Source organism: Vanellus vanellus, assembly GCF_965231255.1.
Source record: "Vanellus vanellus genome assembly, chromosome: 9".
In the NCBI taxonomy this organism is placed as follows: domain Eukaryota; kingdom Metazoa; phylum Chordata; class Aves; order Charadriiformes; family Charadriidae; genus Vanellus; species Vanellus vanellus.
The window spans coordinates 6,495,390-6,556,337 of NC_138914.1; the positions used below are offsets into that span (position 1 = coordinate 6,495,390).

A 60,948-nucleotide genomic window follows, 5' to 3' on the forward strand; every position below is an offset into this window, starting at 1 on the left:
TGCTTTCCCTTCCCCCGGGGACTGTGGAGACGTCGATTCAACAGGTTCCTCCTGGGCTGGGGCCAGTGTCCTGGCCTGAGTGGCCAGCGGTGGCCGCGGCCCAGCAGCGATCAGCCTCAGCTCTGAGACTGCTCACCGACGCTTGGGGCAAAGGCAAATCAACTCCTAATTCGCCTCGTCTCACCGTACAGGGCACATCCATGGCCTCAGAGACCCCAGCTGTGAGGGGAGGAAAATCGATACACACATATTTTTAAATGTGTATATTTTTAAACAACGTACCTCATTTCGTGCACTTTCTGGGTGGGGAAATTTTGACACCGGTGCCTGGGAGAGGATGCAAAGCGCTGCCTTAACACCATCTGAACAGCTAAAATGTGTTCCTTTGCCAAGACAGCGCAAGAGCAAGCTCTCGAGCATCCCACCAGCGAGCAAGCGTGCCCACGCGGCACTAAAGCATTTGGGGGAGCTGCGCAGCACCTCGCTTCTTGCTCCAGACCTCGGGCTGAGCGAGAGGTCTCCAACTGCTGAGGAAGGAGGAATGTGCTGCTCGCTGCCTTGCAGGATCCTGGCTTATAATAGCAATTGGCGCAGAGTCATCCTTATCAGCTAGCACATTAATCTTAATTAACAGATCGACAGCAACAGTTCCTCCCTGCAGCTCCCCTGAGCTTTCGCAGCCTTTGCTGCGCCACTGCTCCAGCATCAGCGCCGTTCCCGTGGTGGGGAAGAAGGCCAAATCCTGCACGGAACTGGCGCGGCTCCGCTGGCTCCAGCCCTCCAACCGCTCTCCCGGGAAGCCCCACGGTACCCAGCCAGGAGCCCAGCAGCGTGTGTCCCCCCCATAACCAGCAGTATCCTCTCCATCCCAGAGCCCCTGGTCCTGGGTTTGGCTGTGATGTAGCACCCACCGTCCCCGAGATGCCCCACCTCCTTCGCCCGGGTCAGGCAGTGGAGAGGAAGCATTTCCCTCCTGCATGTCCGCATGTTTCTTGAAAGGAGGATTATTTATATATTTAAAAAAAAAAAAAAAAGCAAACCCCAACCAGCTTATCTGTGAAAATGTGGCAACTTTGCTCTAAATCAAACCCGAACGGCGGGGCTCCTCTCGCCTTCTGCTCCCTGCTGCTGGAAAATCGGTGCTGACTGTCCCAGGATCAATTCACACCCTTGTGCCTAAAGCTGATCTGCTCTTCACGCATGAATAGCGCTCACGGCTGAAAGCTCCAGCGAGCGGGGACCCAGGCTTGCACGGGACCACGGACCCCAGGTCCCTGCCACCGGCTGGGGTCAGGGGACACGTGTGGATCCCCAGACTGGGGCCATGGGGCAGTACAGCTCCAAGCAAGCCAAAGCCCAAATGGGCAAAGACTCTAACTGGGTGCATGTGAGCAAAGGGAAGCGATGAAATGGTGGAGGCTCCATTGCAGGTGAGAAAAATAACCCCTGGCTGCTGCCGTGTGAATTTAGGGCACAGTCATTCCCACCGGGTAATTAAAGGGCATGGAGGCAGCATCCATCCATCACACCTTATCTGAGGACTGCCCAGGTCAGATGCAAATCCAGGACAGGTCAGACCTGGCAGAGCTCAGAGAAGAATATCATTTTCCTAGCAAAAAAAACCCAACCAAACAACCAAACAAAAAACACCACCAGAAAAATACGCCACTCCCTTGTCCAGGTCAGCAAATCCCACTGTGTCTGCCCAGACTGGGCCCACGCACACAGCAGCTGAAGGAAGTGGTAAAGCAGCACATTTCCCAGAGCAGCGGTAGAAGTTACCCCCGTTGAGTGGTCCCCGGTGGCCCGCGGTCGGGCAGAGGGGGACGCTGGCACACACAGCTGCAACAGCTACCTCAGAGAACCAACATCACGGCTGTAGCAATCCTCAGACGGGAGACTCCTGAATAAACACTGTTAATTCCAGAATGAAGGTATTCCCAGGATAGCATGTGGCCCCTCCACAGCCCTCACCCCGCTCCCTTTGGATGTCACCGCATTAAACCCTCGTGTGTGGCGGCAGCCGGGATTAGGGATGTGTTGCTTACCGAGAGCACCCGGGGGGGCTCCTTTTGCCTCCTTGCTTCTTGGCAGAGGGCTGGAGCCAAACTGGGGTGTCAGAAGGATGCCCACGCAACCAGCCGGGTTTGCTGGTGACAGCAGGGGGTTAGGCAGGGCCGTGGGGACAGGCAGAGGAGGCAGTTCCCTTGGAGGGTAACTCAGATCTTGCCATATTGCTTTCAACTCCTCATTATTCCCCTTTTCCGCTTGGCAGCCCAAGGCAAGGCTGGGAAAGCAGAGCCAGAAGCACACTGGAAGAGTTTCTTTATGGCACGTTACTTCGGCTCAACACTCAGAAGGCAGCCAGAAGGTACAGCCCGGGGGTGGAGGCTCCAGACCTGCAACGAGGTCCCTGCGGGTTAGGGGAGGATGAGCCAAGACCATTAAATTGGAGGCTTAGACCTGAGATTAAGTTACAACATCTTAACGAGTTGGCACAAATGAGCAGAGGTGCAGAGCCCCCTCCACCCAGCGCAAACCGGTGATGGTGTGCTCCTGCATCCCGGCGCCGGGCTGGGAGCGCACCCGGGCAGCGTTGGAGCTTGGCCGCATCGCGGCAGCTTCGGAAGCCTGAACTCACGTCGGTGCCCGAGTCCTCGGACAGGGAAGGCTTTTTATGTCACTTTACACCAATTGTTTTAATAAATAAATATGCCTTATTTAATTGTCTTAAATAAGAAAATTTTGCAACTGAACAAGAATTTCATTTTCTTAAAGCTGTAACATCGCAGCACAGCTTAAGGTCCAAATACTTTAAAAATATAAACCTGGAGTTCAACTTCTCCATTTGCGCAGATGCTAGCGGAAAAGCAGCCCAGTTTTCAGAAGTTCCTTTCAGGGGATGCTCAGTATTTGCAGAAGTTAGACCACCACAGGGCAAAGAAGTTAGCTCCAGGCATTACTTCTGAACGCACTGACCTAAGTGTTTTTCCAACATGGGGGGGGGAAAAACCCATCTCAGCTGAAATACCAAGGCTTTAAAAATTAGTTGCTGTGCATGTGCAGTAGCTCTTGTTATTAAAAACACCATAAAAGTTTTACTGTGCTGACTTAGGGTGCACGTAAAGAACCTAGCTTGTCTTGACAGACCATAAAGGAACTTTTATGACCTATTGGGTCAATGATTTGCAAAGAAGGATTTACGCCACCGTCCAGGGCTGGGATGCACTGCTGGAGGAGGAACGTGCCAAAATGGCGTGCAGGCCTGAGAGGTGGACCTGCTACAGTCTGCCTGGGTAAACAACGTATGCATCCAGCGTGACTGCGTGTATCAGCATACCTGCTCGTTATAGAGATTGTGTTAACTCAGAAGGACACGGCATTATGCGCTGAGTACATTTAACTGATTGATCTTTATTATTTTGGAGTCTTATGTATCACAGTATCACAGCATGCTAGGGATTGGAAGGGACCTCAAAAGATCATCTAGTCCAATCCCCCTGTCGGAGCAGGAACACCTAGACGAGGTTGCACAGGAAGGCGTCTAGGCGAGTTTTGAATGTCTCCAGAGAAGGAGACTCCACAACCTCCCTGGGCAGCCTGTTCCAGTGCTCTGTCACCCTCACTGAGAAGTTTCTTCTCAAATTTAAGTGGAACCTCTTGTGTTCCAGCTTGAATCCATTACCCCTTGTCCTATCATTGGTTGCTACTGAGAAGAGCCTGGCTCCATCCTCATGACATTCCCCCTTTATATATTTATAAACGCTAACAAGATCACCCCTCAGTCTCCTCTTCTCCAAACTCAAGAGACCCAGCTCCCTCAGTCTTTCCTCATAAGGGAGATGCTCCACTCCCTTAATCATCTTAGTTGCCCTACGCTGGACTCTCTCCAGCAGCTCTCTGTCCTTCTTGAACTGAGGGGCAATGTGGAGTTTTAGAAAAAAAACAACTTACTGGTGCATCAGTTCAGCTGTCCCCCAGGGGTAAAGCTTTGGAGAGCCAGGCTGGATCCCCAGTGTCGCAACTGCTTTATCTTCTATTGCAGGACGTCAGGGAAAACATCAGCTCCGCCAGTCCAAGGTTCAGTTTCAACACGCTCTTGAAGTAACTCAAAGAAGAGGAGGACCTGACTCAGTGAAATAAGATCATCTTGGAATGATGCTGCCGGGTCTGTTCAGGACAGATGAAGCGGTGCAGAGGAAAGCCCCGCCGCGCCGGCAGCCGCCTATCAGCGTCAGGGCTCGTTTACCTTTATAAAGCACCAACATCCATGGACACGCACAAGGGCAGAGCACCACCGCTGCAAGGAAAGCGCTAGTGAAACCCAAATATGCCGTGCACCTCCAGCCCCAGGGACTGGTGAGAGGGACACAGGCCCACATGCGAGTGACTGAAGCTGCCCTAGAAAAGGGACTAAACCCCCAGTGCCACACTCCCGGGGCAGCATGGCCGGCCGCACAGCCGCTGCTCTCCCCGGCTGGAGCAGCTCATGTCACCCCAGTCCCCTCGGTGGCTTTCAGCTGACCCCCAGCCCAGGCTCGGTTGCCCATATTCATTGCTGGTGTTGGAGCCATCCCCAGGGCTGGGCAGCAACTGGGACAGTATCCCAGAGCACTGGACCCCGTCCCTGCCCCGGGCTGTTCTGCACAGTGGGCGCACTCGGCCGCTGCCAGCCCGGGAGGGAGCAGGATGGTGCCCGGCCGATGTAGATTCCCGGGGAGCTGTGCTCCAGATCCCCGCGCCTGCGGGAGAGAGGTGGCAGCCTGGAAAGTTCAAATACTTCAAACGCCAGCCTGAGCTGAAAGGAAAACTAGGAAAATCTTTTAAGCGCCAGAGGCTGAAAGGCTCTTCCAGCCAGGCTCTCACAGCCAGCGGTGCTGTTCCCCGGGGTGATGTCTGGAGGGTCTCCGAGGGATGAGGAGCTCCTTCAGCCTCGGCTCGCCTGGGTGTCCGCGCTGCCACGGGGATGCTCACGCAGGTCAGACATGTAAAGCTGACCGGGACCCTGCAAGGAGCAGCACCCACTCTTCCTCCTCTAGCTCCTGTCCCCGTGCCCACGGCCAGCGGCACCGAGGTGGCCACGCTCTGCAGAATTCTGTCCCCAAAGCCCTTTTCCTTCAGCCCTCTGTATCCAGATGGATTGAACCAGATTCGCTGCACACGTGGAAACCAAATGAAGTGGTTTCTTTGGCAACAATAATGAAAGCTCGGAAAAAAATTTTGCTTTCTGTCTCATGCGACTTCAGCAGCCCAGGTAACGCAGACCGGGCGGCAGAGAAACTGCGAGCATCTGACTTGAATTACTGCCCGTGATAGGAATCCGACACGCGCTCCAGCATGTCTGCTGCACGTTTATTTATTTATCTGGGGGCTGACGGATTTAAAGACTCCCTATTGCCCGAGCAGCAGCATGGCACAATAATTCACTTGATCTCTGATTTATATTTCATGTTCAAGTGAAGCAGGACGCTTCTGCCCAGCACAAGACTAAGCTGTATATGCCAATACCGCACTCGGCAGCTTCGGAGAACCTGAGCATGGACAGAAGTAAAAGCTGAGGCTGCAGAAGGGAGTAAGCACGAGATAAAAGCCCTGTTAAGCATCCAAACCTGCACGGCCAGGTTCACAAACCGAAACTGGGACTTACCGATCCTGGTCCCTATTTGACCTTATGCCAACTATGCAGCTCTGGCCACCGCAGGTGAGGTAATTGCACCTAATTAAGTCCCTCTGCGCTTCTGACTCCCATATGGGGAAAGGATCAAAGCACTCCCCACTGCTGGCAAAGGGGAGTGGGGCACTAGGAATGGTGAGACAAGAGGGGGTCTCCTGGGCTGGGGGGAGTGTCAAGCAGAGACCCCCCCCACTTTCCCCCTGCCGCCCCCCCAAGATGTCCCCGGGTACTTGCAGCTCCAGGAGCCCAAAAAACCCCACCAGAGAAAAGGCCCCCCTGTGTCCCGTCAGCCCCCGGGTGCCGGGGGCTGCAGGCACCTCCAGGTGCTTTGGTGTCACGCCGGCGGTAGGAAAAATAGATACACGCTATTTCAAATGTTTCTCCCTCCTTTTTACAGAAATCGTTATGCGGAGCAGGGTTAAGATCTGCTGTTCTCTGCTCTGCTTCCCACTTGGAAATACCCTCTAGAATTTAAGGAGGATAAAAATAGCAGCATTCAACGGGAATAGGAGCAAGCTCTTCAGAAGGTACCATAATCACACAGAGCCGGAGCCCAAGCCCTCAGCCGCCGAGAACAGCGCTGCCAGTTGATCTCCTTCAAAGCATTGTTGAATGAGGTCTTAGCCTCATAATTTGAGGGGATGAAGTCCTTCCTAGGATTGTGAAGATTTGGGCTTTCCAGTTCTATTATTTTATATTAACTTCTCCTGGACAACCTAATTAGATGAGGGGGCAAGGGCTGTTCCCTCCTTCCCCCGTTATCCAGGGCCCTTTCTCCCCCCATAAGAGATTTTATTTGTGCTGCGCAAAAGATTTATCAACTGCTTTTTTAGCCTTCCCTGCAACTAAATCACGCTCCTAATGGATAGCCTGAGGTAACAGCACCACTGTTTATTATTTTTTTTTTTTTTAATCCATTGAATAGCACAGTTACACGCACACAGAGCTGGCAGGCTCTGCCTCCCCCTCCTCCCCGGGCAGCACAGTTTTAAGACTCCCATGTGGCATTACTTGTACTGACCAAAATCACATGACGCAGGTTGTGAAAGCCTCAGCAGGAGCATCTCAAGGTCCAAACGCTCGTGACGACCCGGGGGTGGCCGGAGCAGAGAGGCAGCCTCCCCTGCTCACCCACCGCTTCGGGGAGGAATTCACAGCGGTGCCACCAGCTCCAGGCTCCCAAGTGTCCGTCCCCACAGGAACAGTCAATTTCCATCTTTGCCAGTGACTTGGAAACCATCCAAATGCAGAGGTTAAATTAAAAAAATCCCCACCATTTACCCTCATCCAGATGTTGAGTATTGTTGTTAGTGCTGGATGAAAGTGCGAAAAAAAATCCCAAACAAACAACAAACCCTCACTTAAATCCAATGATATTTGAGATCCACTCCGCCATCCCAGCTTGCAGGAACACCAGCACCCTTTTGGCAAACCCAGCTTGCAGGAGAACCGTTAGCACCAGAAGAGTCATTAATTCACTACAAATAAACTGTTAATCTGCTGTTGGGAAAACATCTCCCGCTGTCCAGCGGGGCAAGGCGCAGACCCCCTTCTCACATGGAGACGTGACTCCCAACTGTGTGTAAAATACAATAGCCAAAACATCAGCACGAATAACTCAAGTGGCTCATTAAGGGCTCCTCCTCGAGACTGGGGCTGATGGTGGTTTAGCTTCTCCTGGTTTGAGCCAGGAGACCAGGGGTCTAAACGCTGCACATCCCGCTCCTTCCAGCTCCTATTCCTCAGCCAGTGTACGGGTTTGGGATGGAAAGGGACCACTCGCTTGCGGTCCTTCTTCAGATAAAAAGCTTTTCTCCACTTGTTACAGCTGTCTGGCTGACAGACAGAGCACGGTAAGCTCACTACACCCAGCTCAGGGGAATCACCATCTCTACAAGAGTGTGTATCAACTCATCACTGCTCTCACCTCCATCCGTCCACGCTGCCCGGCCGGTCCTCACCCCCCTGCTTTGCATGGGGCACATCAGGTACCGCAGCCTGCTCATCCCCCGGCCGCTCCACAGGCAGGGGAATCGCAGAGTCGCCTCACAGTTGTTCTAACTCATCGCCTTTAACTCAATCTTTTGATTGATGAAGCCTTTGGGCATCTAAATCTGTGGGATTTATAACTTTGCACAGAAGGAAAACGATAATCGGCATCTCTAATAAGACTTGCGAGAGGATAGATGGGCCCAGCATGGCCTAAAAGCATAGCCGGTCCTGCTCGGTAGGACAAACTGCCGCAGAAAACAAGTGTAAAGGTTGGCAAATTGGTTGTTGGTAAGGGGTGGCCGGTGGGGCCATCTCCCCAGGCCTGCTCGGTGATTGCTGGGGCAACACAGCAGCACCGAGACGCTGAAATCGGGCTCCTCTCCTGCTGCTTCAGAAGGCGCCCTGCTCGTGCTGCAAAGGCCGCGGGGATGGCAGACCCCCCCGGGAGCAGGGCAAGGTGACGGCAGCCAACACAGACAGCGGCCGGGGCTGAGTCAGAGCCACCAGCCTGCACGCAATTCCCAAAACCCGGCATCCTCACTGCACACCCGCCTCTCCCGCCGGCCCCCGCGCTTTCTTCCCCTCCGAGTGTCATCACAATTCAGGAGCGTTTGTAGTCAGGGGAGTTTCCCATCACTCATTTTTCCCCGTGCCATTGTACTGCAGTGACTCCCCATCAGATCCCTGTCGGAGGCTGTCACACACCCATCACGCCCCGCGCCGCGGCAACAATCCCAGAGCCCCAGGAATCGACGTATTCCTTTCCCAGGGAGCGTTTCTGCAACTCCAGACCACATTTCCCATCCTTAACTTCACACCAACAAAACGTTGGTTGAATAAGGAGAACAATAGCAGCAGCTCAATACTTTTCCTTCCCCTCTGTCTCCCAGTAGGAAGCACAAATCCTGGGCTCGCGGGGATGCTGCCAGGCGTTTCGCGGGCTCTCTGCTATCAGGTTTGTTAACGTCGGGATGCAGCCCCAGCCCTCAGCCAAAGCCTCAACCTCTCACATAGGCTGCGCAGAGAGATTTGGAGATTGCAGAGGATTCTGCTTGCTGGGAACGAAGAATTGGGATGTATGCGCGTAAGAAGCGATGAATGATGCAAGTCGCTTGCTCCTGGGCAGACACGTGCGCTGGGCTTCCCCTGGCTGTGGGACAGCTTCTCCATCCAGGCTCCCTGAGCTTCTTCCAGCAGCTTTTGGGAGGCTTGAGGCTAATGGACGTCTTCAAATCTGGGAAGAAAATTCTTGATGTATAAATAAATTGACCCTCCCAGAGAGTAGAATCAGCCTCGAGCCCTAACCAGGTTCCTCCTGCCACTCCATAATTTTGTCTTTCTTGGATCAGGAAGAAGTGAGCTATGTTTTTCTTGCCCTTTCTTCATCTTATTTTTATCAATCCCCTTGGGAAGTAAAGCATATGAAAAGAGAGAGAGCGAGCCTACTTCTGCTGAAGTCATTTGCAGAGTAAGACAGTAATAACCACCGAAAAGGGGCGGGAGGGACTGTTGGCCCTATTTATACTTGGCTTACGCCAGGCATTCATTCCTCGAGAGACTCAACAAGGGAGTAAATCCCGAACAGAGTGAATTTTGACAAGTCATGCTTTTAAACTTCACCACATCTTCAGCCTGTCACGCAGAGTATCTCTACAACCTATGTAAAATCTAACATGTATATTTAAGATTATATATTATAGGTTATATGTATTAGACAGGTACTAGTTTCTGGGTGAAGGCAGAATTAAAATCTCAGTGGCTCTCCCGCTTCTCTACACTACTCTGAGCTTTAATGCCTCCTAAAATACACATATAAACATGGAAAACTCCTCCTGCCAACTCCACGCCGAACCTCCCAGGCAACGTGAATCACACAGCCCCGACAGCACAGCTCGAGGAGGAGGAACAAAAATCAGCTTTCCTCATTCCTGTTCTTCTTACCTGAGCAACCCCGCGCTGTTTCTGCCACACGCCAGCTTTCTCCTGCTCGCAGGGACACTTCGTACCCAAATTCAGCTCCCAAATCTGTTTTTTCCAACACTTGAGAGCAACTTAGAGCAGCTTAAACCCTTCAGTCCTCCTCCCTTCAACTCCAGCCGGCTCTAGTAGCTGTGGCCAATTAATACTTCCTAAAAGCTTTTGATGTGCTGTTATCAAGCGTGTATTACACTGGGAATTTCACGGTATTTAAGGGAACGCTATCAGCCTTACAGGCGTGGAATGCCTCCGCCTCACCTGCGAGGAGGAGGAAGGGAGGATTGCCAAAGCAGGGGAGGCAGAGCAACGGGGATTCTCACGCCCTGACTTCCTCGGAGTTACCGTGCAGTCTTACATCCTTCTCGGAGTGGTTTTGGAGAAGAGGCAGTGTGAGTGTTGGAATAGTTTTGACAACTCCTAATGCTGAAAAAAAAAAAAAAGATGGAAAAAATTAGAAATGTGAGAAAGTCATGAAATCTTCAGGATCCTGGAAATAATAAATAGTCACGGCGGAAAACAATTTTTCTCTCTCTTTGTGTTTTGTTTTGGTTTTGGTATGGAGACATAAAGGAGAACAAAGAAGTATTTATTACTCGATTCCTCATCTAGGAAGCACAACTGGCTCATGCCATCCGTGTTTCCTGTGAGCCAGGGCGGCCAGGTCATTTACTGCTCTGCGAGGAGCAATCCCCCTTTGAGGAGGAACAGGGGACCTCAGGCAAGGACTGAGAGATTTGCAGGACAACAAGACCTGGCTGCAGGAAGACACTATTTCAAGCTTCCTTATGAGGACAGGCTGAGAGCGCTGGAGTTGTCCAGCCTGGAGAAAAGGCTCCAGGGAGACCTTATAGCCCCTTCCAGTACCTAAAGGGGCCAAAGGAGAGCTGGAGAGGGACTTTTTACAGGGGCATGTAGTGATAGGACAAGGGGGAATGGCTTCAAACTGGAAGAAGGCAGATTTAGATGAGATATTAGGAAGAAATTCTTCACTGTGAGGGCAGTGAGCCCCTGGCACAGGTTGCCCCGAGAAGCTGTGACTGCCCCATCCCTGGAGGTGTTCAAGGCCAGGTTGGACGGGGCTTGGAGCAACCTGGGCTGGTGGGAGGTGGCCCTGCCCAGGGCAGGGGGGTGGAACTACATTATCTTCAAGGTCCCTTCCAACCTAAACCATTCTATAATTCTATGATTCAATATTAGGTGAAGACCAGAGCTAGGCAGAGAATGCTCTTCACCATTACAAGCTTCCACGCTATGCCATAGAAGAGTTTCCTAAGTGGGATATAATTGCACTAGTGTGGTTTGAAATGCTTTGATTAGGAATTTCTGGAACATGCTTTTGATGTTATTGCTGATTTCTGCACGCAGCTTCTGCTTGGTGGGGATACCTAAATGAGCAATGAGAAAGCACTGTAGCTGTTCCCGATGTCTTCCTATTAGACGAGTTCAGCCGGGATCAGCATTAGCCTCAACCCTGTCTTGGAAAGGGCTCCGTACAAATACCAAGTAATCGGCCACCACAAGGCAGAAAACAACAAAGAAGCCACACTGCACCTGTCACAGCATGAGCAAAAAGACTTACAAATGTAAATATTTCAGAAAGAGACAACCGAGAGAAAGGTAGGTAGAAAAGACATGACTTCTCCCTGTCCTTATTATAACTAGAGAAGCCACGAAGGAATCCAGGTGTCGCAAATCACAGCCATTCTCCCAAATCCTGCTGGTTTTCCACAAGCCGTCAGGACACGCTGGCTCCGCTGTGGCTCCCAGTCCGCCCTCTGAAAGGTTTCAAACCCGGCTCAGGCTCCAGAGTCTGCACAGCCGCGGCGCCCGCCCCGGGAAACAGCCTGCCCGAGAGCACCGGGAGGGGATGTAAGAAAACAGCAACTGCATTAAAAGCAATCTCCACTACGCTTGTGTACTTAATTCCTTTTTTGAGGGAGGGCAAAGGGGAAAAAAAACATGGGGAAAAAGAAGAAAAAGGGTCTACAAAACAAGGATTCATTCGGGAAAACCTATATACTAGGGGTTTTCGGAGGTTTTGTTTGGGGGGTTGATTTTTTTTCCGCTTTTCAGTTTGCAAACCAGAAGTAAAGTTTCACAGCTCTGCTCTCTTTAAAACATCATAGACTCAAGTTTACGTCTAAATGACTGACTACACGGGGGCTGCAGCAGTCCATCCAACCTGCTGCAAGGCAGGACACTTGCCTGAAGCCGGACATGTACACCCTGGAGGAACCCACGCTCCGAGCCACACGCGCAGCAGCACATCGTTTTCACCCCCCTCTCTTGCAGTAAGCGGCACCCGGTTTTCCAGCCAGGTTTTTGGGGGTTGGTTTTAATACGGTCACGCAAAGAAGGAAAGACTCCGCAGTCACAAATGCCGTTCCTCCTCCATGTAGCTGCCTCCGTGAGACGGGAAGGATTTTGCCCCCAGTTGGGACCCAAACACAAGCCCTGTCTCGGGGCGCTTTGCTGACTCAGCACGGCAGTCACATCCCCGTGGAATACAGCTGGACTGGCACAGCCGTTTGGCACATCCCTTGTGTCTTTTGCAGACAGCTTTTCACTTTGGGACTCGAACACAAGAAAATGCAGCCGGACATACGCAGCTCATCGCTGTGAGGGCTGCGGGGCTGGAGGTAAGGAACAGGCACAGCGCTGCTGTGGGTTCCTGAAGGTCCTTCCAGACCACGGGGTGACAGCATCTTCTATTTTTCATTGTCCCCAAACTGCTGTGTAAAGGAGGTATGTTCAGATTTAAATAAAAACAATTTTAAAAGTTAGCTGACTTACGAGCCTCACAGAGGAAAGGCTTTTTTTTTTTTTCTCTCCCCCAGTTACACAAGTGGGTGCTGTGTTTTCTAACACCTTCAAGTCTTAAAACAATTAACACTTTATTTAGTCCAGAAAGTTTAAAATACTCTAAGGAGCCATGAACTAGAGCTCCCCATCAGCTCCTTCTGTAGTCCCTACAGGTAACAAACACAAACCCTTCAACACAACGCCCAAGCCCAGCACATACCTTGACACAGCCCCGGGTGCCCTTATCTCCGCAGCCTTCACCCTCCGTCCCCGGCAGCGGGGCTGACCTCGCTGCTCCGGCACCGAACACAGCTCTCGGCTCACACGGCTCCATGGCAAGGGATTTCCAGGAGACTGAGCCACCGAAATCCCGGTGAAGCAGTGAGTGGGCAGGCTGGGTGGGTAACAGCGCTGCTGTCATGGTGGTCAAACCAAGAGATCTGCCACGGCAATCGTATGCTGGATCTTCAAGCCTCCCCCTGGTGACAAAGCAGGTGGATGGTGATGAAGATGAAGCCCATCTCCTCTGCTCCCCGCAGCTCTCGCCACTTCCCCCGGCAGCTGCTCCAGCCCCTTCGGCGTGTCACAGGTTGAGCACTGGGACTGTCCACTCATCGAGGCGAGGACTGTTTCTCTACTCGCCCGTCCGGCGTGCCAAGCAAGTGCTTTTCAGGTCTGTAGAACAACCACTGCCTTTCCTGTTTCTTCTTATTCTTGGCACAAAGTATTTTGAATCATTTCCAACTGAGGTTAAAAGCATTTAAGAGTCTGTTTGCACAGCGTTGGGTTTTTTTTTTTTTTAACCCGACCTCTAGTTGTAACACACACTTCCCCCAGCATACACAAAATTACCCAAATGGCTTTTACTTTAGGAACTGTCCTCATATTCCTAAGAAAAAGCTCTAGAGTAAAATCCCCCCCCCCCCCCCCTTTGCATTTTACCTATTGCTTTGTTTTCCAATTTCAACTTCGTTTTTGAACAGTTACGTCACATAACTCCTGTCTTGGGCGGGGGGGAAAAAAAAGAACTAGAAAGAGCACAGTAATTCACATCACCTTGTTTCCTAGGCAGAGGACCAAAATACCGCTTGCAAAATACCAGTATTTTTACGCTACAAAAATACAATTAAGCTCTCAATTAAATTTTACTAATTTTGCTCGTGGGAGTTTGCTAGCACAAGACAGCCGGAGGAACTCCCAAGGGCTCTCACTAAAATCCTCTGCACTAAGCCTCGCCGCTTCTGCAGCTACAGAAAGGGGAGAAAGGATTATTTCCAAGGACCAGAACCCAAATTCTGCAGACACATCCACCACAAACTTTCTGTACATTGTTAGTCACAGGGTACAAACCGGATTAACCGAAGTTTTCCATGTGCACAACCCTGTGTTTGCGAAGTGGGGTGCTCAGGCGGCGGCTCGTGGACAAGACGTACAGACTGACAAACTGCTTCAACCGCAGGACTCTCCGCTTTTTCTGAATACTGGCATCTCCCAAAAAAGAGAGCTTTCAGGTTTAATTAAATTTTACTATTTTATTTGTGAAAAAACTACAAGCAGAATTCATAAATAGACATTTCTATTTAAAGCAGGAAAATGATAAAGTGGCTTCTAATAACAGTCGTGCACATGCCAGTAACAGGAATATATTAACATCTTTTATTTGCTAGACAAAGAGCAGTGTCCAATATAAATTTTCCGAAAACATTTAAGACCTGTGAATTTCTGACCAGTTCACAAAACCACCATTGACACTTTAGCATGAAGATTAAAACAAACCTAACAGGACTGTCAGCTCTAAAGACTTTACAGAGCGGAAAAACTTTCAAAAGCGTTATACAAGCTGTCTTTCTGGGCAAATGAAAAATATAGCTCGTATAATACATTAACATAAAAATCCACAAGATAAGATTATGTTTTGACATACTTAAACAAGCATTCTATATTTGTCTCCAACAAACAAAGCTAAGGAAATAATGTAACCATCTTTACACAGTAAATTAAGGTTACAAGTCATACACAAGAACAGAACTGCTTGCGCATTAAAAACTGTTCAGCTCCATTGTCATACTCTAAATGTTGGCTCTTAAAACCATTCGGTTACATACAAGCAAAGGTTATTATATAGTCAGCAATTAATAAATTTTCAATAATTTAAGTTTATGGTAGAGCTTAAAAAAGTAGACTGAGAATGATCTTGGTAAGGCAGGTGAAAACATCTCAGTGGAAATAAACTCACGGAAGCTGCTGCCAAATTTTTGATCTGTCCAATTTGAAACAAGCAAAGTGTTCCAATTAAAATAAATAGCCTGGTGGTGTAAAACGCTGTCGTCTTTCCTTTGCAGAACTACGTCAAACTGAGCAAGTCAGGCAAGCTGTGTCGGTGTCTGTGTGTGTGTGTGTGTGTGTGTCTGTGTAAGAGTTGAAACTTTGCGAACGTTAACACTGTGCTTTACTTACCTGCTTTCTGTGCCACTGAACACCACGAATCTGGTCCTTCCCCTACACTAGTGTTTTGGTTGGTTTGGTTCTTAAACACGCTCCCCACCGAGAGCGGGATAACCCGCGGACACAGCGCGGTGGGAATCCCACCCCACAGATGTGTGCCGTGGGGATGCTCACTTCAGAAATTAAGCGTAAAAGCAAACGCTCTCCTTCAAATCCACAACACTACAGCTACAGGTGAGGCCGGGGAGGTTCAATGCTTCGCTAGCAATTGCTACTGAATGCAGAATTACAGGTCACTTGTTCCAAAGAAATTTTCCCACTTATTTATAGCAAGCTACTTTATTGAGGAGGCACGCCCAAAGAGACAGATGTTACCGACTTTACCAGTAGCCATGAGTAGCTGGTTACGGCGTTAAAGCTTTTTCAACTGATCTACAGGTCCATTTTCACTTGAAAAAGAAGCAATTTCCTGGTACACACAATGCCTTTTTTTTTTTTTTTTTTTTTTTTTTTTTTTCTATTTTTGCACAAATTCCCAGATTCAACGAAGAAGGTGAGCGTGTGGTTTGACTTGAAGCACCAGAATTAGCCCCGCTGAAGCCAGCGGGACTCGCCACTCGCTCACACTCGTCGCTGGATCACGGCCGAGATGCATGCAAGCCTAATTAATAATGGATCATTTATAAAGCAGTGCAAAATATACAAGTTCAGGGGCATCTTCAAAAAATCTCTCTTAAAAAATTATTCCAATACATTTCAGTAAAATAAATAAATATGGCTGACCAGTTTACCCTCCCTGAGACCCTTAAAGGAATAGTAAAAACTGGAAAAGGAATGTCTTTGCAATATCCCACTAATGTTAAAATGTGGATTGAGAAATTCATAGTATTTAAAACTATGTATAATAAATTGTCTTGATGCTCATAGGAAGCATCTGGTTTCCTTTGGTTCTTTAATAAATACTTTAAAAATGCTTAAAAAGGTAAAGACAGCCTATACTGTGAATATAAGCAGAATTAAGTCAGGGTGCCCACGTTAACATATTCGGAATAAAACCACTGCTGCAGAGGCACTGCCACTGCACGTACCTTCGAGCAGGGGTCGCAACGGATCCCTTACACACACATTTCTGTCACCAGTGTGAAAGGAACCTACATCTGCTACTCAAAACCACACAGATTTTAAAAGAAATCTTAAATCAGTTGCCTCCACAAAGAGAAATTACTCTTGCTAAGCAAATAATTCACAATGTAACAAGCTGGCACAAAGTTGTCAAAATGTGGCCTTCTTTCATCACCCACAGAAGTTATGCATTTGATGTCAAATGGAGCCACAGCCTCTGTGCCTGAAATTACTGCAAAGCACCCTGGGGCCACTAAATAAAGATGAAAAGCCAAAGAGGTTTGGTTTGTTGTTTTTTCTTACTTCTAAAAAAGTTTGTTTCACCTCTTCAGCCTAGTGTTTTAGCAGGATAATGCATGGAAGGTAAACTGTAAAGCAACACTAACAGGCCAGGAAAAGAAATTACAGTCTGAATAGCTTTAGAGCAAGAATGAAGGAGATGCTGGTCACGAGCATGAGCCACGTGTGTCGCTCACTTGCCAGCATGAAAGCTTTTCCCTACTTGTGCTCCCACAGCGGGAGACCCAGAAGCATCCAAATGCTGACAAGCCCAACATCATCACTGGACGAGATGCTGTTCAGAAACCGCTCCTGGAGTACGGATGGACTTCAAGAAGAGCCACCCCAACAGCATGGACGGGACAGACGGAAGGGGGCTGATGACAACTGACTTGCACACCGGTGGCTGGAACAAGCACCAGCTTGCTCCCTCATCCCACCATCGCTCCCAGCCCTACGGCTCCCTGCTGCCTTCCAACCCAAAGCAAACCACTCCAGTTCTAAAGTTACCTCGATCACCGATACAGGTGGACAAAATTCATTAAATCTAAGAACACCAAACATCTGTGGGATCAGCTATGCACAACACAGTGATGCTCACGTTGCCAAAACACACAAATCCGTGGCATGCTGACACCAGTCTGGTTGTGAATGCTCACGCTCCAGCCAGGCAGGAACTTGAAAATCAATCTAAGTTACCCTAGTGGAAACACAAGCTACCTGAAGCAATCTCTTCTCATTTCAAGTCCCAAGCTATAAAAATCAAAACCATGTGTCCAGTAATTTTTAGCCATTGCTTAGGGAAGAAATGGGGAAGGAACAATATTGAGAACGGGTCCCATCCAGGTTCAAACCTTCAGGAACACTTTTCACCTAAGACCAGTTCCATTTCAGTTTCAGTACTTTCACAGAAGGGGACTGTCCCAGATCTTGAACTGTTCAATTGGTTGTTTTTTTTTCACTTCACAGTGTTTCAAGCACCAGCGTTTCCATGTATTGGTTTCAAATAACCCTTTATATATATTTATTTATATATATATTTATATATAATTTATATCAAAACTGATAGTACACAGTATAACTGGAAGAAGAACTGAACTTAAAAAGGATATGTTGAAAGAGGATGGAGTTTGTGAATGCAATAAATAAAGCCCCCTTCCCTCCCCACCCGCTCCCTACCCCAAAACAAAAAGTTGTAATGTTCATGGAAAATTGTGCACAGCAGATATTATAAAAAAGTAGATTCAGGAGCACATCCAATTATAAATGATTGTTAGGAAAATCATATAAAACAATGGAATACATAAAAGTGTCAAGAGTAATTGTTAGGGTGAGAAATTCCTTGGTGGCCAGATGCCCACGGCAAGCAGAAATTATCCTGGCTGCATCAGTAAGAGGTCGATGTCCAAGAAAATTGTGTGTTCAAGCACAGAAGAGGCTCTCCAGGATTTGAACAGCATGGGCAGGTGGAGTGTTTGAATTTCATACCCTGATTCATAGTTTCCACAACTCCATGTGCAATTTTCAGAAAGATTCGTCGTTGACTGCTGACATGTCCCCCTTTGGCGTAGAGGAACGGGACGAGCCCTTGTCTGTGCTCTCAGAGCCCGAGCTGCTCTGATTCTGTTGTTCTGATCCTGCACTGGAGGTCACTGTAGAAGAAGACGTGGAAGAGGAGCGAGTCTTTTCCTTAAAGTCTGTGATAATTACTGTGACATTTCCCACTGTGACTGCCAGCTGCTGCGCGGTACTTCTGTCCACATTTTTCAGTCTGGGTCTAAAATAAATGAGAAAACATTTATAGAAAAGGATAAAAATAATCGAGAAATAAAAAGTTTATTAGAAAAAGCATTTGACAACAAACTCAATGTGACTTGTCCTCCACTTGTCTGCGCAGGTGGCAGTAACTGAGAGGAGAACCCAGGCAGCAGTATGCACTGCACGGTGGAGGACGAAGGTTTGACCTTCCGCTCCCTGCGACAGCCCGGGCTGTGAGGGCAGCAGCACGCTCAGCCCCGGAGGAGAGACCTGTCTTGCAGAGCTCTGCAAAGGGTGCTCCGCTGTAGACTTATCCCTAATCCAACTCTGCCAGAAAGGAGGACAATACAGCAGAGCCAAGCGGACAGGAGCCAGACAGACCGAAGGATCTCCTCCCCAAGGGGCAGATGAAAGAGTTCTCTTATCTAAATTCACCATCTCATCATGTGCCCTGATGTTATGAGACAAGGCTGTGACTCTGCAATACAAAACCACATGAAAGCATTCGACCACAGAGCTCTCATTCCCATATTGGAACTCTGCAGCTGCAAACAACACAGGCACTGGGACAACTTGGCTTCTCTTTCAACCGCTTTGAGCTTATACAAATCAGATGCCCAATCATCCTATGTATAAAATAACTCAAAATGTTCCCTCTGGAACCAAGGCTATTGTAAATAAAATCCAGAATGTACAACGGTATTTCTTGCAGCTAGTGCTTTTGGTTAGGGGAAGGGAAAAAAAGAAAAAAAAAAAAAAAAGAAAAAAATCAAATCCACTAGCAAAGAACATGCTGGTATTTATAGCTCAGGATTAACTCAGTAATTTGCATGCTGTGCTATCATTCAATTAGTGATGTAGCTAATAAGGGTCTAGACTCTAGGAAGCTGACATTCATGCACTTTTCATGGGCTGGTCCAAAGCTCTGATACAACAAACCTTGGACACTCCTCCAGCTATCAGCAAATTCCAGGACAGCTGCACTGACTGCTGCAATTTACAGCTTTTGCTCCTAATTAAGGGTCAGGCTTAAGCAGCAGAATATTCCCAATAGGGAAATTAAAAAGGAGAGTCTTTACACATCAGTGAAAAGTAGCTTGCTGAGAACTGCCTTATTCCAAGGGATGGAGGGAAGGTTAGTTTATTTCGGGATCAAGCTCCAGCTTTTAAACCAATCTGCCTTCCCTCCTCCTTATCTGCAGCACACTAGGCTAGTGCGGTCAAAACAAAACAAAACAAAAAAAAAAAAAAAAAGAGGAAATTAAGCCGACTTTGTATTTGCCATGCATGCTCAATGGCTCGCAGTGGTAAGTTAACAAGGGGAAAGTCCTTAAGTAGTAGTTATCCAAGTGGTATTCTAGAACTGGACAGAATAGAAAAAAGTATTAAGGATGGATGTACAGCTTCAAAAATAGAACTGTATTTCTGCAAACTTCTTTGCCAAAAATGAACTTACTGCACCAAAAATAGTATTTTCATATCTAACCTAGGAAGTTGTTTCAACTTTTAACAAGTACCACAGGAAAAGCGTTTCTAATAGACAGAAAATACAATTAAAATACTGCTGTGCTAGGATAACCATCAGTAAAACCTCTTACTTCAAACAGCCCCTTTGTTTAGTGACCAGCCTTTTCAAACCCATAGCTGTGCTTCGTGAATTCCCGCAGCAGTGAGACACACGCCCACGTGTATGCGCTGTACGTACACACTTGCAGAAGTTGGCAAATTCAACACATAACCACAGGCTAGATTAAGTGATGTCACCTTGTTTGTGGGTAACAAGAAAGGCCAGCTAGCTCAGCAAGTTTTGGGGTTTCCGTCAGCTTTCAGATAGCATCTCAGCAGATGAAGGCTGCCCACAAGGCATTGACAGCAAATGCAGCAGCAAGAGTTCCCGGAAGCGTAGTACGCATACGTATTTTCCTCCCTAAGCCCTGAGTCCCTCTAGGAAACCCAGTTCTTCCTGTAATTTGCCTGGGTCATTTGTTTTCTCTTGTACTCAGAAACAACCAAAAAATGCTGGCCCAGATACTGGAACAGACCTTAGTGTCTCCACCTTTCTATAGGGTTGAACACACACTCCTGATATTGCTTGTCAGCCAGCACTGACAGTCATACTTAGAAGAAGGAAAAAACAAAAAAGGAAAAAAAACAGTTCATATGGTCTAAGCTGCATTAAGTTCTGCCCAGAAAAGCTCCCGCTAAGAGCAGCCTTTTAGATAATCCATGCACCAAGTGCCTGAATGAAACTGCCCATGCATCTTTAAATGACATGACAAAGTAACATGGAAGGACTGGGGGAAGCAGAGCTGAAGTGCAGGAATTCAAGTCCCACTCATTCTCAATGTCGGTTTTAGAACTGAGCCCTCCAACCTCTGCAGGAGGTTTTAGGGGTCCCCCCTGTGCAAAGAGCTGATTAAACACAGATGCAAACCTCCAGACAATCTCATCAGCACATGCATACAATTTTTGCTTCCTACAGAAGGCAAAGGGATTGGCCCATTCACCTTATTTTGCAAAATTAAACACCCCGATGCTTCATGTTTGTAGCTGTAAACATTTATGGTCAAATAAGAAATACGTTTCAAAACAATCGATCTGAAAGTGCACTACAAGACATAGAATAAACCAAGATACTTTGTCAGAAAGAGGCATGGTATCTAAGAAGTTCAACCAGGATTTCTTAAAAACTCAGAGATCCTTAAAAGACATTTAAAAAACAAAACAAAAAAAAAAAAAACAAAAACAAACAAACAAACAAAAAAAACCAACACAGTTAAGAAATCTGGGCATGAAAAAAACCTGAACAGATAACTTGTGACTCTTCAAACAATCAGATCCTATAAGAGACTCTTGACAGAACTCCTGAGTGCAGAGAATTGTAAGGAAAGTTCCACTAAACTAAACACTTAAAAAGACAGTTTAAGAACTGAAGGAGATGATGTATCCCTTAAAAATATCCAGCTAGACCTGATACTATTAAGGATTAATTAGGAATGACAAAAGCTTGCCACAAAACATGGACTAAAAGACTCTGCAGTAGACAGAGCGACTCCTTCAAGGAGTAAAAACGATTATTTGATGTAATCTATCAATTTAATACTATGTCATTAGTCAAATGCATCGTCTCCGCCATCCTAAGTCTCAAAATAAGTACCATTTCAAAAAGAACAGCACAAAAAAAAAAATCATTGCAATAAGGCTTTATTTCTCTAATCAAATCAGAATTGGACAATTTGATCTTTGGGGGCTGAGGAAGAGTTAACAGCAGTCTCCGCAAACAGCTCAGTCTTCTAGCACAGCAAATCTCACACTGCCCTCACTACAGTCAAGTGAGTTACTATGTAAAGGATATTCCCTCTTTTTAAGCATTTTCATGCTATTATTTAAAAACTTTCAAGATAACAGTTTTCTGCAGTCATGTCTTGCCAACCTTAATGCTAACAGCAGTGCGAACCATATTTCCCATGTGCTTTACAACTGTGTGCAGCTAACTAAAATTGCTTCAGTTCATGTGGTTTCTCTATAAAATACTTATTACAGCACATTTTAAAAAGAGATGCAATTCTTATATAGCCCATGTTGGTAAAGCCCGCAGTTGAATTCTGCCTCTTGTAGGTAAGTTCAATAATATAAAAACTGTTCTTTGATGCGGAATTTTTGATTTAAGAAGTAAAACACAAGACACCACTTAAAGAAAACAAGCACGGAGCAGCAGTATAGGCAAGACTCTCTCCATAGACAGCTACTCATTTGAAAGTTAGACAAATATGAAACCAACCATTCATACTTTTTGTTGAATGCAGAATTCTAGCAAACCTGTTCATGCAGTCTTTTCATTCCCATAAACTTGGAAAATTATCTTGACGATTATGGTGACTGAATTACGGATAAGAAAGTAAAAACGTAACCTATGTTACTGCTATTGAGTGATAAGAATTTGATAAAGACCAGTACGATTGCTGGTTAATGTTTTTGCCCCACTGTGTTTTACAGCCAAAAGCATTACTGACCACTTCACAATACAATTATTTTAGCAGAGAAATGAAAACCGAGTGGACAACAGAACAAATACTTCTAATGCCTGAACCTCTCCTCACCGGCAGAGTGTTTGAGTGCCTGTACATGGAGAAGGCTCCGAGCCACTGCTGATCTTGCCATACTAACACTGGCAGACCCTGTGGGTTAGAGAGTACCATCTGTCCATGAAAAGCACAGGGTCTGCTATTTAACAAAGTTCTCAGATACTGAGAGCTTAACTTTATACTAAAGTTACCTTGAAGTGTGATTTGAGTCGCTGGTTTTTGTTGTAGTATTCCCAGACTGTATACTGTTCGCTTCGCTAGGAGGATCTTTCACAATATCTGACTTTGGTCTGTAAGAATTGGAGGGAAGAAGGAGAGTACGATGTTAGATTAACCGCACAATTATCAATGCACAGTGCTACTGAAATCCCTCCACATTTAATAGGGCTTCCTTCAAACTTACTTAGTCTTCTTGTTAGTGTTCTTCTTTGTAACACTTGGACTAATTTCCTTCTCTTTGTCAGGTTTTTCTTTGTCTTGTTTTTCCACTTTCTCCTTCTTCTCCTTCTTAGGCGGTGGTGGGGTTGCATATTGCTGGGCAACTTGTTGTGCCACCAACTGAGAGTTTATTCTAGGTTTTCTATAATGACAAGAAAGAGACATCTATAGTCAGTTTTCCACAGTAAAAATAACTTCACAAAAAGCAGCGTAAAAATTTATTTCAGCAACCAGGGAAGAATACTCCATTTATAAAGAACCAAATGGATGTCCTTATTTAATCTGAAGTACTACTGCTACTACCAAACCAGATAGAAATTTTAAAATTAAGAAACACTTCAAACTGTTGTTTCATCAGTTTTTAGCCTCATCTAACATTCTTAAGTATAATGCTCCCTTTCTTCCATTCATATCATGAGATCACAGCCGATTTTGGGGGGACAATAGTGAAAAAGCAGCTTTCAAGAAGCTGCCAGCCACACACTGTGGCTACACTTTAAGAGAAGGAACAGAAAGAGTGATAAAAATAAGTTTCCTGATAAACATCAGTCTCCTTCATATATTTCAATTTGATTTTTTCAAATGAGCTTCTGGTTCCCTGAAGCACCGAATCTCACACAAATAACAAAGAACAAGAGAAGGTAACTGAGATGACTTTGTCCTGAGGGCTGGGAACGTGCACTGGCAGGAGCACAGAAGACAAGCGGGCATTCAGGCTTCCACGAGGGAACGGCCGTGCCAGCCTCCAACACACCGTCTTCGCACAATTGTCTGCAGTCCTCGATGGTGCTTGGACAAAATACACAAGCAAACTGCCTTTCAAAGACTATTTGAATTTCAAATTATGATTTATATATAAAAAAAAAAAGCTTCAGATGTAACCCAGACCGTGGTTACTGATCCTCAGATAGTCTCACAGAAATTCATACCTTCCTCTTCTGCATTCCTCATCCAAACTCTCACCTCCTCTCAGCTTAACAACTCAAAACCTCTCCCTCCTGTCCTGGCATATCAAAAAGCAGTTTATACTCTGAACACTCTGACCATTCATGATCGATCTGACTTCTTCAACATGCCAGAAAGAGCTATGCTCCCTACATCCACACAGCTTAGGAGGGCAAGAAAACCAGGTTAACAGTGCCATTAGTGTTCCATTATGAGCTGAATACTAATTGCAACAGTTGCTCATGCTTGTCCATAGCCGTTATATTGGTCATAAATACACTTCAAATTTTCTGCCGAGATTAGACTACAACAGATTGTCAATGAAAGTAGTACGCAAGTACCATTAAGTCTACTACTGGAACATGGGCACCCAAGGGTTTCTGCTGCAGAGCTCTGTACCTGCACCCAGTGTTTACTACAAACATCCAGAGAGACTTTCTTAAGAAACTACTTAGTGGTTTCATGTGTTTTAAAAAAAATAAAGATAGAAAACACTAATTACTCACATGCAACATCTGCATTTAGAGATGATACATACAGATAGTGGAACACCCAGAGAAATTCTACTCCCCATCACAGGAAAATCCAAGTATGTAATAAGCCTCTCTTGGCACTGGTTTTCTGTTTAATGGTACCAAGATGCTCTTACTGAAGCCAGATACACCCAAATATTTCATTTCACTGGTTCATTTCAGCTTGTTATAAAGTCTATGCAGCAGGTTGTAATTAGGCCCCTGACCTGCCCCAATACCACTGGCATTTGGATTTTTCGCCCAACACAGAAACTGTAACTCATTTTACGCTCAATTTGCATACATTTCTGCACTAACAAAGATGACGTGGTTGTCAGCTATCACAACTATGGAAATGTTTTGCAGATCAGATCAAGCAGTTACCTGTTCCACAGAACAGCGAAGACATTTAGCATCCTCACATTTAAAAGCCCATATACAGCAATTTCTGTCTATATGACCAAGAATAAACACGTAAGGAAAAAGTGTTCTGGTTACATGGAAAAGATTTTTCAGATTGATGCAACCACACTAAAATCTGACAACATTAGCTTGTGTCAAGCAACCTGCTAACCACCTACTAAAAAAAAAAAAAAAAAAAAAAAAGGAAAAAAGAAGAGATAACATGTCAAGAAATCTTCAAAGAGAGGGCAGATACCATCTCCCTACACGATTATACATGATTAACCTCACCGCTTGAAGCCAGCACTTCTGCCCAGACTTACAGTTATTTGCTGTTTACACAACCAGCTATGGCAGAAACCCGAGCCATTCATGGGAAATCCCAATTCAAGAAGCTGAGAGCACCTTCACAGTTTTTCTACTTCACACGACTGATGTGTCTGCTGGCGATGCTATTTCCAAGCCTCATGTCTAACCTCTGCAGCTACTGAGCTGCTGTTCCTGTGGCAGGAGTGCTGCACCGCTTGAATGCAGAAACAAGTTTTTAATGGAAACTTCAACTAAAATAAAAAATTACATGCATAAGCCACATTGCATTTCCCTAGGGAAGGCTGGATTCCAAAAAAAGACCAGCCTTAAAGCTCTCCTGCGGAGACACTTCGCCCTGTGCTCTCCCGCTCCTTATCTGTGCCTGTGACAGCACACTACATTTATTAAGTTTTATCATTTTCTGGCCAGCCACTGACATAACTAGCACAACTTCTGCAAAACCCGTATTTGCATATTCCTCCTTACAGGCCACGACGCCTCGCTGCTAAGGGCAAACCCCAGACCGAAAGCGAAGAGAGCAGGCAGGGGACCTGCCGATGGGGCTTCTCCTGCCACACCGAGGAAGGGAGGAGAAAGCTGCTGAGACTTCCATCAACACCAAGTATGTTTCAAGATCTGCTGTACTACTAGAAAAGATTTATTTTATTTTGTTTTTACTAATGCAAATAACCCAATAGCTTTCCCATTCCTAATTCGGCCGTTTCACTCACACTAGCAGTAGACTTAGGAAGGTTAGAAAACAGGTAAGTTAAGCAACTGGCACGCAAATAGCAATGATAATAGGAATAATAAAATCCTTCAAATAAGTCTCACACTGACACTACAGCCAGGATACACTGGTTACAAGCCCTTTACAAAAACGCCAAGCAAAGCAAGTAAAGCAGCACATTTTTAACCACAGCTAACTATAACCATAGGAACCACAATTGAGTAAAGTGGCTGCAATATCCAAAACTTGCTCCAAGTTTCCCTGCCTACTAAAACACACTTCAAGGGCTAACACTGATCTAGTCTAGCACCCCTCGTGCAGACCATCCTTCCAGACACCGTTCCTGCCTCTACAGCCATGCGTACTATATCCCAGTCACGCTGCTTCTCAAAGCAGCCACCCTCCTCATGGGTGTTACGAGTTCTCCAGCTGTGGCAGCGGGTTGCTCACATTGCCTTCTAGAAATAAGGAAAGAAGTAAATTCAGTACTACTTTGCAGTGGATCTTAGTCGCCTTCCCGGTCAGAATTTGAACAAGGAAGGAAAATAAAAATATTGGTGGAGTGAAACAAGCTTCATTCCTACTTGGGCTACAACAATTTAACACGCTCTGGCTTCTACTGCAGAATTTGGAGTCATAAGAACAGAAAGATCCCTTTTTTTTTTTTCTTTTTCTGTTTTTGAACACTACAATGTGTTTGACACTCCCTACCCTTAACTTTGTCCCAGCTGGCCTTTTTCTTCTTTTGTAACCTCAAAAGAGAATGTTTCATCCCAAATACACCACTATTATATTAAAATCAGTTATCACTTGAGCAGAATAAACTGAACATAAAGTTGAAGCCACTTCTAAATTTTTTGTACGAAACAGCCGCAGAAACAAGCATCAACCGTTTTTTACCCCCAAATCCGGTCATCAGCTTAGTTTCTGCCAACATTAAATGGTTCATATAAACAAAGAATCCATCTAAGTGACAAAAATCAAACCCCAACTCAGCCTCTCCCAAGCTTTCTAACCAGCACTCGCACTTAAGGACTAACTATACTGCCATTTAAAGTATCAACATTACACGCAAACCACAGTTAACAAGTCCCAACTTCCAAAAATTATTTCAAGAGATGCAATATTTAGTATTACACTTGGTACTTGAATTCCTAAGCAGACATCAAATGCTGAGCCATGATGCTCTCCTGCTTCTTGCAGGCCACTGGGTCTTCCTGATAAGAGGAAGAAGATGCACGTTTTCCAGCTCTGTTTCCCGGTCCATGCTGGGCATCCCCCAACACCAGCGGTGCCCAACATCTGCTACAAGAGGTTCTGCTTGATTCCACTACAACCTGTGTCCCTAGAAATCGAAATGTGCTATTACACCTTGGTGGCCATCATTACTTATGCCAACTCTGCACCTAGTATCAGGTGAGTGCTTTCAAAAGCAGAGAAGCCACTACTGTGCAATAACACATGCCAGCAGATAATGCCAGCAGATGAACTATATAAGAACAAATTTTCAATGCATGCATCTGAATTAGGTATGTTTCCTTCTACCTGAACATTAAGATAAAGTTACGCTTTGCTTGGACGATTTTCCCCTAATTTAAGCGACAGCCTGGGTAAAGACTCAACCATCAAGATCCAACACTCATGTGACAAATGAACATTATCTTTTCCTTTTTTCAATATAAGAAGGATTGCCTTCTTCCTCTTGAAGAGCAATTAAACTAAATAAAAGGTTACGTTAGGACAAATAAATTGTTTCCCATTAGTTAAACTGTAGTTTACAACACAGGAACAGATAGTTGCACAACAATATATGGATGCATAAAAAAGCTGAAATATACTTGTCTATTCCAAGCATTCAGCACCTAGCTCTTTACCATCAACTATCATAAAAGGTAATAAAGAGTGTACGTGTGTCATTTAATAACAGACCTGCACAGAAACCTTATGACTGCAAATACCATACCCAAAATTGTCATATTGACACCGGGATGTTTGGCTCACAGGAAGCAGAATAAAAGCAAGACCTTTCACGAAGGGCTCACTGTCTATGTTACTATGCTCTTGAAAACAGGAAAAAAAAAAAAATAATGTACTTTTAAGGTTCTGGCAAGTATCTCACAGTGCTTCACCACCTGCATTTTCTTCTGTATCTCAAAGCTTCCCTTTAAAGCCTGTCTCGGGACCAAATCCAAAGCACTGACACCCAGGAATTCAGCTGCTCCACTCCTAACCCCTGCAATTGGGCTTCGGAGTAGAGCAGCACAAATCACACCGCACATCCAATACATGGTAGTTACTCAAACCTGGATCTCAACAGGGATATAGGAGGATAAGTCGCACCATATTTTCCATGTGACCCTAATTTCTGTATCTGTTTGGGATTTCTTTGGCCCCGCTGCCTTGAGAAAAAGCAAGCCACCCGCCTCCTGCAGACACTGCGGAGCAGGGGTTTTATTATACCCACAGCAGCACACAGAGACCTTGAGGGACTCCAGCAATCCCCAGAAATGTGGATCTAATTACAATTGCTCTTACTTTCCTACAACTATGTTATCAGAAGAATGAAAGTGGCATCAAGTGGGATTTCAGAGTCAAAAGCCTCATGTAACGTGAAGTACCAAGGATTTGGATAATTTCATGCTGTTCTGGCTTTGATGCAAGAGGCGATATGGGCAGACCTCTGCGCAGCTCACAGTTTCTTTGAAACAATGTATTTCATACACTTTGCAGTGTGAAGTACATGATTATTTTAATAATCCTAGTCACACATGAATATATCTTTGCTCAAAGAACAACAAAAAAACAAGACTAAAAGTATTCACGTGAGTGTTTATAAAACAGTTAGTGCCAGAACAATAATACAACAAGCTACTTCTAAGCAATACTGTAAAGCAAGGTTAGAAACTAACCCATGAACACATACCAAAAAAAATTAACATCACCTTAAGAGTCTGACATCCAGAAGAACCAAAGCTTTGGAGAAATTAAGCCATAAACGTGACAGTGCGAACACTCATTCTTGCATGCATATTTTCCAGCTCATTTATGATGAGCACATGGTCCTTTTTAGCAACAAGAAGAAGGATGAATGGACAAATTGTCCTTAGTGTACAACTGCAAAGCAGTATGGAAGCTGTATACATTTATCTGAGAAGCTCTCCCTGTAATACAAAGCCACAAGGAACCATAAAAACCGTAAATGACAACTATAAGGACAAACAGCAAGGAATAGATTGAGTTCTATTTTGTTGAAAGAACAGAGGTTTCCTTAAACACTGATGTGCTAATGCTGTGGTTTTATTTAGAAGATAGATGTTTAAAAACAAAGGAGTTAATCTAAGGAACATCCACTTCTGGGCTGCAGGTGTTTCTTCACAGCATCGCCAGCAAGACAGGGTTATCTTTTAGCTGAAGAAGAGAACAGCGTTTGCTCTAACCTTGTGCAGAAAGGCACAGCAACAGTTTGAAAAACTGACTGTTTGATCTGAACATTTGGGAAAAAACGTCAAAGAAAGTAACAGCTTCACACAAACAAAACAAAAAAAAATTGTGTGCCACAAAATGAACTAAGTACATTTAAAAGTGTACGGCCACTTCCAGAAAGCCTCCAACAAGTTGTTCAACGTCCTCCTTGACCGTCCAAGCCCGCTGACTCCGATCTCCTCGGAAGAGTCAAGAACAGGCAACACAGAGATAAAGGAGCCTCAGCTTTGTGATAACTATTCCTGGCCACAACAACAAACCTTGAGCTGTTCAGATTTCAGAAGAGTATTTTAAACTTTATGTTTGTCGACCAGCAGTTTTTTTAGACTTCAGGTCATTTCTCACAGTTTGAACACCCCCATTAGTACTTCTGGTTTTAAACTTTTTTAAAGTTCAAAATTATTCGCAGTACTTAATGTTTAGTGGTTTCCCAAAGCTACCAGCTCCCCTGCCTTTTAGAGGCAAAACCTGTTTTCTTCAATTTTCCCTCCTTCTTTTTTTTATCAAATTAAGAATGGGAAAGTTTTTAAAAGAAATCCAAGCTGCCACCTCCCTTTACACAACAGGACAGGCATTACTAGTCACTGCCTCTGTGCCACTACAGGGTAGCTGAGCCTCTCTGAACCATGCCTGTAAAACGAATACTCAATTCTTGCTAGTTACAGGAGCCTTAGCATTGCTTATTTTTAATTATTTGGGCATATTTACATCAAAGTGTATAAATCAAAGAGTTTGATTCCAAGAGTTACCACTGCATGGATTCTGCAGCTCATGGCTCTGACTCTTTTAGTGAAAATATGCTAACAATCGCAAATCCAGTACTAAGCGAGTTCCAGAATTGATCTATTAAACTATTTCGGTCTAACTGCTCAATAGCACAGTGTAATAGCTTTTTCAATACTTTTACAGTTCTTTTTTAATATACATTATTTCATATAATCCTATCACAAAATAATCTAAAGGCAGGGCCGCAAGATGTTTTTGCAATCAGTCTGACCAGAAATGTGCCATGCCAAAGCTGCAAATAGACACATAAGTTCTCAAAACACCCATTCTAATACAGTACAGAACTGAAAACTGCAAATAACTTTTCTTGTAATTGGTCACATAGGCATTACCACAAATCCAAACACGAAAGAAAATTGGGACTATCAGTCTCATACCAAATTAAATACAAACCATCTTATATGGTGCTCCTTGCACAGCCAGACTTAGGACCTGGTGGGCTTCCAGCAAGAAAAGAGAAGGCAGACAATGGGGTAATTTGGTAATTTGTTGGAAAATTTTCAGTGGAGAAGCACCAGTGTTTGCATTTTTGCAAGTATACAGAACTTGCACAAAATCTCTCCCCAAGGGAAATTGATAAATCACAGACTGGGCTTTCTGGTTAAAGAGTACTGAGCCAGATCATTTAAGTCTTCTCCACCCTGTCTCACAGGCTCTGCTTACCTTAGCGCCCTGCGTCTCTGTGCTTCTCTACCACACACCCTTATAAAAATAATTCAAAAAAAGATCATAGAATGGTTAGAGTTAGAAGGGACCTTAAAGACTAGATTATCTAGTTCCACCCCCCCTGCTCTGGGCAGGGGCACCTCCCACTAGACCAGGTTGCTCAAAGCCCCATCCAACCTGGCCTTGAACGCTCCCAGGGACAGGGCATGTTGTCTAACGTTGTGTGGTGCACATGTTTCAGACTACAGGTTTATTCTGATATGCCTCTGTGGAGGGTTCACGATACCAAGTAGTGTAAACAGCAGCAAACAAAAGCTCCTGTACATTCTGGAGAATGAAGGGCCATCTGCACAAGGTATTCTGCAAAACAGTGTTTCTCAAAAGCAACAACTCTCCCCTTTTGCAGCTATTTAATTTGAAATCACAAGATGGCAAAAAGAGGAGTTAAACGCAAGTTGTTCTTAAGGCTTCTTTGATACCAGAGCATGGAGGGAAAATAGCGGTGACGGTGAATAACAGTGCTAAGTATCAGTTATTGGAAGAGAGCTTGAGGTTTACTTAACCACTAATAGCATAAAATTTAACTTACTATGTCTTCAGGAGACAAAACAAAAGTCATGCCGAAGTTTTTGAAGAAATACTGCTCTGTTTCTGCTTTTAGAGGAAGAGCCTGCCTGGAAGGCCAGGCGTTGCTGGCAGCCTCCCCCACCCTCTCATCTGTAGCACCTATATGAGCTGCAACAGGAGATAACTTCATATCTAACCTGCAGCAGCTAACAAGCACCAGTGAAAGCCCCGAGGCTGTCCGGCAGATGCTCACCCTGCAGCTGCTTTCTCTGCCTAGTCCGAATCCCTGGCAGAGACCCGCTCCAGCAACAGCTCGCGGCTGGTCTCGGCTCCATCCCTGGAGCTACAGGTGGAGGCTGCAGCCCCGACGCCTGCCACAGGCAGTGCAGGAGCTTGAGGGGGTGTGTATATATATAATATCCACCACTGCCTTGCTATTGTGTAGAGCTGTGTACACTGGTTAAGGTGCACCTGCATTCATCTGCTGGAACTACTTCCAATAGGAACATCCTTTAAGGATTACCTTTTGCTGCTTTCATTACAAAATAAAGCACGTTTCCTTAAATAAATAAGAAGTTCAACACCCTTTTAAATAAACAGAAAACAAGTAAAGAATTGGCAAACCACCAAATTTACCACATTTTAAGCATGTTTTGTCGTTAGATGAGGAAGCCGAACTGTCCAAATATGCTTACAAGTATTATAAAGCTACTTCTGATTCATGACTATATATAAAATCTAAGACAAAAATACATAGCCAGAACTACAGTTTCTCAGATGCTTACTTGATCCACTATTTTACATAAAAAATAATCTTCTAAATTTTTTAATGGCCCATTAAAAAAAAAATCAGAGATTAAGAAAAAAAGAGCGCAATACATCTCTCCTGCTTAAAACCAGATTTGCAATACATAATAGATTAAAATCGCATAAATTCCCAATTGCAACATCACCCTAAATTCCAGTTGAATCAGAACAATTTTACAATTGTTTTACAATTCCCCTTCTTGCTCTCTGCCTAAGCGTTTGCTCGCCACCAGTAGCAGTTAAGTTCATGGATAAGCATTCAGAAAAAAGCATTGCCCCCTATTTATTTATTGCATTAGTAGGGAAAAAGTTCTACAGCAGCAGAAAAATTGTGCTAATATATACAAAATCCGCAACTGAGTGCTTACGAAATGAGATGCAACTGTAAATTGTAAAGATCACACCAAGCCCAAACTTGAAAAGATGGCCTTGAGATTATGAAATCATTTTTCCTAGGTATGCGAATTTCTTTGGTAACCAATAATTTTAGTCATACGTTGCCAGTGCTGCACAAGCTTCATTTCTAGAAACTTATTGCAACCGCCCTCATCACGCTATTGACCCATTTGCTGACCTACTCAGAGCATCAGGTTAATCCATCACTGAAAATTCAAATCAGTACTTCAGCAGATTTTACACCAAAACAGTAAGATTTGTTGTGCAGCTGCTTCTGGTGTTTTCATCTCTGGACACACTTGACTGCAAAATACCAAATGTTCCACGATTTACAAGGACTTACAAAATTGTTATGGAAAACTCACTGATCTCAGCACAAAATTTACTCGCCTACCACCACCAAGAATGATGATAAAACTAAGGTCATTTTACTTGCTTGTCAAAAATAAGCTGCTCTCACTAGCAAAAATTTGAGAACCGTTCATAAAGCTGGCAGCAACTGAGATGTGAATAATAAAATACTCAGATTTACAACAAAACCAATTACTTAAATACTTCTTCCTATTTGACTGTTTATTAAGCTACGTATACTCCTGAGGAAAGTGAACAGGCTCAAAACCTCCTGTTGAGCAAAAAGGTGCAGTTGGCGGTATGAGTATATAAATGAGCCTGATGAAAATTTAACATGTAGCTTCCCTGAGGCAACTGCTCATGGTTATTGTTTTATAAATTAAAAAGAATGAAAATCTAAGGAAAATAATAGTTTCAGCAACTCTAACTAAAGCTGAAAACTAGGAATACCAGACTTGGTGTTATAAAAGTGCTTTATCACTGCTGCCAAGATATACTTATTTCAGTTTCAGACACTGAAATCTTGAGTAGTAACAGAAATTGTCATATATATACCATCCTTTAATCCAGCTTGACATGTCCCATCCAGGAGCATCTGGGTCCAGGTTTTGGGATACTCAAGTTTCACACTTCAAAACCACAGCAGGAGAGAGACCAAACTTTGAGAATGAGCAAGAAAAAGAAGAGATGCTGAGAAAATGAGCTCCCGACCAAAAAAAGAGATGTCAGTCAAATTCTGAAGTTGATCACCCCCCAAAAGTTTGTACTACAACTAAAAAGTAAAGTATTTCCAAAAGCATGCTGTTGGGTAAGCACAAAGAAAAACCCATAGTTTTCTCTTACAGGAAGATGAGTTATAAGAGCATTCTCTCTTTTAACATGCTCAAGGATCTCCAAATTTGAGCACGTATTGACATACAATGCTCAATAACATGGCATAACATATATAGTACCATTCCCAAAGAAACCAGTCGATTTAATTCTTTTCTTTAAGAGAAAATTTATTATGGTCTAATCTATATCTGCAAAAGAATAAACGTTTAAATAATGGGTCTAAAACACCACCTGTTGTGCAGCTAGAGCTGAATGAGATTTTAAGGTTTTGAAGCATACCAGTATCATCGGTGCAGAATTTGTGTTTTGACAACACATTTCCAACATCCATAACTTCTATTAGCAAATGGAAGGTAAATTTTTTAACTTTGAAACAAGGTGCATTTCCATAAACTTGAAGACTGACATTTTAAAACTTAGAGTCCAAGTTTTAAAACTTGGAGTCCAAGTTTTAAAATCAGGTCTGATGCAGAGAAATCAGGAGTCTTTTTTTTTTTTTGTAATCACTGTCACCCTTTCAAATAATACTGTCCTAAGATCAGTTCTGACAGGACTGAAACAGCCTATGAACCTGTGAGTGACAGTCACTAGCAAGATCTACATGACAGGGTTTCCAGCCACTTAAGCATAATGCTTGAATTTGCATAATACTTACTCTTTGAGAAATGCAGGTAACCCCAATACCTAACCTGCAGGTAGAAAAGCATGAAAGCTTTGCTTAGCAACAACTAAGAAATTTTTACTGAGTAACTCTTTTGCAGAGTCCCCCAGCAATGCAAGGATGGACTGGTTTATCAGAGTAAAATTTCACTGTGCTTGCATGACACTAGTACACTGTACACATAAAAAAAAAAAAAATACTTCTCTATCATTTACCAGCTAGGCTAAGTTCATGTAGAAGCAAAGTGAGAAACTACCATTTCTACAACAGATGCTGAATAGCCTCAATAGACCTTAAATCTCTAGGGGTGCCATAAAAAGAGAAAAAAGCACCAATTGAGCAAAGCAGTAATTTTAATTCAGCTACATCAGCCACTGCAGGCTCTACCTAAATGAGAGAAACCGAGATTTTCCAGCAAGCAAAACCTCCTTTATATTAAAAGAAACATCAATGCTAGGACTTCCTTTCATATGAAAGCAACATTTCAAGAGTCCTTGAACAACCAGGAACGCAGCTTTGCCACCAAAGCTCCAGCCTGCAGCAGCTATGCCATTTAAGAGACACGTCAGGGCTGCTGCGATGCGGAGCAGATGCTGCTCCACTGCTGCCTGGGAAGCCAACACAGCACCCAGCACCAGCATGGGGAGCTGGTACCCACTGGTACTGCTAAGTGGTACCCGACCTACTACTTCAGACCTCTGTCCCAGCACAATCTGCCATGAAATAGTCACTGTCAGTGGTTTCAGAGGAAACGTTACCGTTCAACAAATCAGTTTGCTTTTCTAAGCACAAGAAATAAAAGACACTCTGAAGGATGATGAGGAAGGCAGACTTGCATTTTCAAAAGGCCACCCAACATGCGCTCAGAGGAGCTCCCCCCCCGCCCCTTGTGTCCTCTGAACATAATCTGATAACTGAACACAGACATACAAGTGACATTTCAGGGTGTCTGGGTCCATCCAGGCGACACAAAGCACAGCAATCCTGCATCTGCATGCTCTGCTGCCCCAGGAAAGCAGGAGAAGTCAGGCACTGGGCTGCCATCGATAGCTGCTGCCTAAGCACCGTGGGAACAAGACAGCCTGAGAGCACAGAAACTTTTGCTTTCAGAATTATTACTCCTGGGCGTGAGGAACTGACCCAGATGGTTTCAAAATTTGCCAGGAAACAATATTACAATACTCAATTCAAAGCTCTTCCTCCCCCTAACTGGAAAGCCTTAGAAGAAACCTACTTAGTAAACTGTTGGTTCCCTACATGGAGTACCAGTGTGAGTTACACACATGTGCCCAGCATGTTATAGGACAGGGAAACTGAATTACCTTTATAAATAAAACAACCAGACAGCACTATCCTACATAACAAAAAGCCAGGAATAATTAAATAAAACAATGGAAACATTTCCGAGTCCTCTGCAAGCCAACTTCTGATCTGCAGATGACAGTAACTATTCGTCCAGACAAAACTATCATTTTTAAAGAAAGTTCTCAGGTAAGGTAATCTTGAACGTAAAATGCTCACTTTATTGTATTGTTGACTGTATTATCGCTGTTATCATCCTGATGACTACTGTTTTGCAGTTTCGAATACACTTACATGGCTTGCATTTGTCTGTATACATGCAGATACACATGCACAAACAAAAATCCTGAACGGCCATCATTCTGGTACAAGTCTCAAGGAGGGAAAGCAAGCAGATTCAGTTCAAAGTTTATTTGGGTTTTTTTTGTTTGTTTTGTTTGTTTGTTTTTTTTTTTGTTTTTTTTTTTTTTTTTAAATTCTTCAAAACAATTCTGGTGCTCCATCCTAAAGAAGTGGTTAGTCCCACTGAAAACTACCAGTTACACTGTGAACCTGTGCCAGCTGCAAATCACTCCAACCGCCCTGGCACCATTATTTAAAGTCATTTTCCATTTAAAGAGTCTCACATCAGCGCCAGCACAGCCTTTCATTACCCATCCCACTTAATACCCACAATCTCTCCACAGCTCACTCGCTCAGTCTCCACTGACCAAGCAGCACACGGAGACTGATGTGCGGATTATTGGGATTCCTAATGCCTTTTCTCCCTGTTGGCTGAGCGCTTGGCAGCCTGCCTGACCTGCAACACGTGTGGGTTTGTCAGCCTAATGCACTATGTCATCTGGAGAGACTCAGGACGAAGCAGGACCCAACGGCGTCCGCATAGCAACGGCTGACAGCTCCCAAAGCTTCCAGCTACTACGCTTTCCAGCACTGGTTGAGAAAGGGATACAGAAGTGAGCGTCTGGGTGTCTGCCACCACTTGCTTTCTGAGAAGCAAATATACAAGGTAAGAGCAATAGCATCCAGCATGATCCTTTAACCGAAGGCTGGAGAGTCAACACAGGGCTTTCCCGTACAAAACATCCATCCTCACTTGACTGTCATCTTGCAATGACTCAAAATCTTCATGTAAAGATTCTGCATTTGAGTAACAACTTCCCCCCCCTCCGCCCCCCCAGCCCCATAACCCACCTTCTGTTAACTAAATAATGACAGTGAAAATTCAGAGATACAGGCTCAAAAATGAGTTGTGATCAAGTCAGTTGTCACTCACCAGTTTAAAAGGTTGCTATTAAACTGTACCTTTGCCCAGCATTTAGTCAGGGCAGAAAGAAATGAGGCTTGGGCATTTTTTTATATAAAAGAACACTGATGTATTTTCAAGTGTGAGGAAATACATCAGCCCGGTAAATCCCGCTGTAAACTCATACAGGATGAATATACAAAAGGAAACACCACACAACGTGCAAATATCAAATAAATGCAAATTTAACATCATGCCTAACTAAGAAGTGTAATGAAAGTGAAACTAGTTTGTAGATGAATGAAATACAGAAGCTGGTGGAGATGTTACTTGGAAATGGAAGAAAAGAATATGCAAAGTACAGCTGAAGTTTCACTTCCTCTGTACAACAAAATACAACAGAAAGCTCAAGCACAGCACATGGCACATCCTCTACAACCTCGTCAGACACCACATGCTGTCCATACACACCAGTTTCCTACTTTATATCTGATGTCAGATTACAGATTTTTTGTGAATTATCTGAGCAGAGAAAGATGACCAACTACATAACTAAGTAAAGGGATTTTTAGACAATATATTATAAACCTCTTTTTTCTCCTAATAAACACATACTAATTATTTTATAATAGCAAACACAGTAATAGAACAACTAAAGGAAAGTCTTGAAAAGCACTACTAAGCAGTTCAACTGTGTTGCGTTTGATTCAGTTTCAAGCATACCATTCAGATCTCAGCATCACAATATCCAGGCACCTCAGTCTCAGGTGTATTTATCAAGACACCCCCTGGTTAGGTTTATTTACATTTAACTAAGGGGAAACTCTGACAAACAGCAACTTGCTTGCCTGTGGATGACTACAGCAGAAGAAAATAATTTAAGTTTTTCTGAGCCCCAGGACTACTCCACACTGGCAATACAAATCTACCAGATTTGAGAAATTACTTGCTTCTAGAGATTTACAAAAATGACTCAGTGAGATTCTACTATGTTATGTTGCTTCCTCCTCTGATTTTTTTCCTGGATTTGCGCAGCTAATTGCTTATCACCAGAATTTCCAAGTTAAAGCAAGCTAAAAACAGAACCTTGGTTTTACTCAAACGCATTACGGAAAACAGTGTGGACAGAGTTGAGCAACCACATCCTAAGGAGCTCATACCCACACTCTGCACCAAAACCGGGTAGTGAAAAGAGCAAAAGCTTTTGGGACTAGTATAACTTCATGAGCAATTACATACATACAAACCATCTAGAGGTTGTTTCCACCCAGAAAAATATCTGCTCATCATCATCTCTTCCCATAATCTCTGAGGTCACTTGCAGCAGCAGCAAGTGCCAGGATTCAAACAAACCAAAACTTCCCAGTCCGGCTGCAGTGCCCACGTGAGACAGCCCTGCCCGCTCCTGCTAACAGCTTTTCAAACCCACCAATTCCCCCTCACCAGCTCTGGATGCAGCCACAACATCAGCCGGGTTGACACCGATGCAGCGGCGAAGAGCCATGAAGGTCGTGAGCGCTGAATCCCCGACACCAGTATTTGCAGCCTGACCTGGAACCCCAAAAGTCTATTTAACATCTTTAAAGACTGAGTGGCAACTTTGAAAAACATGTAGGCTTAAGTTCACTACCTGAAAATAATTACTTCTGCTAGAAAACCTGGGGGTACGCAAGGCAGGAAAGGTTGAGGCAACCACCTTAATGCCGCAATAACACAACTGCTCACTTTTCAAGTAAGTTTCCTCAGAAGAAACTGAAAGCAATCAAAAAACACAGCAAAACGCATGGAAATTATCATTATGGCACAAAAACAAAAGCAGAAAAGCTTTTATGTGCCTCCTTTTAACAAAACAAAGTCTAATTTTGAAACAGCTGCTTCACAGACTCAAGCCCACGCCCTGAAGCAGGGGATAGGTTTGGGTTTGTTTCTGTTTATTTCACAGTTTCCCTGTTTATTCAGCTTCTTCCCTCTCCTGGTGGCAGCCAGGGCAGCGCAGGGCAAGTGGCTTTACCCAAAACCAACAAGCAGTTGTTGCCCGCGACAGCCACTCCACGCTGCGCTTTCAAACACAGGTAGCTACATTCTTCTGAACTTAGAAGAAGCTTCAAGTCTTTTCTAAAGGAAAAGGTAGCAAGTCATCCCAGAGCTTGCTTGGAAAAAAAAAAAAAAAAAAAAAAGAATTCCTATTTTTTTCCCAAGTGTCATATTAAGCTGAAAGAAGGTAGGGAAAGTGAAGAGGGAAAAGCCAACTAGTTACACAGTCTAAGCTTGATGTAGCTTAAATGCTACTTGCACAACTGTTAAAAACCCACCAGCACAAGTTGGAAGAGAAGTCTCTGCTCCTTCCCTGGAGGCTGCAGACATTTCCCAGAGATGCTGGGTCACCAAATGCTTGGGTCCAACTTCTCTGCTTACAGACAAATGCACTTCAGTGGTGTTTCAGATGATAAATACCACGTTGAAGTTTAACTGCAGTGACACCAATTCCATCAACTTCAAATGAACAATTTTTGCCTTACGCAGGCAAAGGACTGATTTACTGAGGGATTGGGGCTGAAGGAAGGGTAACAACATGAACCTTTTAAACCCACAGCTGTAGCAGGAAACCTGGACAGTGAACATCCTTTGCAAACAATTATGCTCATTTTGACATCAATAGTAGAGCTGTTCTACAGAGATTTCCACAGAAAGCCGGCGTTTTGACAGAGTGTAAGTCTTGCTCTACTTCCTTTGGGAAAGGTGTGCTTGCATTGAGGTGTAAATCCAGGTCTACAGTTCTATCTCAGGTACACCTAGCCAGCAAAAAAAGGAATGTGATTGCAACACATGTAACACACCACACTACTTGTGATACTGTAATGTAGCTAACAGTAGCAGTGCTGGGATCTAACACATCTGACACAAGGAGAGGACTTCAAAGCCCCACACTGACCACAGCGGAGCCTGTGTCTCAAGCATGTGCTGCCACCAGTGTCAGCAGTGGTGGCCGTAGCCAGAGTACAGGCGAGCAGTCACACCGGCTGGCTGAGCACATCTGACACTCTCCGCAGGCTGTAGTCCACATTCACGGTTGTGTTTTACACAGCAAAATAAAGCAGTAATTGCCACATGAGGCAAAACAAGCAGTAAGCACTTGATAGTTGGTGCTATGGCATGGACTGAAACAGGAATCACACTGGCAGGAGGGCATACAGATCTTGTGCCGCCACATCTTCAGCATCATCAGGAACTGTTCTGCAGCCACGCACACATTTGCTGTGCGGATACACCTTCAGCCTGAACAGTGCTCTTCCATCACCACACTGCACCAAGTCTCCCGTTCCTCTTGAGTAAAGGTCTTCACAGTAACAGCTGAAACAAGTTTCACCAAAACAGACAGACTCCCATCAAAGTATTTGATAAAAGTAGTCACGAAAAGAAGATGTTTTCTTGGAAAAGTGGATTTTTAATTCAAAGAGATGTTGTCTCTTAAAGGCTACCATTTCAATGACTGACATGCAGTGACATAAAATACCTGATAACAAGCTTATAAAAAGAACCTTGAACCATCAAGTCTAATGAAGCTGGCCTGTTAATGAGCAGCAGACAAAGCATGCACAGTGCCCACTGCAAAACCAGGACCCAAGCCTTTCACAAATTATTCCTTCACTGCTTCAAAAACAAATAAAACCAGCACAGCAGCTTTCACAGGCATGCTCATACACCACTTTTATAAGACAGGTTCCAGCAACAACATCTCTTTTGTATTTTTTTTTTTTTTTTTTTTTTTTACATCAGCAAGAACTTCAGGTCATTTATTCCCCTCTGGTCCATTCACAGGAGAAAAATCACTCACCTAACAGAGTCTAAGGTGGTGGGGTTTTGTTTGGTTTTGGTTTTTTTTTTTTTTTTTGTTGCTTGTTTTTTTTCAGAATTTTACAGACCAGCGAAGCAAAGCTGTTCGTGCAGTTAAACTATTTTAATCCTATATGCACACACCCTCTACACTGTACACAGGTGCAGAAACACGTTGCCTGGATTACAAATGCTCAGGGATGAGTAAACTTTTTGGATGCTGCAATACCTATAACTGCATTTTACAGAAAGCAGCAGCACCAGTAGTACCAGGGTTGCAATGGTCTGCTGGTTTAAGTTCAACAATTTCTATAGGAAGATACAAGCTTAGTCTAAACCAACCCCATGTAGTTAAAAAAACTGACCCTCAGACTTAGAAGCCTGCTTTCAGGGCAACCACGCAAAACCGGTCAAGTTATTCTAACTATATTTCGTACATTATTGCAAACACAGCATCTCTCAAGTTCTTTCAACCTGGATAAGATACTTTTACATCAGTTGAACCAACTTTTGCACTCATCTAAATTTCCCCTCTTTTCAAACTCTCAGGAGCAGTCCGCCCATTGCACAGGTCTGAGTGGGTAAGGACCATCCCCACTGCCTCAGGACAGGGCCAAAGGCAGAAGACTGGTATGCAAACGCTCCTGGAAAAGTGAAAAACAGTGAAAGAGGCTGTGAATAACACCTGCCTACCCACGGAAGTATAATTGAATGACTGCTTTCCTTACTTGGGGAGGTGCAGAGAAGAGGTACAGGTATTCTCTCTCATACCTCGGACGGAGTTTAAAGCACTCTCAGTTGGCAGCAACACACAGAAAAAAAGTCACCAGCTGTGACAATTAACAGCTTCATTTTAAGCCTCTTTTGTTCAAGTGAATAACTCTTCTACTCAGACACACTACATGAAACAACCCTTTCTCAACTGAACAGATATATTCAAGGCACTCAGCCAAAACCCAAATGTAAAACCTGTAAAGCCCCCGACTTTGGAAGCAGGGAAGTGGGAAGGGGACGAGGGCTCCAGTGTCCTCCTGCCATGCCAGCAACACTCCACTGTATCAACTCCTGCTTTTTTAAAACCAGATTCTCAGGGAAACTCAAAAACAAGACCGTGCACCAGCCCACAGAAGAGGACAGATGTCTACAAAATGAGTTATTTGAGGACGTGCACAGGCATGTGCAATGGGACCTAGAACTTAGTATAAGCACTAAATCCTTAAATGAGATGTTGTAAAGTAAGGTATGGATAGATTTCACATAAGATGTTGTTTACCAGAAATATTCCAGGAAAAATGCATTTCAATTTAATAGACCTATGTTGAGTTTATCCACAACAGTGTCTGTCTACTCAATCACCATTTCTCAGAATCGGATGCATGGTGGGAATTGAATTTCTTGGTGGAAACAGGTGTGAACATTTGTTGGAGCTGCGTTCAGTTCTGCCTTACCTCTCTTATAAATAGAATATACCTTCATTAAAACCTCTCTTCCATAAAACATCTCAGTTGTGGCATTTATTTTGTGCCACTTGCTGCCTGAATTAAAAAAAAAAATACACTTTTTCCTATAATATACTTTACACGGTAGCTGAAAAGACTGCTTGCATAACAAGTATTATGCAATTTCCCAAATAAATAATACCCTTGTAGGGGGGAAGATTACAGAGTGCCAAAGATTTTCAAGGCTGCAGATTTGACTTCAAAAGCAAAGAGACTGTAAAAACTGCATGCCATCCCAAATCTTCCTGATACTTATTGACATCACATCAGCACCCAAAGATCCCATCAGCAACAGTGCCCCACTATGCATTAACAAAAGACAACCTGGCAAAATACACGATTTACCACCACAGTACCATCTCTAGAGAGGTTGACAACAGCTTAAAAAAAAAAACCAACACCACAAACAGCAGCATGAATGCAGTTATGCTTATAAGGCTGTGCTTTGGTTTGGATAGCTTCTAGTCCTAAAATGGTTTTATTAGATCGGTAAAAAAAAACAACCAAACAAACAAAAAAAACACCAAACCACACACCCCCCACCAAAAAAAAACCCAAAATGCAACTTTATTAGTCATCTTCATCCCAGAGTACTTTGCCAGTGCAAATACAGTAGTAGAGCATCTCAAGTGGAAAAACTACCCTAAGAAAAAAGCCCACCAAAATACCATGCAACTGAGTGATCATCAAGGAGATGTTTAAAAAACAAACAGCCCTCGCACTGTAAACAAGCACATACTTTAAGTCACAAATGGTCCAAGTAATTCACAGAGAGCAAACACAGAAGTAGAAAAGGAAGTGCAAGTGGCAGCACAGAGAAAAATAAAAGAGCAGGGGATTTGGCAAACAGACCCCAGTGCCCACCAGTCCCCTACCTTCACATTTTGACAAACAACTTTCACAGGTCTGAAAAATTTTTGCTTCTCCTTAATTTTTTTGTTGCTTTTATGATTCAGCCTTTCCTCTCATCTCCGCTCGGCCCCCAGCACACAGTGCTGGTGGTCCCAGCACGCTCCAGCTCTCGACAGCCAATGCCGACGCTGACCCTGTTCTGGGAAAGTCCACGTGCACCAAGCCCTGCTCCAGCCGGGAATCTTGGACCCCCACCCAGTGCACAACTGCAGCCTTGTATTCGCACTGAAAATAAGCTGAAAGTGAAAAAGTGATTCAGTAAGTAAAAGCAGCCCATATAAGTTTAAACTTATTTTCCTTGAAAATTGAAGAGGTCCATTGCAAGTTTCAGGTCTTGGAGACTTGGGATAGCTTCACCAACTTTAAGTGGGTATGAGGGAACAGAGAAGAGGGGCACTGAGTTTTGCAAAGGCAGCATCCATCCTGCCAGAAACTACAGCCATAAAATTACACTTTCAACTGAGCTAATCAGCCACGTTCCAAACAGAAGCTGCATTTATCTCCTCAGAACAGCAGACTTTTTCTTAATTATCCAAGGTCAATGGCAGTGAATATTGAGCAAACTGACACTTGGGGAAGCAATGTAGATACAAAACTGGAGGGCAGGCAGCCTTACATTTTCTTAGCAGTAGTATCACATTTTACTATAAAGCTGCTCCTTTTAGACGTGAGAATTACTTTCTAATTAATCACCAATACGTTTGATAAGGTACCTTTTTAGAAACAGAAATACCAAGTTCTGTACCAGCAAAATTCTGCCTTTTCCTTAGAATCACAGAGGTGCAAAAAACCTTTGAGATCATTGAGCCCAACCATAAAACTAACACTGCCAAGTCCACCACTAAACCATGTCACTAAGTTTCACATCGGCATGTCAACTAAGAGAAAAAAAATATTTTAAAATGTTGGAGTAGAGCATAAGGGTTTAAGCCAACAGAGGCCAAGGGAATAATAATTACATTAATTTTTTAACAAACTCATCCAGAATTACAGCAACACCTCAGAATTTTGATCACCATCTCTATGTGCTTAAGATATTCACAGAAGTTAATATAAGCAACTTGAAAGCATCACACCCTCAGTTCAATACCAACAAGACGGGAGGTCTCAGGTGCACAGTCTCATCTGCTGCCTTGCTGAAATACGTAACTTTTCCAGACAGGTTTGAGCTTGTCACAAAACAGAAACTACTTGGGAAAGCTTAATCACCATTTCAGCTTCCCTAAAAACACACGTGGTAAAGGGCTGACAGAGTTTTCTTGTCTGTGTAACAGAAAGGTAGTGCATAATTTTCCCGAAATTTCTATTCAAAAATGCAACAACAAAAATGCATAGTATTCTCATAAGCTGAAGAGTTATATTTCAGGCAGCATCCATAATTACACAGCAACTGAAGACTTCTGGAATCACAGAACCTAAGAGTAGCTCTGACAAGCCTAAGGAGAGCCTTAGGGTTCTTGGTTTGACCCTGTCCTGCTGGTACATACATCAGAGAAAAAGGGGAGGAAGGGGAAAGGCGAGAAAGGTGCTTCCACACGTCTCATGATGAAACCAACACAACAGCAACAAGCCTGCCCTGACTGTAACGGTCCCAGGAAGAAATGCATCAGCCTTTAAATGCCCGGTGGTCCTTAGGCGATGCAGGGATTACATGGGGCTGTATTTCTTTCCAAGTTACTTTCTAGTTTCCTAAGCTTGATGACATTATATAACTATTAATTACACCACTGTTCGGCATGCTTTTAACTGCAACGATTCAGGCTGCTTCCAGTAGCTCACTAATCCAAAATACAATCCTCTTGACAGCAACTGACAGGCTCAGAGTATCCAGTTCTAGCTGAAAGGAAGAAAAAAACCAAACCCCTCATCTGTGCACTGAAGAAACAGCCAATATTCCTGCTGACCAGACTCACAGCTCGGTCAGGGGCTGGGACATGCTGCCGCTGGGACTCCAAGCCTTGCGTTAACGCACTAAGTAGCTCGCTCAGCGCAATGACCAGCAGATGAGGAGCAGCCCAGACCTATAGAGTGGTAAAACACAGAATGAAATACAGAGAAGAGTGGTGGGCCAGGTGAAGCAGCAAGCCGCTGGGATTGGCATGCTAATGTGGTGCCACCTTGGGGGTTTTCCACCCTTCTGAGAGCACAGCGGGATGCCATCAGGTGCCTGCTCCGCTAGTCTGAGAGATGAGCCCCCCAAAGGCTGGCTGTGCTCGCACCCCAAAACCCAACATCCCAACATCCACCCATCCGGGAGCAGCCGGGCGGCTCCAAGAAGCAGCTGGAGTCAAGCTGTGCTAATACAGCCAAGGAAGATTTCTTCAAAGGCCATCTTTGGATTTTAAGAAAAACAGGAAATTGTGTCTCTTTCGCGTCTTCGTTATCACAGGCACTGAAAGGTTTCAATCATCAGCTACCAGACCCAGCAGACCCCCTCCTTGGAGCTGTGCTCTGCCTTCGCCCTTCCCACCCACTCCGCCAGCATGAATCTTCCTTGCAAGCTCCAACACAATTCTACATGCATTATTTATCCCTCTTGCTAAGTCATGCAGTGGGATAATTACTTAACTATTGTAATGATATTTTGCAATGGCTGTACTCTATTATTCTAATTGAGTTTCACAGGATTGCTTTTGCTGCATGTTTTGAGCAAAAGAGCATATTTTCCTGGAGTATAAAAAGCTAAGTTTGACATTCATTTTAAGCTTAAAAGTTGGATGTCAAAAGTGACTTTTAGGAGAATATTAATGTATTCTTAATTAAAACAATGTTGATATATTACTCATATTTTGCCATCTTTGCTAACAACCACTGAAGACATGTTTTTTCATAAATCTAATGAAATATAAAAATAGTTATTAACTATTTTTAAGTGTTAATCACAAAGTTTTTTCCTTTCAATAGGATGTTGTTTTCCTTGTAAGACTTCAGTTAGCATAATTACCAAACATTTGAAAGGTGAGAGATCTGCAACATTTTTATTCACAAACTAAAAGCTTAAGTCAAAACACATTTGCATGTCTTGCTTAACAACACATTAAATTTTACTAAGGTAAATGCTGAGCTTAGGACTCGGAGAATTGTTACAGTAAAACACTAAATAAAATCAGTCCTTTCCATATACTCAACGTGATATAAGCTACACAGCAGAGCAGCCCAATTAAACAATTATTTATGTCTCCCTAGCCCCAGGATATTCTTCAGGCTATGCATGATTCAAGATGTAACAGTTTTGTGAAGCGATGAATAGGATTTAAAAAAAAAAAAAAACAAAAAAAAACCCAAAACACACACACACACAAAAAAACCACCCACAAAAAAACAATAGTCCCAGTAGTTCAAAACTGGTAAGAAAACTTTTTCTGCCTCAAGCCAGAAATTCTTCCAGGAGGAACCTTACTTTAAAAGCTGCTAACAATAATACTCTGAACTAGAGCAGGAAGGAAAAGCAGCAAGCCACTGATAATTGACCCATCTTACCTACTAATAACCTGCTGGCTATATACGCAAAGCCATGGATAAAACTCCATGGAGAAGGAATATAATCTTTTTGATCCAAGTGAGCACACAGATATATGAGGACTGGTATATTTGTACCCTAATGTCAAAACCAAAAATTTTATACAGTTGGCAGTAGAAAGACTACACTTCAGACAGATGAAACTCATTGAGAACTACAGCCCTGCAAAATTTGATGAATATGTTGAACTTTCTGGGTATTTTGTTTCTTTCTGCTTAAAAACAAGAAAATGTTTGGTCACCATCTAAGACACTTACTTGAAAAAAAAAAACACAGATCCAAAGTTTTATCAGTCTCGGGCCCTGTTGAAACTTTAGAGGCTCCAGGATGACAGAGCAACGAGCGATCTGAGTAGTCCTGTGCTTACACGGACACAGCCCAAGCTCTTCCCCTGAGTATCATTTTGGGCTTTATACAATGCAAGTCATTTCTCAATTCTTTTTCATCTATTAAAAAAAATGGAAAAAAAAAAAAAAAAGAGTAGTCTTGGAACAAAGCAAGATTACAAAAGATACCTGTGTTAAGTTTCATGTCAACTTATTTCCTCCTTGATACATCAGTCTTGGGAGGCCTGATCCAGCCCTTGCAGCTGACAACAAAGTGCTGCACTGACTTCTGCAGCCTCTGGACACAACTCAGAAAAATCAATGCAAAGAGCAAAAGGTCACATTCTCCACCAGCATCAACTACCTGTCGAACCAAGATGGAATTGCAAATGCTAGCACACTCGGAAATAAAGTAACCAACAGCTATTAAAGCAATTCTGGTGCCTGTATTCCCACATCCATGACTAAGTAAACCTGTTTCTTATGCTATATGCCTTTGTGTTTAAAGAAAAAAAAAAACCACACACAAAAAAAACCAAACACCACTCATGCTTGTGACAGGCTTTTAAAAACATGTAAGTGTAGTACATACAGAATTCAGAGTGCCGGTGGGAAAGACAGTCTGGCTTATAAAGAAAAAAAAAAAAAAAAAGAAAGGCAAAAGGGGAAAAACTGAAGAGATGGAAATAAAACCAAACTACTGCTAGGGTTATCCCTCGCTCTCTCTGCACATTTGGAAAAGCCCCAAGAACTGGCACAGACTGTAACAGGCACCTTATCATGGACCACCATCCATGACTTGCTTGACATGCCTGGCCCTTGGCAGAAGTAAAGCCTTTTCCAAGCACAAGCCCTGAGATTGTCCTCGCATTTTACATCTTTATAAATGCATACACTGAACTTGAAGGGGCGATCTCCCATGCATTTACAAGGTAGACAGGCAGCATATGGGCATGATGTTCTACTGCCCTCTTCACTGCTGATTTTGCATCAATTGGTTAATTTGTAATTGGAAAAAGTGTCATCCTCTTCATAGAGACAGGGAAGCTTTTGTTTATTATAAAGTTTCACCGTGGCTTCTTTGAATGCTGGTTGAGTAACAGTCACTCTCAGCACAGCAGTGTAAATTCCCAGCACACACTTGTACGTTCCCAGCTGATGCAACCTAGGAGTCTCAACAAACCCTCCATAGGTCTAAACTTCTGAATGTGAATGCATGGTCCCAGCTTGTAGAGGTGCTGCGAAACTGCCACTGTCAAGAAGTCATTTAATGAACCTCAAAATTTCAGTTTGAGCTCTGGTATTACGGACTGTCCCTGTGGATAGCCCCGTTGTCCCATGGACATTAATAATGGGCATCTCAGATGCATTAGATCTTCTTGACCTCAGAAGTGAAGCAACTTACAACTAACTTGAGTCACATCCGGTAATAAGTACTTCTAATTAATGACTCTTAATTGCTACCAGAGTACTGTATTTCCACACCCATGGTTAAGCATGTTCCTTACTCTGCTAACCCACATGTACAATTGTGCAACTCTAACAACCCCATGCCTTTAGTAGCCATCCACCACACAGCTGTGCCATTCCTCCAGTGCTTTAGGAGCAGACATCGCTGTACATAATGGTGAAACAAAGTGTACAAAGTCTACCCACCACACCATTCCAGCAGTTATATCATCATTTGTTTTCTTGCTGCCCTTGCTCTTATTTTTAAATGATTATCTATACAGTTCAGAGAAAGGCAGATAAACATTGCTTTTAAGTCTGACTTCACGTGCAGTTTTTGAGAAGACACTTCAGGATCTGAAAACGTTTTCCAAAAATTAACTTAACCTCCTATAAGCCGCATGTGGTAGGGACTTTTTACTATATTTGCTTTATAGACAGGTAAACCTACACACATGAGCTACCGAACTGTCCAGAGTCACAGCGAGTTAAAAGCTGGAGGGGAGGGTAGTCCCCACAAGAAGCAGTGCCCTGGGTGCCACCTCCCCACTTGGCAGTGCTGGCGGGTACACAGAAACACCCATCAGCCATCCAGAATAACGTTTTTCTGCCAACATTTATAGTTTCATTGTATGTCACGCGGGAATTAACCATCCCTGGACACCGAGGTACTGCTTATACAAGGTTTGCAGCCCTGTATCCCATAACAGAAGCACTCCTGCCCACCCTGGCGCAAGCCCATACTTGTTCTTGATAGGATCACTGCTACAGCAGCTCTGCTGAGAAAAGCAAGCCCCAAAAGGACCAAAGCAGCAATGGAGGAACAATCACTTGCAGGTTAACTTGTCCTCCCTGGGCAAATGATGATGCCCACAGCCTGGAGCACATCACACGACCTTGAAGCTAACTTATTAACTGCCACCGCACAACAACAAAACCACCAAGCCACCCCCCAGACAAGCCACCCAACACTGTCAGACACGATTAGAGTAAATTCTGCAACCCACCAGCTTCACTTTCAACATTTCTCCTCCAATTAAGGCATACCGTCCTTCAAATCCCACACTGGCATCGGGCAGCTGCCAGTCTTTCCTACATACATCAAGCTAGTTGTGTGTAAAATACAATTTTAAAAACTGCCAGGCTGTTCTGTTTTTCCTCTACATGTTTAGGGATCACCTGTGTTTCTCTCTACTCAATAAGCTGGAATTAGTTCACATGCACTTCAGTTTGGTTTGCATTGAAGAATCCAGAAAATCTGATTAGTTTTTCAACAGATCCTTTGAACACAGATTCATGAGACCTCATCCAGATATTTCTTGCAGAAGTTCTTAGAACCATCAGAAACTTTTCTTGTAGGTAGACCAAGATTTGTAATGAATGCTTGACACACGAGTCTAGTCAGTAAACCTGTCATTACGGATAAGTAATATAATAAGATAACAGATAAATACTACAAATGAATAAAACACACAATTCCTCTAAAATTATTCACCATTTTTATGACAAGCAGTTTTATGCAATACAGGTTGACGAATTGCTAACATTATGCTTATTAAATATTTTTGTTAAATTGATCCACACCTGTGACTGTTACAGGTAACAAATGAAAGCAGTTTTGTTTCTCCATAAGGCACCTGTAATAACTGAGCAATAGCAGCAAACAGGCACCAACCAGAGCTCCCGCGCAGTATTAGCATTACAGAGGAAAGCCTCCCCTTCTGCTGCTAATGATGTGCTCTACCCTGTATCCCCAGGAGACAAATGACTGCACTGGCTGATTGACTCCATCACAGGGCCATCGTCCATCAATGTATTGCCTCCCTTATTGAAATCTCATCTCGGGAAGAGAAAGTGCTCAGTACCACTTCCGAAAAAAAAAAAAAACAGTGAAAGCACTTTCAGAATAAGAGCTCCAAGATACATAATTAGAGCCAAATGTTTCAGCAGAAACACACATTTCCAACAACCTGAACATATATGCATGCTTTGTCCAACCAGGACAAGTAAAATTTATATCCTTCTGCTAATCTAGATGAGTTTTTAAACAAAGGAATGAAACACCTACCATAGACATAAGTTTCTTGATCGAGTTAAAACACAGACAGTGAATACAGTCATACAGATTAAAAAATAGCAACTAGAGGATATTTAGCTAGCTGATTTGCTAAAGGGTGAATTCCAGCCTCTTTTACACAGGGTCAAAACACACTAACACCATACTATCCCCATTGACACCTGCAAATAGAAGTGAAAGAAAATACAAATCCTTCCATGTATCTATTTGGTACACAGATAAAAAAAATAAAAGGGAGTAATCCTAGTAATTTAAGAACTACCCTTATAATCTAAGAAGTACTGAACATTTAGGGCCCAGGGTGCAGGGGGTAACCCACACTCCACACTCATCAGGCAGTGTTCCAATCAACTTTGCAACGTCACTGAAGCCACCAAAACCTAGTACTTCTAGTTCCTCCATCCACCTCCCCAATTCAAGCACGTTAAGTTGCACATGAATTACCCGGAAATAGTTCCACCTGCACAAAGATAATTTAATTCAGGAAAAATATTTCAGATTATCATCAGTCTGTCTACTCAGCAATATAAATCTGAAGGCAGCTTTATCTCAGGCAAGATTATTTTATCTCACTTAGCACCCCTGCATGTTACAAGCAATCCATCATAACTCTGAAATCCTGAAGAACAATCTGCTTGAGAAAACACGTCTAAACATTTATTCCTTGTTTACCCCTAAACAGAATCCAAAACTGACTTGTTTTGCTTCCATTTTATTTAAAGACAACCAATCTGATAAGATCCTCAAACTCAAGCTCCCAGAACTCCTGAACATATTCCCATGTAAATTGTAAATATAGTTTCTGGAAGTTTGCACCTCCATATAGCAACTGACATAAAGCATACACTATGCTTACTGAGATGTGGAACATTTCAGCTCTCAGCAAATTGCCATAAGATGTATGCTTCAAAATGTTCATCTGTCAGAAGGTTAAAGTCAATTTGACTATAACAAGACTTTCACTTCTGTGGTAAAGAACATAATTACCAATTTTTAGTATTTTGATCCTTGTAGCATAAGGGGTTACTCCACAATCCCAGGCCAGTGTCTCAAGTAAGACCACATACAGTTCAAAATCAGGTCTCCTGGTTTCACGATCCATACTTTAGACCCCTATAATCTCTTTTTCTCACTCACTTCCAGTATTACTCAACAGAAGATTGGCTGTGGGTATACTTTTAACTTTCAGAAACACAGGCAGCACTTCAACAATAAAATACTAAGAAAACAATGCCCAGTTTTAGCCAGTCAATTTTGCTTTTTTCCAGGAAGGAGTTGAGACTCACCTGACTGAAGATTCCGGAGGAGTCAAACAAAACCCACCAGGCCAGCAAGAAGTGATGCTTTTCCCCCTCTCATTTATGTTTGAGGCAGTCAGAATTACAATCTTTCCAACGTTTAACAGGCAGTGAATTTGTTGATGTTCCAATTAGCACTCTGCTACAAAGAACATGTTCCTAATTAATAGCTGGCTTATGGGAAGAGGGATGTTAAGGATTTGGTCATACCTCCAGATGTACCAAAAAAGTGTGAAAGGAGCTCTAGTCGATATAAAGAAAATCTGTCTGCACAAAGAGACAATCAATGTATTTAGCATGTGTCAGCTGCAAAAGGAACTTGCACAAATGCAATGGAGACATTTCCACATTATTTCTGTCATATTGTGTAATCCCAGACATCTCCTTAGAGTAGCATGTACAGGTTGCTCAGTATTTGTGGTCTGCTTTTTTTGCCCTGTCCCTAATAAACATGAAGGGGCAATAATAATAATTTGCCCTTACCTGTCTGAAACATGCACACTTTAAATAAATCCTCATAAAACCTCCTGTAAGACCCCTTCCCTCCAGTAACACCCAGGTTTCTCCTTTTACCTTGTGAAGAAGGCAATCAGCGCAAGAGAGACCTAAAGCACAGCTGCAAGACACAGCCACAAAGAGAGTTTGTATGAATCTTATTTCAGGTCAGAGCTATGCGTTACGAAACTCCAGCACACCTTGCGAGTGACCTACATTGTGGGACTAAAACCCACTAACCTACAGAACCACCCGAAATCCCGCCAAACAGGTCAGTGGGTTTCCTCAGAAGAATTACATAGACAAGGAGAGATGCACATAATAAAAGACAAGGAGAGCACATCCTTCACCTAATGCAGGAGCACTCTGCAAGCTGTATCTTCACAGAAGTGCCATGAGCTCCTGTGTTTCTCACGGACAGACGGTGGAAGGACCTGTCTGCTTGTTCAAGCCTGACGGAGAGCAGGAAGAAAAGGAGCAGCACCACAGCAAGGAACGGTGAGCCGACCAGCAGCAAAGCTGTTTAATTCACATTGCTAACACAAAGCAGGTCTTGCAGCAGCCAGAGTACAAGTGACACCTGATTCACGACCATCCTGGAGTTACAGCAGGGGTATCCAGGCTATAGTACAAAAGCTGGATGCAGCCAGCCAAAATAACCCACCCAGCCCACAGCACATTACCTGTCAGCCTTCATCCCTCATTGGTCCTGGATGCCACGTACTGCTTTCAAGAACCCAACAGTTCAGCCAAAACAGAGCCCCACAGCACTACAAGTTGCTGGGGAACACAAACAGGCAGCACAGGACAGTCAGCCAAGATCCCGCAGGAGCCAAGGGTGGCCACACAGAGACCATGCTCTGCATCCACCACCTCCCTTCTCTCACCTATTGGGCCTGTCAACACTGCACAAACACTTTTCTATTTCCAGTTCATACAAGGTTCCACTTATTAGATGAACCCGCATCAGTGTGCAAATACACACACCAATCGTGCAAATGCAGCAGCCCCTCTGCAGCCATCTGACGGGAACATGAAACAACCAGGGCAATTAAGAAAGGCACGCAGAGAAAGTTGCTCGGCATTCCTCTGCCTACCAGTTCCCCACAAGGACCTGCTGAGTGAAGGCCAGTATCCCAGTGGACGCAACGTCTGTTTACAGCAATAAAAGAAAGTTACATGCCCTCTCCTCCTACACACACATACATACTTTGACTTAGATTCCCATCTGCCAAAAAAGCAGTCTATGGAGGAAGGGAAAAATGAGTAATATCCATGCTGCATATTATCAGTGACAGATTAACACGCTCAGTGTAGCAGGTAATCTATTAGATCTTTAAACAGTCTCCAACAGAAATCAGAGATCGATCTTCAAACCCTTCAAAAATCCAGAGTCATTTAACCCAGATGGGCAACCCACATGAAAACTGTAACACAGATTTTACTGTTATTTAACATAAAAGACTTCCCTCTCACCCCCCCCCATAAACAAGCATCAAAACAGGTATAGCTTTTATTCCTTAATAGGATCCTATCCAAGTGGTAGAAGCAAAGCGAGTCACAGCAGCCACCACACTACCTACTGCATTTGTCACCTACAGCATTTCAAGCACCCAATTTGACAACCATAGCAAAGGGTTATTGCTGAAGTGCTGTACATCAATGCTGAGGATCCTCCCTGCCAAGAATGATTCCCCAGAGGTGCTGAGACCCAAGAGAAATCCTGGGGTAATGGTAATGAGATCATTAACAGCAGAGTCAAACACTAGCAAAGAGCAAATCAGGACACAACTCTTATTTCTTTCAAACAGCCCAAGTAGAAGACACAGACTTTATGCCAGTGTTATGCTTGCACCAGAATGACAGATAATAGCTGATCTGAAGCTGAACAGCTTTATCCACTCAGATGAAGTCTCACAGACTAACTCCATGCTAGTTAAAAAATAAGTGCAGCATGAATCTGTACCAGTAGTCAGTTTATGATGGATCAATACCCCAAGCCATGCGGCTAAAGCACCTGGGGTTCCAGCAGTATGAGTCATGAAGTCAAACTTAGTGTTTCATAAAACTGCGGCCCCAGAATTCGGGGCTTGCTGCGAACCATCAGCATTGTCTGCTTGTAAAATGGTAGGTCTGCAAAAGGCTCCTCCTGTCCTCTGCTCCCATGCCCTGGTGGGTTTGCCACATCCAGCAAAAGTACGCCTCATCTACAAATTCAGAAAGTAACAGCTAATTACTTTTAGGCAGTGCTGGTAAACAAGGTCAACCTCTGAGACAACAGAGGTCTGAAGAACTCCTTGCATGTGGGCAAACATTTTGCAAATAGGTATCATGCGTTCCAGCACTCAAAACCACCTGGGCAGAATTACGCTGTTCCCATCCATTACCAACAAATCAGTCCCCAAGGGGCATGTCTCCAGGATCCCAACAGCCCTGTGAAGCGCTGGCACAGCTCCAGGCTGATACAGACCACGCTTTGCTCCACCTGATCCAACTGCCATTTAACTTCGGCACTCAACAGGAAAAAGGGATGCTTCAACCACAGATCTAAATGGCCAATCAGTAAAACAAATATGCCAGAGTTAAAGCACCGATGTCCCTTCCACAACAGCTTTTTCCAAATGAGTCACATACTCAACTTTTATAGAAAATAACCCACTTAAAGGCCAACTATGATGCTAAATAAAACCCACCTTAATGCAGGTGAAATCTATTTAACTTGAAAGAATGGATTGAAACCACTTTGTTTCTAACCTACACCATAGCTACATACCAAAGCAAGCACATTTAGAAGAACAGTCCTGCAAATAGATGGCAAATAAGCAGGGTATACATTTGTTGTACAGAGGTCTGTATCATGAGCCTGATTCCTCATTCCAGGAATAGCAGGACTATCTGGTGTCTATTCTGGTCAGCCCAGCCTGGATGCAGAACAAGAGACTATTTTTCAATGGTGACATGGACAGTAGTTTACATCCTTCAAGGTGCTAGCTTAGATCTTGCCAACATGCAATGGAATTTTCTGGTGATCTGATGGAGAACGAAGGCCAGTATATATCTGAGACACCTGTTCCACACAAGAGAAAATTCATTTTAAAATTATGGTGAATCATTTCAGCTCAATCTCCCCTCAAAAGAATGGCAGGCGAGTGAAACATGGCTGACGTACTCCCTGGGCCGTCCACAATGTTCAAATCACCTGATGCAATCTCCAGACTACGCACTTTGGGTATACAGGTATTAGCAACAAATACAACAGAAATGCTTACTAAGTGCATGCCTTCCACAGGACATACACACTACAACTTGTTAATTTCATACTAAAAAGTTCCACTGTTTTGTTAATTGGCATGTCAGACATCCAGTTGTTGCTCTCACATCTTCCACTGACTTTTTTTAGTGCATTTCTCTGTAATCAAGGCACATTCATGATACAGGACATGAAGTTTGGACAAGGAAAGCACTTATCCTGAAGTTAGAGAAAAATTAACATCAGAGAAGCTCCATCACACCACACTGCTTGCCTATTTATCCAAAAGGAAAGATTTAGAAAATAGTAACTACCTCTGTGAAACTGGGGTGGGGGGGACAGCCGAATATTCTCCTTTATAATGATGTCTGAAAACAATCTCGCGCAGAAAAACTGCGCAGTCATGCCTGGGAAGACAAAATAAGCTACAAGAAAAGGTGTACAGGAACACAACATAGGGAAACCATCAGAGAACCAAAGGTGAAGAGGAGCAAGAATACCATTAAGAAAAACAAATGGGAGCAGGGAACCATCATCTACCCTCAAATAGTACCACACAGCTCCCCATAATGGGAAATACAAGGCCAAATTCTGCCCTCACATTCCTAGGAAATCCAAAATTAACTTTCCTTCCACATTTGAAGAAATAATGGATATTGGAAGGGAACGTGTGTCCATGGAGCAAACTTCCCAGCAAAAGTCTTAATTCAAGCCTTCTCCTGTGTGCAGGAGCTGGTGAGGCTACACCAGAGCAAACCACCAGAGGAACCACAGGACGCAAGTGGAAGTGGTGGCCAGCATCAGTTCCCTGCGCCGTTACACCAATACAAAGACCTCTGGGAAAGAAAAAAAGTATTGCACACCCCAGCAAACACATTAACATTGCTCACTCTCAAGCTAGCCAGTTAAATCATCGTCTTGCCCAACTGAATGTTGGGCTGAATCTTAGCCATGACCCTCAAAGAAGGAAAATGATAGAAAAACTCAACATACTTGCCTAAATAGAGCGTAATAAAGTTTAACCATAAAATAGCAAGAATAGAGTTGAGGAAAGGGAGTTAGTGACATACTGTAACAAATCCAGTATTCAAGTACGTACTACAGGTTTAATATAATCTTTGCATGACAATTCCCAAATTCTCCAGAGATGGATTTGACCTCATTTTTATTTAAAATTGCAACTGAAATATTTATAAACAGCCCCTTGAAAAAGTATTCAGGTGCAATTTAACTGACACATCAACTCTAAAACTCACTGTGTTAGAAGCTCCTTTTGTGAGATCCTAGGGAAAGGGGATCTGAGAAAGTAAAACTTCTAACTGCTGCCAGCTACCCCTCCCACACACCAACAGATTATATTGAGTCTGAAAAAAAATATACACACAGTGAGAATTAGCTAATGTCCTAACTAGTTCTCAAATCAGAGAATATTTATCAGCCAAAGTAAATTCTACAGCAAATAACTGGCTTCCAAGTGGGGAGGGCGGGTCTGGGGGGTAGGTCACACCAGATCCTAAAAAAACTGGGTATACTGTAATTGCACACAATAATTTGATGAAGACCAGTTGCCTCACCATGTCTACGATGTCTGTCTTTCACTACTTTGTTAAGTTTTTTTAAAAGTGAGTTTGATAAATTTCCGATAAGTGTTACTGAAGTAAGCCTTAATGAAGCAAGGCATTTTTATATGTGGAAAAGCGTCATCAACTTGACTTTTAGGTTGCAGTTTGACAAGCTCATCAGACACCTTATATTTCAAGTAATAAATTATCAATCACAACTCATTAAGTATCTTTACATCAGTCATTTATTTTAAAAAATTCTGAAGAATTTCCCCGACATGGATTCGTACGTCACATACTGTAACACTCAAAGCAATACCACAACAAAGAACTCTGACCTCCCAGGTCTTCTCAACATACGACGCTCACTCACAACATTCAATCACTCCTGCTTTCAGTTATATTTATTCATAAATGATATAAATATGCAAGAAGACATGATGGTCCATTGAATATTTTAAATACTTTCTCAAATTCTACAAACAAAGGCAATTTAAAAAGCAGCAAAAATGAATAGAAAGCTGATGAATTAAATGAATTAAAATTAGAAGCCATTCATAAGGGTCCATTAAAAGCTAAACAGCAGTACAACATTCTCGACCTGAGGATCACATCTGCAAGTAAGGCTACAGTTCTCAACTCAAAATCATCAACTGCTATCCCTCTTGAGGGCCCTTTAAATTAAAAACAAAACATCCTACTACCTCAAACAGTTTGAAAATTATCATGAATAAAAAAAAAAAAAAAGTAAGGGCATGTGAGAGAAAGCTGCTGCTCCCAAAATGAACATCAGCATGGTGGCCAAATGAAAACGATCAAGTCTGATACAAGACACAACCCATATGGACTCCTACATCTCATTAAGGCTCTCCTCCTCCAAACATCCATGCACATGCTTGACGTGATGCTGGGAGAGCCTGCGGTGACTGCAAGGCTACGCACTGTAGTAGCACAGTTAAAGACCAGGCAACTGCAGCATCAGCATGTTTCACCTGAGCCAACAGGGAAGCCAAGGAAACAGAAAACCATAGAAATCAAGCATTGACAAAACAAGATTGAACAAAATAAGTGAAGAATCAGCTGTAGGTGCATACAGAACACTACTGTCCCAAAAGTTCAATCTTACTCAATGCTATAACTACGCTATTTAAAACTGTTCTAAATTCAACACCTCTGTATATTTTGTAAAAAGCGTAGGGATGCTTGTAACCAGCGGGCACCATAAAACACACGGTGAAGTACTACAGCACTCCGCTGCTGTAACTCAGAGTGTTTCAATGGCCCAAAAGCATGCTCCCCATTAAAAATGTAGGCACTTCACATTGTTTAAAGCACAGTGCGAACAATAACCAACTGAACATGCTTTCACCTCCTTTGTCAATCAAGTCAAGACAGCCAAGTCATGCAAACAGCCTGCTGATGAGAGCATCTCAATACACTGCTTGACTCAAAGGAGGAAAATGATGCCTTTCACAATGGAAATCTTATGGACTACTTCTTTGGCAGAGCAGAGCAATGGGAACTCAAATTTGGAAGGCACAATATGAACAAAATCAGACATCAACATGGCAGAACAGATCAGAAAAAGAAAGAAAAAGCAGAGCACCACATGCCTGTTTGAGCACCAACTGATATTCCAGGACAAACTTTCTGAAGCCATTAACTGGGAGAGTATAAGTTTTTGGATTGGGTTTGGTGGGTTTTTTTTGAGATTAACTTAACTATTGTATGTCAGCTTCACCATCTCGCAAAGACTTGCAGTTACTCAGCGCAAGGCAATCAGAGACCTGACAGCTAAAGCTTTCAGCAATCCGCACCATTCCCACACTGAGCACAAAGCCGATTCCTTTCGGATGACAACAGACACCGAGAGATCAACATCTCAGGAAGGGAGTTGTTCTCGTGGCAGCTTTAGTTTCAGCTGTTTCCTTTCTCGCTCCCTAATCCTCAATCATTTCTACTCCTGTAGAAAGCACAGGTAAATCTCCACCCAAACCACAGAAAACCATCTGCCCCAAACTACAGTCAGAACATTTCTGGCTGCTAGCAGATCTCCAAGAAGCCCTCCGCACATGAGCGATAAAAAAGCACCGAACAACAAAAAGATTCAGGTCGCTGCCACATCCACGAAATGTGTCTTCCAGCTCCAATTAAACGCTTGAAAGAGAATTTTTAAAATCCACAAGCTTTTGAACAGGGACAGGAGGGACTGCATGGGGGGGAAAAGGGGGTTGCAGCCAGCTGATATCCAGGCAACAGTGGTGGGGGGGGAAATCAACAAGTCGGTGCAGCCCAGCACGGAGCAAAGGCAGTGTTGGAAGGTGCGAACATACCTTGTGGAGGTGCCTTTCCTGACATCACAGATGCTGCATTTGAAGGCTTCAGCGCTGTTCCTGAAGGTGCACACGCTACAATCCCAAAAGCCTTCGTCGGCTGCAGGTTTGGCTTGCCTTTTCGGCCTTGAGGAGGGGGAGGGAGAGGGGAAGCGCGCGTGTGTGTGTGTGTGTACGTGTGTGTTTGGGGAGGAGGAGAGAAGCGACGGGAGGAGGAGGAGAGAGAGGAGGAGAGAAAGAAAACACACACATGAGAAACCATGTTACCGAGCCCCGAAACCCAGCGCCTGCTCTCACCGTCGCTCCCCCCCACCCACCCCCCCGCGCCCGGGAACGGCCGACAAACACCTACCGGGGCCGGCGCCCGGAGAGGTGCGGGGCGGCCCCGCGCTCCGCCCCCGGCCCCGCGCCGCGGGAGGGCCCAGACGGGCCAGGCCGGGCCGAGCCGAGCCCCGCCGGGCCGGGCCGGGCCGGCCGCCTCCCCCGGCACCGCGGCGGGGGGCCGCCCCCCCTCCCGCCTTCCTTCCCCCGGCGGGAGGGTGGGAGGGAGAGTTTGAAGGCTGTGAGGCGCTTTCCCTCCTCCACCTTGTTAAACCTCCCTTTGTCTGGGAGCACAGCGAGTGCGCGGAGCGGGAGTGCGAGCGAGCGGAGCCGCCATAGCTGCTCCTCACACCACACCAGCCCTGGCACCGGCGGCAGGCAGGGAGACACCGGCACTCCTCCTCCTCCTCCTGCCCTTCCACGCTCCCTCCATCTTAGGAGTCTCCCTCCCTCCCCGCCCGCAAACCGCTCCCCCCCCCTCCGGCCCCCCGCGTACCTGGCGGGGCGGCGCGGGCACGCCGCCCCCCTCCCCGCTCGCTCCCTCCATCTTAGGAGCCCCTCGCCGCCGCCGCCGCGGCCCCCCCTTCCCCTTCCCCCCCCCCCCCCCGCCGAGCACACGCACGCAACTACCAGCCAGGGGCCTACCCACCGCCATCCCCTCCCGCCGCGCCAGCGCCCAGCCGGGCCCACCGCCGCCGGCGGGGCAGGGACGGGGGCAGGCAGGGGCGGCCCCCGCCGCGCTCCCTCCATCTTAGGTGCCTTACCCCGCCCGCCCCCGCGCTCCCCCCCCCCCCCCCCCCCCCCCCAACACCGCCTCCCTCCCCTTCGCTCACCTGGTCGGGCTCTTCTTGTCGCCCATGACCATGGATCGGGGCCGCCCCTGCCCTGCGCACAAAGAAAGAGGCGAGGGGGAGGGGGACGGGGCTGCCTCCGTCCAGCAGGCTCCGGCTGCTCCTCACCCCCGCGCCGCCGCTCCTGCCGCTGCCAGGCTCCGCTCCAGACTAGCAGCGCAGCGCAGCCCGGCGCCCTCCCTCCTCCTCCCTCCTCTCCCTCCCCGCGCCGCGCCGCTCCGGCGGGCGGAGCTCGCCGCCGCGCCGCGGCCAATGGGGGCGGCCCCGCCGCCAGCCCCGGTGGGGAGGAGAGCGGGGAGCGCCCCTCGCACCGCCTCCCCGACGGGTCCCACCTCCGCCCCCGGCCGGGAGCCCCTTCGGGCCGCCTCTCTCCCTCCCCCCCGCGGCACCGGGACCCCGCCGCGGCGGGAGGGCGGGCTCCTCTCAGGCGGCGGTGGCCCTTTCCTTTCCCGTCCCTTCCCCCTCGGAGGGCTCCTCGCCTACCCGTCCCCGCGGGAGCCCGTGAGGGGAGAGCGCGGCCCCGTGCTGCCCGCGGGGCGGGAGAGGGGTGCGGGCAGCGAGGGGCACCCGGCGGGGGACGGGGAGGAGTAGGCCCGCTCCCTGAGGGAAGATCGGCCCCAGCCTGCCCTCGCCCCGCCGGGCGGCCGCGCTG

At 44.6% G+C, this 60,948-nt stretch overlaps 1 protein-coding gene across 1 annotated transcript; it reads right to left on the reverse strand.

Annotated features, from left to right (window-relative positions):
* Window positions 1-17,815: 17,815 nt before the first annotated feature.
* On the reverse strand, window positions 17,816-60,310 carry RYBP (RING1 and YY1 binding protein; the record flags this gene model as incomplete). Its single annotated transcript, XM_082487903.1, has 5 exons — window positions 17,816-18,068; window positions 22,326-22,424; window positions 22,538-22,714; window positions 59,125-59,250; window positions 60,279-60,310. 5 exons carry the CDS (start codon window positions 60,308-60,310, stop codon window positions 17,816-17,818), a joined length of 687 nt encoding a protein of 228 aa, XP_082344029.1.
* Window positions 60,311-60,948: the final 638 nt, after the last annotated feature.